This window comes from Apostichopus japonicus, chromosome 8, assembly GCF_037975245.1.
Source record: "Apostichopus japonicus isolate 1M-3 chromosome 8, ASM3797524v1, whole genome shotgun sequence".
In the NCBI taxonomy this organism is placed as follows: Eukaryota; Metazoa; Echinodermata; class Holothuroidea; order Aspidochirotida; family Stichopodidae; genus Apostichopus; species Apostichopus japonicus.
Window position 1 is genome coordinate 33,766,900 of NC_092568.1, and position 58,251 is coordinate 33,825,150.

General features: G+C 37.9%; 3 protein-coding genes across 4 annotated transcripts; all 3 read right to left on the reverse strand.

The window, feature by feature from the left end:
- Positions 1–1,697: 1,697 nt before the first annotated feature.
- LOC139970410 (uncharacterized) lies at positions 1,698–16,844 on the reverse strand. The gene is made up of 11 exons (XM_071976059.1): positions 15,716–16,844; positions 14,441–14,677; positions 12,998–13,107; positions 12,037–12,131; positions 9,120–9,254; positions 8,305–8,402; positions 7,100–7,212; positions 6,375–6,514; positions 5,755–5,855; positions 4,053–4,168; positions 1,698–3,485 (listed from the first exon to the last, which is right to left on the reverse strand). Exons 1-11 carry the CDS (start codon positions 16,289–16,291, stop codon positions 3,359–3,361), a joined length of 1,848 nt encoding a protein of 615 aa, XP_071832160.1. The 5' UTR covers positions 16,292–16,844; the 3' UTR covers positions 1,698–3,358.
- Positions 16,845–18,412: 1,568 nt separating this feature from the next.
- LOC139971697 (ADP-ribose glycohydrolase MACROD1-like) lies at positions 18,413–31,324 on the reverse strand. 2 transcript variants are annotated; one of them, XM_071978402.1, is made up of 9 exons: positions 31,046–31,321; positions 27,934–28,074; positions 27,231–27,353; positions 26,167–26,262; positions 24,838–24,858; positions 24,128–24,409; positions 23,197–23,270; positions 21,833–21,917; positions 18,413–20,851 (listed from the first exon to the last, which is right to left on the reverse strand). In XM_071978402.1, the coding sequence occupies exons 1-9, from the start codon at positions 31,245–31,247 to the stop codon at positions 20,814–20,816; spliced, it is 1,062 nt and encodes a 353-aa protein (XP_071834503.1). In that variant the 5' UTR covers positions 31,248–31,321; the 3' UTR covers positions 18,413–20,813. The 2 variants fall into 2 exon arrangements, with proteins under 2 accessions (XP_071834503.1, XP_071834504.1); XM_071978403.1 differs by lacking the exon at positions 27,231–27,353 and having other exon boundaries at positions 31,046–31,324.
- Positions 31,325–37,957: 6,633 nt separating this feature from the next.
- LOC139971696 (ADP-ribose glycohydrolase MACROD1-like) lies at positions 37,958–50,479 on the reverse strand. Its single transcript, XM_071978401.1, has 9 exons — positions 50,192–50,479; positions 46,303–46,443; positions 45,645–45,767; positions 44,608–44,703; positions 44,175–44,195; positions 43,474–43,755; positions 42,876–42,949; positions 41,783–41,867; positions 37,958–40,882 (listed from the first exon to the last, which is right to left on the reverse strand). Exons 1-9 carry the CDS (start codon positions 50,400–50,402, stop codon positions 40,845–40,847), a joined length of 1,071 nt encoding a protein of 356 aa, XP_071834502.1. The 5' UTR covers positions 50,403–50,479; the 3' UTR covers positions 37,958–40,844.
- Between the last annotated feature and the right edge of the window lie 7,772 nt (positions 50,480–58,251).

Consider the following 58,251-nt stretch of genomic DNA (forward strand, 5'->3'; position numbering starts at 1 on the left):
CAACTATCTCTTGAATATCGTCAATGTCGGTGCCTCTCTAATAGCACGTGGTAGAGAGTTCCAAGTCTGCGGGGCCGCAGCTCTAAAAGAATTGGAACCCCGAACAGACCTGCATCTAGGGCACTGAAGAAGTGTAGTATCTACAGAGATTGCGGACAGGACGATAGAGATGAACCATGTCGTCCAAGTACAGAGGGGTTTGAATGTTAATGTCGAGGATTTTATAAATTAAAAGACACTGCTTGAACTTGATTCTGTAGTGTATGGGTACCCAATGTTGGGCGACCAAATGAATAAAAGCGCTGCCACGTTTACGCACTCTTTTGATAAGTCTGGCAGCATTATTTTGCAGCATTTGCGAACGGTGGATTTGATTATTATGAACGGTACTGAGTATATATGGAATTACAGTAATCTAGGAGCGACAATACAAGTGATTTAACAAGTTTTACACACTCCCTCATTAAGGTACCGTTTGATCTTAACCAATACCACGTACATGAAAATAACATGAAAACAAGGGCGTAGGAACCGGGGGGCTGGGGGCGACAGCCCCCAGTGAAAAATATGGGGGCGGAAGTATCATTCCGCCCCCCCCGCTCCGCAAGTCAGAAAACCCCTTTTTTTATTTCCAAATGAGAAAAAAATCTCATTTGGAGCACCAAATTGCATTTAAGGCCAGGTGAAAATGCAAAATTCTTTACAAAATGGAGTGAGAGTTGAAATGTGCTATATTGCACCAAATTGCATCTGAGGCCACCTGGAAATGCAAAAAAATTCCAAAGGGGAGGGGGACACCCTCCCATTAGACCCCTCCTCAGGCCGGCCATCAGTCTTCAGCCCCCCACTCAAAAGTACCTTCCTACGCCACTGCATGAAAATGCAATGCTAGAGAAAGAAGTGTTGAGATTCGTATACTACACCTAGGTTTCGGGCATTGCAGGAAGGGTCAATAGTAGTGTCACCAACTGTCACCGAGGGCAGTGGTTCAATAGATCTAAAGAAATGTTGAGTGGCAATAACAAGGAATTACGTTTTACTTTCGTTTAGTTTCGACTTATTACAAAGCAACCACTGAGCAACTCCTAAAATGCAGGTGTGCAAGTTTGATAAAGCAGAGTGAAGGCTATGCAGCGATTTTGAATTTGACAAAAAGTTGGGTGTCATCGGCATAACAATGGTACGAAAAAACGATGACTTATGACATCAAAGGTCAAATACCCCCCTCCCCCCCCCAAAAAAAAACAGTTAGGTCATTACGGCATATACCAAACTGACAACAATTGCAAAATCCTCAAACCCCTGTAAGACAGACTCTGCATGTTTACAGATCATTGATTAAAGTATAACGCCAATAGTGAAGTGATCAAAGGAGTTTATGGTCAACATTTGCCAATATGTACGCGAAACCGTTTTGCAAACTACACCTTAACTTTAATGGCAATATACTTGAAACTTGGTGGGTATATATCTGGACGTAGGGTATGAAGTTTCCTGCATGAAAAAACCAAATAACAAAATGGCAGAGGCCAAACGCAAACTCATGTACGATACCAAAGCTGGAAGTTTGCAGCGCAATAATTAATTTCAAAGGCCAAACGGTCAGTGGAAGCCGAAAGATCAGAGACACGCCGAAATGTGTACACATAGCAATATTGACAAATGGCTACAAAAATAAAAGGTGTGATCAACGTCTCTATAATTTCAAAGATATATTCCGTTGGCTGAAGTTTATTGCTTAACAAAACTGCTAGAAATTCAAATTTAATTTGAGAGCAAGGCTATTACACACATGCCAAGATATCTGAAGTAAATTGTCTTACCCTTCATAGGATTATAGGAATAATGACTGTTTGAATGAACTGTTTGAATGAATTTTTGGAGCTTGTTAACATTAAACTATCAAAGGGTCTTGACATCAGTAAATTTCAAGCGCCCAAGTACTACAAACTTGGAGTGCCCGAGTGATGACATATTAACAGACATGTACCAAACATTGGGAAAAAGTCACTGCAATGACCCATTGATGTGATTGCTTATGAAGTATCGATTCATAATGTATCATAGTTATTGCTTAGTTTTGCTAGATGTAGATATATATTATGTTGAAAAGCATAGACTCAGAGTAAAGACGCTGTGATAGTATGGGGAACTGAAGGTGAATTAGAGTATCTTAGAAATTTGATCATTTGGCTTAAAGTGAGAACGTGCAGAAGGGTCGGGGCTCACAACGATAACATTGTTCCTCTTATAGCTCAAAATCTAAATGATCATCTGGCCATGGTATTGAACTATGCAAACGGCCATAATAGTACAACAATGAGCTATTATTTGATGGGTTGGATAACTTCTATACATGTGCTTAAGCAGACTAAGGAACTGACAAATGTAGTGTGAAAGTTAAATGAAGGTATTATTAATAAAGGGACATATACCTCTTCATAATTCTTTGTGCGGTAGAATTATGTCACGTGGCCCCTGTGGATGCTGTGGTTGCACTGTTCAAATTTTTAAAATGAGTCAATGACAAAATGACCACAAATTCTCAGCCCCCCTCAATAGACCTGGGTGCCAAAGATGTAGCACTCTAGAACCCCCCCCCACCCCACCACCTCTCTTCCAATCAGGTCTGTCTACAACTGTTTCATAATGATGGGGGCCCAAACATTGGGATGGATGAGAAAGGTGTGATGAAAAATATTTTTTTCAATGAAATCCCATCAGACAGAAATTTAAAAGAAATTTGATGGGCTGTCCTCAGTCATGTAATGAGCAAAGTACTCAGGCTATGTTTTTCAATATCAAAGCTGATTAATTTCAAACTAATTGGATATGTAAAATTTATGTATGTGGCTGATATGAAAGACATAGTACTGCTTTGGTAACTGGTACTCTGAATTTATTAGTTGTTCAATCTACTGTAAGCAAAGAAGGACTATAAATAAAGGTCAACTGTACAAGAATACCTCAAGTTATACCCACTCACCCACCCCTTCTCACTAGCAGTTGCTATGTGGTGACAATATACTCAGTTGCAAACACGAACAGAATCAATGACCTTGCCATGTGAAGAGGCATTAAGAGCCAATTCACAACCAGGGGACAATTGTTATGTCCCCACCGGGCCCCTTGTTTGCAATCTCCATTTTTCAAACTGTGGCTATGACCATCATTTTCAATTCAAGCTTCATGGAACTGCTTATTTGCAATTGACAATAGAGAGTATGGGTTGCAAATTCTCCCCACCCCCATCCCACCCCATCCATAAGAAACAATAAAGAAATGCTAATACAAATAAAGAGAGTATATTATAAGATATAGAATTAACGACAGTATCCAATACTGTTTCCATTATAGATTAAATGGCTTTCCACACGACAGAGAAACCTGATGCTGAGCCTTGATTGTCAGTGCGAAGATGAATCTCCATCTCGTTGGTCAGAGAGATGTAGGCCTTGCCCTTCAGAAACTCAGATCCACAAAGTCTGCAATAGAACAGAATGTTACAATAGACAGTAGCATTTTGTCAGTGTGAGATTCAGAGCCAATCTAGGTTCTGCTTTGCTTAATGTTTGTTAACATTTTAATGTTTTAATGGGGTAGTGTTGTTCTTTAAATCAATGCCAGTATATGTAATACTGGAAACTTTATCACTTTGGGGGAAAAATTATATCTGAAAACACAACTTCTTCATAAAAGGAAAGTTATCAACGAAGAAAGACATTTAATTTAATTCAAGCAATAGTGACTTTATGACATCACGTTTAGGACTTAATTACCCCTGACCCACCAACCCCACCTTCACCGGTCAGTATCACTGACCCACCAACCCTACTTCCACCTGTCAGGCCTGGATGAAATATATGGTTAAACGAACACTTGAATTTTATCCAAGGTTTGTCACTTTAAAATCCATGATATTCTATAAAGTTAAAATATTCCTATCATGTCCCATCAATTCTACAAACAAAGGGTAATAATTACCAGATTTGCTGTAAAATACCAGACCTAGAAAATCTATGATTCGAGATGTTTTAAACACCCAAATTTACCTCATTGGGACTCTTTCACTGCCAAGACGAAGGGTGAGCGAATCATAGTCACAGTTTTCATGATTTTCAATGTCCATTGCCTTGAAAGTTACACGAACTTTCTTCTTTGATGCCACCTACCAGAGGAGGGAACAAAACTCAATGAAACCAATCCTTGAAATGAAAATTTCAATTGTCATTATGAATATGAAGTTTGACTTAATATTAATGATATACGTAGATTGAAAAAGACCTTTTGAATTTTAACTAAACACGATTGATTATATTTGTTAAAATGTGAAAACAATATAACATGTTCTTTTCACTCATTACTTTAAACAAATTCTCAAACAACAGCTCCTGACTAAAGTTGCCAATTTCAATGGTGAAATGACTTGGTTCGGTAAAGTTTCTCTCTCATGAGATAAAGCATTGACTCTGGTCAATGACTTTAATTGATTCAATGTAATAACTAGTGAAAGCTGAATCTGGATCTGAAGGTGAAGTAACTGGTTGCATCGCTGCTGTTAATCTGTCTCAACATGGAGTAACTGGTTACAAGGCTACTGTTAATCTATCTCAATATGAAGTAACTGGTTACATAGCCGCTGTTAATCTATCTCAAAGGTGAAGTAACTGGTTGCAACGCTGCTGTTAATATATCTTAAGATGAAGTAACTGGTTACATCGCTCCTGTTAATCTATCTTAAGGTGAAGTAGCTTGTTACATCGCTGCTGCTTATCTATCTCAAGAAGTAACATCGCTGATGTTTATCTGTTCAAAATGTTTTACTTATCAGCAATATACTTAATCCTTAGCATTCAACCTGTTTTTCATAATAACGTCAAGTTTTACCTTGCTCATCTTGTCAACCTCAAGTGCCAAAGGTTGTGCCATTGGGTATGGATCCTATAGGTGGGAGGTATCGCCCAACCCTTTTAGAAATTGCTATATGATTATGGGAGATTAGTTGCAAAAAATGGTTTGATATTTTCCAAATTTTGAGTAATTTATCTTCAAAATTTCCCCACAAATATCTTCAATATTCTTTAGTCTTCCGAATCTTCTTTAATCTCTTGTGTTCCTTATAAGGGGGCGGGGTGGGGATGGGGGAGGAAGTGGGGGTTGGGGTGGCTGCAGCCCCCTCCATCCAAATACTTTTGTGAAATTCGGGCAATATGCTGAGAATTTTTTGGGCACCTACTGAAAGAAAAATAGATTGCAGTGTGTTATTCAATGGTTAAACTTATATTATTATGATCATCACTATTGTAACGACTTCCCCAAATATTCTAACCAATATGGAAGGGTAATAACACGGCAAGTGATTGTATGTAATTGGCATGCGATGTAATAACGATGCATACTTATATGATATGCACATTGACATGTTGAACGCGCGCGGAGCGCACGAAATTTTTTGGTTATATTGTCTCCCCCCCCCCAATCAAATTGGGCTCCTACGTCTATGGGTTGGACCACTGGTTACACAATATGCATGGTAATGCGGCTTCTAATTGTGTCCCCACCAGAGAAATGACTATAGAGGGATCTCCATCAAATAAGGGCTGGATAGCTCAGTTGGTAGAATGCTGGGTTTGTAAAACAGAGGTCACTAGTTCAAATCCCATTCTAGCCATACATTTCTTTGCTTTTCTTCGGTTGTTTCAACGTGATAGTGAAGTCGCAAGCATTAGTAGAGAGTCTTAATTATAAAGATACCTTGATTTTCCACAAACAGTCAAGATTATGACCATAGTCCTCTGGGTATCCTGGTGAAGTTAAGGTACCCTTGGTTCCTGTGATAACACCTCCACAGGTCTCTGCAAGAGAAAGAAAATATAGAAATAAACCAAGTTGAAAACAGCCTTTACAAATGTGGACCTTCTTAAAGGTTATCATTGTTGCCCCTTAGTATGCCAGAAATCAAGTAATGTTAACTCATGCTCAACTCTTAATGGATGTCCAAAGGCAGAATGCTATAGTCTTGATATGACATAGTCCAAGCAAAGAACAAAGCAAAAACAAAGGCCAAAAACCGCCCCCCCCCCTCCCAATAAGTCTCATTTAACATTGTTCATAATTTCTGGGAAAAGTGTTTCGGTTAGAAACACTCAGGAGAAGGAATGGTAGCCAAAATTGAAGATATTTCCTTCTTCTCTGAAATTTATTGAAGAGAGAGTTTTTGATAAAACCCACAGTTTTTTTGTATCATTGTAGGCATGTTTTTTTTTTAATAAACCATGTGGATTACCAACCTTTTTTTACACTGAACAAAGATGCTGATGTCCAAATATAAAATAATTAGAAAGCATTCAGAAGATTTGAAACTTTGACCTCACCTTCTTCTGTTTGTTTGTGCTCGTGAATCATGTATCGGAGTTTGAAGCCACCCCTCACGATGCTTGAATCGGATGAAAACTGAATGCTGACAGAATTAGTTGAACTCTGAATTGGAGCAGGGGGTACGTTACCACAGTACCTAAACGTGGAGGAGGAGAGAAAAGAAATCTCCTGTAGAGTAGAGTAAATCTCGAGAAAAAAAAAGCATTTCACAAAAAAAGTGATATTTGTTACCACAGTACAACATTGCTTCTTTCTGTAAAAGTGAAACATATATTAATGTTTGGCAGATTCATGTTTTGATGATGAACTGTGACCAGCACAGAATGTCAAAGGTGAAGGAAGGGTGGGGGAGTGGGAAATTCTACACTTTCAGATTTAGGCTGGGGCATGAACCTTTATAAAAGGGTGTCCTGGACGGAGTGGTCCTCCTTGGCTGGGTTTTTAAAAAACCTCCCACTGAATGATTTAGCCCACTGACAATGAAGGAGGGACCCAACCCTCCATACACCACTAGTGGTGAATGAATGGATAGGGCAGTCTTTCTGAGTGTTTAACCAAGCTTTAAAAGCAAGTTTTTGGAATGCTAACAAAAACAGAGACGGAGAAAGTTTAAGTTATGAGACTAAGATGGGTGTGGACCTGGGAAAGTGACTTGAGGTTTACAATAAAGATCTTAAATCAGTAATTGAAGGGGATTAATAGAGAATTGTCTAATAGTTACTTGATATCGTTGAGGTCCTCTGCTGACACCAGAAGGTAATCCCAGGGGCACTGTGCTGCTGATTCAATGTCCATAAAGAGGAATTGAATCGATATACGAGCTTTTCTGCCGCCCTGGAGATGTAAAATAATGTTCAGAAAAAATTGTGGGTATAGATTCTGAATTACATATTCATAGATTCTCTATAAATCTCTCTCTTCAGAATTCAAGACCTGTACAGTTTTTATTCAATGAATGTAATACTCATAATTTGCATTCTACATAACCTGTAATCCAAAAATGGGCTATATTTTACATCTATAAGTAAATAGTCAAAAACAAGGTATCTTTCTCTTTTCTTCAGATCCAACAGGTAGATTATTTGTTTCTTGATGGGACTTTCTTCATATAAAGGAGGCAATTGTTTCGAAAAAGATTGCATGTAATACTGTGCATTAGCTTCGTTATATTTGGTCCAGTAGACAATAAATTCCTCTATTAATAGTTTTGCAAATTACTACACAATGTTTGTTTAAGTTCATGAAATCAATTAGCATTATCAATTAATCTGTGTCAGAATTACTATCCAATAACCTTAATGAATTCAAATGTAAAAAAAGTCCCATCTTCTTCCACATGTATCCCTGCCACCTCCTCTCGGATGATGTTTTTTTTTTGTGTCGTTTTGGTACTACATACATCAAATACTAATCCTACCGATTTCCTTAATGAAGTTACAAATTATTTGACCCTTTTCTCCCTTAGCATTGTGTCCCATACACTCACTTAATGAGGTTACAAATTATTTGATCCTTTTCTCTCCTTAGCATTGTGTCCGATACACTCACTTAATGAGGTAACATATTATATGACACTTTTCTCTTCTTAGCATTGTGTCCCATGCACTCACTTAATCAGGTTACAAATTATATGATCCTTTTCTCTCCTTAGCATTGTGTCCCATACACTCACTTAATGAGGTTACAAATTATTTGATCCTTTTCTCTCTTTAGCGTTTTTGTGTCCCATACACTCACTTAATGGGGTTACATATTATATGATCCTTTTCTCTTCTTGGCATTGTTGTGTCCCATACACTCACTTAATGAAGTTACATATTATTTGATCCTTTTCTATCCTTAGCATTGTGTCCCATACACTCATTTAATGAGATTATATATTATTTGATCCTTTTCTCTCCTTAGCATTGCGTCACATACACTCACCCGTATAGTCCACTCACAGTTCAGACTGTTATGGTAGGGGGATGGAAAGTTTGGTGAAACAATTTCCCCTGACGTTTCTCGTAAAGTCCCTCCGCAGCCTACTCAAGACAGGAGAAGTTCAAGAAATATGAAAATAAATCTGCAATAACGATACGCAAACATTCTCTTGATGAATAGTCTCTATTAATAATGGTCTGAGAAATAATCAGACCAAATGGTTATCAAAACATTTCTCTTTAAAGATTCATGTTCCTTGGATAATGCATGATTAACACACTATGCAAAGCTGGTCAATATTGTCCAGCATTATTATACTACTAGAGTAACCCAAGTGGTTTTAATGAACATGCTCTATTTGTAACAATTAAATAAAAGGAGTGAAGCTGTAAATCTCCAACGAATTCTTTGAAAATTTCTCTGAAGTCTCTGAACTCTCCTGCACATTTAAAAATCTTTGATATTTAAACTAGGACCATGGACGTATCACACATAAAGTATTCACAAATTTCACTAAACTTCTATCAATTTGACTTCTCCTTTAAATACTTTTAACAAAGCAATTGTTAAATCTTCTAATGAATATCTCTGCAGGTAAAATTAACTATGTCTGCAAAAAATCTGCTTGTAAAAAAAATCACCTGTATTGCTTGCTCTTCCTGCAGTAGGCAAGAGGTAAATATAAATGATCGGCCTAGGACATTGTCCATAAATTGCCAACCCAAATTAAGGGTTGGATAGCTCTATTGGTTACAGCTTTGAATTTCATTCCAGCCTCACATTTTGTTGTTCTTTCATCTCTGTTATAAAGTTCCTACTTACTATCAGGTTCTGCTGGGGGACCTTGGTTATTGCCACCTTGTGGTTCCTCGGGGGTTCTTGGCCTCCTCCACCCTGGGGTGGATCTACGGGGTCTGGCACATCAGGAACTGTATCTCCAGAAGATGATGAACCTTTGAAAAGATGATGAACAAATGATGCTGGCAATAGTCCCCAAAAGAACAGTTTACACTTGTGAAGAAAATGGAGAGTAGTATGTGTATGTTTAACCACGAGAGAATATGTAAATGGTAGGTTCTAGCTAGTTACGATTGTACTGCTATATGTATGTACGTAGTAAGTCATAGATGCTTGTGATTTGAGTGTTTTGTATGTGTAGTAGATTGTAGATGGTTATGATTAAAACCATATAATATGTACTATATATGTGTGTAGTAGATTGTATTTGCTTGTGTGATGCCGTACGTGCGACACAAAAGAAGAGTCAAAACCGATGACTTGTTCTGCTCCAATTTATTGGGGTTATAGGGCCATTACTGGGTATGAAAGCCAGTAAAACATACGAAAGAACATAAAAGAGGACGTTAAAGAGGAAGGTAAAGAGGACAGTTGTACAACGGCCACCGGACGGATTCGTTAGTCCTGCAAACAGCTATCACATCTCAAAGGCGATTGCTACGTTCAAAAATCAAGAAAGACAGAAATGGTTGAGAAGTTCAAGATACATGTTCTTCTTACAGTGGTAAGAAGGCGTGTGTGCGGAAGCAACGCTAACGATAGCTTAAACTGAAGGGTGCTCCATATCAAAACAATAGGGACCACTGTCTTAGTGAGTAATATTACAGATGAACAATAGAGTCCACTGTGCTATGCGCGTAGATACAGGCAAATTGTTGGGTCACAGGTCAGAAAAGTTGTTAGAGTTGTTGAATATAGATTACACCACTTTCCCTCACACTTGTGTTTGTAGTGCTATGTGTATGTGTGTATTAAAATGAAGGTGACATCCCTTATGTTCCGACGTCTCTATGTTCCGACGTCTCTATGTTCCGACAAATTGTTTGGACTCTTAATTTTTTTTTTTACCCAATTTTCTTTTGGAGACTCAATCTTTTTGGTCCCCCATTTTTCGGACCAATTTTTTTGGGGGGGCTTAATTTTTTGGGCCCCACATTTTTTGGGACCCAATTTTTTTTTGGGGGACTCAGTTTTTTGGACCAACATTTTTTCTGACCTACCTTTTTGAGGACACAATTTTTTGGACGCACCAAATGTTTTTCAGGAAAAAATGGGCCCAAAGTTTGTTATGACACAAATAGTGCTTGTGACCGAAAAATGCTTGTGACCCGAAATTTAATTGTTTGTACTCAAATTTTTTGGGACCAAAATCAGTTCGGTCAAAAATAATTTCGGTCCGGAAAAAGTTGGTCCGAAAACATGTTGGTGTCAAAAATTTTGGTCCAAAAAAAATTTGGTCATAAAAATATATTGGTCCAAAATAATTTTGGTCCGAAAAAGTTGGTCTGAAAACATGTTGGTCAACAATTTTGGTCCAAAAAAAATTGAGTCCGAAAACAATTTGGGTAAAAAAAATTAGAGTCCAAAAAAATTGTCGGAACATAGAGACGTCGGAACATAGAGACGTCGGAACATAGAGACGTCGGAACATAGAGATGTAACCAAAATGAATGATGTATATATGTGTAGTGTTATATATATATATGGCATGTAGGTTTTAGATGGTTATGATCACTACCGAATAATATGTACTTTTTGTATGTAGTAGAATGTATATGCTTGTGATTGTAGTGCTATGTGTACGTGTGTAGTAAAACGGCAGATGTGTGTATATATGTGTAGTGCTATATGTATATATACGTGGCATGTAGATTGTTGCTGGATTTGACATGATAGTTTTATGTGTATAATTATATATTTGTGTAGATGCTTGTGAATTGGTATATGTCGTGTGTATATGTGAGTTATCGATGCTTGCGACACAGTATTACATTATATGTAGTGCTAATGAGTATGTATTACATTATGGGCAAAGTCAACCATCAGTGAAGGCGTGGTGCAGCTGGCAAGAAGAACATACCGCAATTACTAGGTTCCCCCATTTGGAATTCTCACCATGAACTAGAATCTCCTGACCTTTTCAAAATTGCCATTCATGCAGTGATTTTGAGTAGAGTCTTACATGGATTATTTTGCCAAATATTTGGGGTCTACACCCTGAATTTGAAATAACTTTGTTCACCATGTGGTGTCTTCATCTCCCAACGTACTTGAGAAAATGCTCAGATGCTGAAGGGGCAAGAAGAAGAAGAAGAAGAAGAAGAAGAAGAAGAAGAAGAAGAAGAAGAAGAAGAAGAAGAAGAAGAAGAAGAAGAAGAAGAAGAAGAAGAAGAAGAAGAAGAAGAAGAAGAAGAAGAAGAAGAAGAAGAAGAAGAAGAAGAAGAAGAAGAAGAAGAAGAAGAAGAAGAAGAAGAAGAAGAAGAAGAAGAAGAAGAAGAAGAAGAAGAAGAAGAAGAAGAAGAAGAAGAAGAAGAAGAAGAAGAAGAAGAAGAAGAAGAAGAAGAAGAAGAAGAAGAAGAAAAGAAGAAGAAGAAGAAGAAGAAGAAGAAGAAGAAGAAGAAGAAGAAGAAGAAGAAGAAAGAAGAAGAAGAAGAAGAAGAAGAAGAAGAAGAAGAAGAAGAAGAAGAAGAAGAAGAGAAGAAGAAGAAGAAGAAGAAGAAGAAGAAGAAGAAGAAGAAGAAGAAGAAGAAGAAGAAGAAGAAGAAGAAGAAGAAGAAGAAGAAGAAGAAGAAGAAGAAGAAGAAGAAGAAGAAGAAGAAGAAGAAGAAGAAGAAGAAGAAGAAGAAGAAGAAGAAGAAGAAGAAGAAGAAGAAGAAGAAGAAGAAGAAGAAGAAGAAGAAGAAGAAGAAGAAGAAGAGAGTGGAAATTAAAACTTACTACACAATTGCGTTCCGACACATGTATCATATCCAGATGGGCATTGACTACAGGGATAACCACTCACATACGGTCTCTCACCAACATAGTTACCCCTTTAAGAAACAGGAAAACAAGAATATATAATAATAAAGATACAGTACTAGCGAGTACTATTATATTTCAAGGCAGAATGTAGGCCAATGCTACCTGATTTATCGACTGTGGTGGCGCTGTTCGTGGCCACCAGTAGTAACGAAGCACCTTACTGCTGATGATGATATGATCCCCTAACTCCTGCTGACAGCTTTCTGACAGGAAAACATTCTCTTCAACTTTAATGAATACATTCGTTCTTTCCAACGTAAAACTATAATTGCCTTAGTTCCCTACTACTCATAAACACGGTCAACAAAGCTGATGAAGGTGCCACGAGCCAAGATCTAAGGCTCCATTATCAATGTCACATGGTTTTCTGGTAATTGCTATCAACTCATGTCTTGAAACGTCTAGGAAGTGGTTTTAATCTATCTGTAAGACATCACTTTACAATTCAGAGTGTGTTCTTAACAGCTGCCAGAGGAATATGGACAATTATATCTATTTCATGGCACACAGACATATTCTTACAGACTCCATGGTGTGTAAGTAGCCTATATGTTTCAAAAGAAGGTGATAAAATATGCAAATCAACATATGGACTAAATAAAATGAAGCTGCCTTGAACATTTCAATATTCCCTTGATCATGGAAGCAAATGCTAACGTATGTCACACCAAATCGTATTACTGTGCATGAAGTTGTCTGAAGATGTCTGAGGTAAAAAAAATGATTTTCTTGAAAGGGAACAATTTTAATTTGCAGGGAGTATTCAAGCTATACATAATTTAATAGGCTATACAATGGGTAGACAACAATTGCATCGAATTTTATAACAACACATGATATCATCAAACAGCGTTAATTTTGTGATAGTACTCACCCTTCACCATAATTACAGACTAATATTGAAGCAGGTGACCAACCAAGTCCTTGGAGAGGGGAGCAACTGGCTACGGCACAACCGACATGAGTAGTTTCTGCCCAGACAACCTGTTAAATAAAAACATGTAAAAACATGTTACAGTCATGCTGATTCAATGCTTAATTAATGTATTTCTAATAATGCAAAATATCTTGAGGATTACATTGATCTGTCACAATCGTATTTCCACTGATGAAAATATCCTGAGGATTACATTAAAAGCACCATCCATGTGACAAAATGAAAACCATTTTGAGTTTTTCACCATATTTGGTGAATGACAGCCCAAGAGCTGATCACAAGACTGACAGCTGTGTATTCATACAAAGTTTTGTCACAAAACTTCAAAATTTGAAAGATAGATGAAACATATCAAACAGGTAGAAGAATTTAAGAACTGTTATCTATAAAATCTCTACCCAAAATCTTTTCCATTAAGTGGTTAATGATGAATCTAACTTGTATCGTCTCTATGACACATTACCACCTGCTATGCTCAGGGTTTAAAATAATGGTCATGTAACGTTTCTCGGTCGGGATAAACCATTTAATTGGTGCTTCATGCATCTATGTCTCTTTACCTGTAAAAATTCGACATTATCAAATACTTAATGCTACTGGAACAATTGCTTGATGCCTGAGAACAAGACGCTCTTTTAATCACTGGCCAGACATGTAGTGAGTCCATGCGTGTACTCAAATTCTACCATAGTGGTCTGGTACTCATACTCAGGGCTTTTGGAAATCTATCACAGATTACAGAGCCAAGACTGAGTACTCTCACTTAGAGCCCTGTACTAATACTAGTATTCACAATATTCACAAACAAAATAAAATTTCTACTTGTAATAGTACTCAAATTCTATCATAGTGGTCTGGTACTCACACTCAGGGCTTTTGGAAATCTATCACAGATAACACAGCCAAGACTGAGTACTATCACTTAGAGCCTTGTACTCTTACTTGTACTCAAAAACAAAAAGGAAATTTTTACTCGAAATGGTACTCAAATTCTATCATAGTGGTCTGGAACTTATACTCAGGGCTTTTGAAAATCTATCAAAGATACTACAGCCAAGACTGACTACTCTCAGTTAGAGCCTTGTACTCATACTTGTACTTACAACCAAAAGGAAATTTTTACCCGAAATTGTACTCAAATTTTATCATAGTGGTCTGGTACTCACACTATGGGGGTTTATAAATCTATCCCAGATACTACAGCCAAGACTGAGTACTCTGACCCAGAGCCTTCAACGCTTCTAGTACTCACAAACAAACGGTAATTTCTACTCGACATTCATGCCGTGCTACTCTCACTGCCAAGTCTGTAACTGACATTATTTAGCTACTACCAGATACAGAAAATGTAGCTTGATGCCAATGGATGACTGCACACACCTGTGTGTAATGTCCACAAACTCCAGAGCACGAGTTGGAGTTATAATCGTAGTATTCCTTCTCATCATCCCATGATTCCACCATCTCGAACAGGTTCCAGCTACTGCTATCACCAGACCCGGCCCAAATGTTCTGGCCGACGTAACCGAAAGGGGAGATGTTATCTGGATTGCCGTGGGCAAAGCTACATTCGTCTGCCCAGCCTTGAGCCATATTGGCCAAGTGATCATCCCATTGCTTTGAAGGGAACAAATACAGAAGCGATGAGATCAAATTGACCGTTTTAAATATCACGAGTCACGAAAATTTGAGATGGTGATGCAGAGGAAATTATACCTAGATGTTTCGATATTGTTTGAAGAAGAACATGTTATTCAGGGCATGATTGTTTTATGGAGGAACTTAAAAAGCAATTGATACATTTTCAACTACAAACAGATGTGGAGGTTGACTTAAATAATGACTTCAGGTATGATCCCCTCCCCCTCCTACATCGGTTATATACTACATAGTAAAATAATGAGTACTAACATGCAATCCCCCCCCCCCCCCCCACTTAATACACTCTCATTGAAGCACTCTCCCCTCGATGCTCGGATACAATTTATTGTACAATTTTGGCACTCAGCAATGTAAGTACTGTAGATTTTGTCAACTCTCCTTTACTTTTGTGAATCTTTTGCAATATCAGTTTGCTATTTAGTTTATTTCATTGCTTATTCTTTTAGGGTTTATAACCCTTTAGTATTTTTATTGCAGTAAATGTGGAAATTAATATTATTTCATTCAATATTTAATTTAATATTTTGGAAGGTCAGCTAGAGTGTCTGGGAAATTATTGTAACATCTTAAGCATACCAACATGATGTAGGTAATACTGATGACTGTTAAATTCCAAAGGGAAGGATATTAATCCATAGATACATTCTAATCTAAAGGGCTTGAGATTTAGCAACATGAAATGATTTTGCAACTGAGGAAAATTTTATGGGATTTTCAAGATACATACATGTGTTTACAACATTATCATGCAGTATTGAACTCTATAATGAACACAAGGGAAAGCTGCATACAGGAAAGGCAGAGGAGAATGGGAAGGTGCAGAAAACCTTGTGCAACAGACTCCCACCACTTTTCATAAAATACCACTTCTAAAATTCCATATACTAGGACTTATTCATTTTGATTCTGATGCAATTTAAGTTGCGAACTGAAAGGTCGGAATTTAGTTCCATAAAACAAATTGAGTAGTGAAACATAATTTGCAATACTTACCAGTTGGACCATATTTGCAGCATACGGTCTTGCTTCACTTCTGAAATGGTTATGTGCTTCCAGGAATATTCCCTTCTCTTCTTCACTAAGTCGATTTTGCGTTCCACCAATAACATTTGATCTCCTCATACCTTCAGGAGAACTCATAATACCAATCGCATGTGCGGTCTCCGCAGGATGTTCCCTCGGTATCGGCGGCATTGGTCCATTCTGCTGAGACGAGTGTCTTCTCGAGTCTTCCTTGACGAGACGATGTCTTCCCTGTCCCCGATTTGGTCGATTACCATCTTCCCTACTTTGCTGTTCATTGCCAGATGGTGCTTCATCCTCCACAACCTCTCCTACAGGGGTTTCTCGATTATTTCCTCGATCCCTTCCTTTCTTACCACGCCTCCGCTCCAAGTTTTCCTGCTCCTGTGGGGACGCATCTCGATCCCTTCCACCTCGTTCTCTTTCATCTCTCTGCTGCGGACGATCTTGATGACGGTCAGATCCCTTCTTAGCCTTACCTTTCTTGCCATGAGAAACAACTACCAGGCAGAGAAGCATCAACAACAGGACAAACTTTAGCCTCATCTTTTTGACCAAATATTAATCAATTATACATCCAACTGTAAAAATCCTAAATTAATCAATCCAAATTGAGCTTAAGTTAACAGCTCAGTCTCCTATTGAATTGTTATGTTGAACGCAATTTGCAAACTACCAGTTTCTTAATTCTTTACTGATGAGCTGTTGCATCACAGTTCGGATTGGTCTCTATTTGTTTACAAAGACTGCACCTTTTTGGCATCTTATCAAACAAAACTTTTCAAGAAGAGAAAACAATTACATAGGCTTAAGTCTCCATAGCAAATACCTCTCTTGTAAACTGAGATTGTAAATACCTGTCAAATGCCCCTCAATTCGACTCTACAAACATTATATTGTAGGTCAGGGAAGAAGAAAGCAAATACCAAGTTGACTGGTCAGTTGTCCAACTGAGCTAAAGCAACTACTAACCGACTCAGATTTCAAGAAATATCTAGTAACAATAGAATTTGTAAACAGTTGAGTTATCTTACCAAGTAAAGGTCAAATAGAGACACTGTCCAAATAAACAAAACGGAAACGTTTCATCTGGCAGTTTCGATGGCATGTGAAAGCTTAATAAAATGGTGTTCAATAATTAACCCCTCCCTTTACCAGCTCCTCCCCCTCCCCAACCAAATTTTATAGAAGGAATATTAAAATGAAATTGCAAATTATGGATGATGCAGAATGTATGAGTAATTGAGGATATTAGGCTACTGTATGAAAGTTCAAGTTATTTCCTGTCCTATTCTGTTATCAATAAGATATGTAATGAGTGTTGTCTGATGTGTTAGGCCAGTTGCTGTTTTTAGTGCTTCCTTGCTATTTTGAACATGTATTATGGTATTACACAGACTTCATTCAACTGGATACTGAAGCAACAGTGGGATGAGTTCATTTGTAACAGTATGTTTATATGTCCACAAGTTGGAGATGATCCATATTTAACATTTCTTATTGGGAACAAGTGGAGGGGAATAGGGCAATCAGCATGAAACCACAATACCTTGCAAACAATTTTGATACAACCTTGTCCAGCAACCCTAAAGTCACTTATATCACCCCCCCCCCCCCAAAAAAAATAGAAATTTCTCACTTTCACCAACCTTGATGGGGCATCAATAAAATGTATCTTTTTAATATGACCAAGTACACACCACATATTTGGCTAGAAATGCAGAACCGTGCAAGACCAAAGTGATAGTGGGTATAAGAGAATACATTAAAATATTAATAATGATTTTCATATTTATTTTCATAAAATCATATCACTTAAGAGTGACAAAACAGTTTCATATTTCTGTTTTACTATTTATCACAGGATTTTAGAAAGAGTAACATTTTGTAAGTTATTTAAGGAGAAGGAAAAACTAAATGCTAGCATTGTTATTTATACAGAAACTCATGTGACATCCCAACACAGAAGAAATATAAATGTATCCCACAATGGATTTGTTTGTTTCACAAAAGATTCTGGAGATTTTCTGCATCTCCACCTCAAAACCACATCCTCATGAGAAGCATTTCAGATGGCAATGACATGATATATTTCAAACCTGGTGATACTTTGGTAATACAGATCTGGCAAGAACAGTCAGAGTAATGATATCATCATGGCAGTTTAGCTGATGTAATTATTATTTATGTTCTTTTAGGTGATATGTAAATCACTTATTCACCGAGGCAAATCACAAGTTGCATTTGATGAAATTTTAATGACAGATCTCATTGGCAGCTAACAAAATATTCCAAACGTATCAGGTTTCAAGGATAAATCAACAAGAAGATTAAAGCGGAAAAAGTAAAGCATTCGAAGCACACCTGATGCCGTGATGACATCAAAGTCCACCAACAATGATCCACTCCCATAAATTTTCAGTCAATCAAATTAGGCCACGTTCAATTAACAATATCTCGCGATACAAAGCATGATATTGAGATAGGGTTTTAGTCTCTTCAACAAACATTGACTTCTCGTAACGAAAAGTGTTAGATTGTCTGGGTTGGTGTGCTCAAAGTGATGCTATACAATTTGAAAACGATGACATCAATATCAATATGAATAGGACATCAATATGAATTTGGAAGATATGCTATAATTCTGATGTTACTCCATATGAAAACTACACAAATATTTGTACTGCTAAGGTGTTGGCCCACCAAGCAGGTGTTAATCTTGCCTCAAAGAAAACTTTTGTTCGGAAATGGAAAGTCTGCATATTGGACAGGACATCTACAGGTAAAATTGTTTTGATGCGACATGATTGAGCATAATGTACACAAACTAGACTCTTTCTATAAGTGACAAGTAGTTGAGTATTTTGGAAAATAATGAAAGTGAACCTTTGAACACAAAACGCCTAAGAAACCACCACGGGAAGTGCATTACTGTTTCCATTTTCTAGTGTCTAAATACTCAGCTGTATAACTGTGGCAGGGGTAGAATGCTTCTAATGCTGCAATATTACAAACCATAAGAGATATCACCATATAGGGGCATATTTTTCTGCTCAAAAGTTTTAAGTAATTTTCCTGGCTTTTAAAAGGAGCAAACTTTATAAAACAAAAGTAACAATATTCCGAGGCAAGGTTATATCATCATTGCTCGTTTGTCAAAGTGAAGCATGAACTCTAAAATAATTTTGACAACAGTGAAAATTTGAAAAGGCTTTACCAATTGCCGACAGAAGCTCCAGCAGGAATGTATAAAATTGAACGAAAAGAAAATAACTTCATAATTCTTAAGAGGGTCATATGTGGACCTCCAAACTGTACCCTTTAGTTAGAAAAAAAAATGGTTTTAACTAGATCAGCGGTCTGCTTACTAACACAAAGATTGGAAAAGCGAGGAGGAGAAAGAGTGAGAGAGAGATAGATGATGTAAACAAGTTGCAACTATATACTTACTATTGATGATTTTGGTAAAGGTGAAAGAAGTACAAACGACTTTTGCTTTAAAATATGTTGCAGTTTTGTTGACAAAGTTACTAATTTGTCAGCATTGGAACAGTGCTGAGATCAAGAAGAGAAATTGATTGTTGCAACACCACAGATTCTTATAAACGCATTGGTGAAATTGTAAGGTGATAATATCAACAAATGTGTTTCCACAGGTATGGATACTTAAAGTTCCTGATTAAGATGACTTTTACAGAACCCTAACAGTGGCACACTCCATATAGAGTCTATTAAATCCAATTGGCCTAAGTATTCAGGAAAAGTGCCTAAGAGCAACAGGAGAACATCTTTCTTGATATGTTATTAAACGAAAAATATATTTTTTTCATATTTTTTTGTGGCTTGGATGTCAGAGTACACGTATGGAAGTGAATGTGGTACAAAAGACTTGGGTCAATTAAGATCACTTTTGACCTCGCAGAAGCAGCCTACGAAAATTGTTTACTGCCAAGTACGGAGGTTTGTCTACAAGATACCAAAGTACAGACTCGCATGGCATAAAACATATTTCATGGTATGGAAAATTGAAGGTGCCATGAATGGCCAAATGTGTCAGCTATCCAGTCAAGTTCCTCAAGTGGCAATAATATACCCAAAATTACGTAAGAATCATACCTTTCCATATCTGCCTTCATGGATAAACCAGATCCTCTTTAAATTCAAAATAATTATTCCACACTTCTATACTATATATGTCGTTCACAAACATCATATTATTTCCATTGATCACAGGGCATGGCCCATCAACCGCTAGGCACTTTAATGTTATTGTCACAGACAACCATGATATGGTTGATGTGTTTAGGAGAAGAGATACTCGAGGAACATCACTCCTCTCAATCACATCCATGCCTTCAAGGAGAACAGAATATTAATCTTGTGATAAACAGGAACAAATTTCACGATGGTGGAAAGCCTCCGCTTAAAAACACAAGTTGCAAACATGCATGGTGTAACTAGATGCGCTTTCTTACATTCAAAGAACTGACTGATCTTTCCATTGCTGAGACAGGAAAGGTGACAAGGACAGTTGGGAAAAATTTCTGTAAGGCTAGAACCAAGGAAAAACCTCCCCACCAAACAAGAAGAAACAGACATTTCCTGTATTCTGGTTAACAGAAACTTAGTGATTTCGTAAAGCTTCACAGCATCCCTCACCAATCATGTTAATGTCTTTTGCTCGGCTCTCCATTTTATCTTACAGAAGATTCCTTAAGCGTGATACTCAAATGACGAGCATCGCCATTGCATGACTGGAGTTCGAACCACTGATGAACCGCTACACGGATCAGGGTTATCAATCATATGTGTCTCAACAGTGTACTACCTTTATATAAGTACATGCAGGTGCTCGATCTTGGGATCCTACCATGCTGGTACTGTCTTACTTTTCTGATTCTCTTTAAGATATGGAAAGCAACCATCCCCACATGAAGCAGAATCATCGTGCCCTACATAATCACAACTGTACACTGATCATTGGCTAAGAAAATTGCCTCAAGGATGAAGGTGGGTGGTATGCTTCCTACCACAGAGAGCAAATCTGGTAAACTGCAGTGCGGTGGGCTTACGTCTCATCTTCACTCGATCTGGACTGAGGGTAATCTGAAAAGGCAAACATTGGAAGAGATCGACAACTCTTTGAGGAATTCTCTCCATTAAATATTGAATACAGACGTTTGATTGTCTTGTTTGAAACTATATATAGTCACGTGCTACTGAGTTACATAGATTGGAGGGAAAACAAAATTGACATCAAAAGAGTCATTCCTATGAAACTGACTAAAAAAACAAGAATTTGGCATGAGATCAATGAGACACCCTTTTTTCAGCTCTTCAATATCCTTATTCTCATTCCCATTGTTCCTTTTAATATATATTATACATGTGAATATTATCAGATAATTCTTTTTCTATAATACACTAGAAAATACTACACTAAAAAAAAATATAGTATTAAACTGCCCACTGACGGTACAAGATCAGGATAATGTCCCAAACTTTAAAATGGCCAAAGTAGATAACATTCCAAACAGAGAAATGCTAAGACTACCTCCTTGAATTTGGACTATTATGAAACTATAGAGAGGTATGATGGAAATTCAAAAAGTTAACAAAATGTTTTACTATGTAGGTACTATTTCTGAGGAATTTGTAAGTAGTATGGTCAGAATGATATACATATTTGCTTTGAGGAAACTTTTGTGACTTAGCTACAAGTTGCATTGAGAGAAGGATTAACAGTTCAAATTTCTCCACATGTGAACTTTCCCATTAGCCAGAAATGGGGAGGGTTGTGTAACCACAGTCAGTACAAATGCTGTAGCAGTGTCAAGAGGAAAGTTTGTCACAAAAGAAATTTCTAAAGAGGAATTTAATAATAGATACAGAAATTTCATCGAATTACATGCGTACAATATTCAAAGTGAGCTTTCAATTGCGAAATTGACGTTTCTGATAATATCTAATTACTGAGATAAAAGGGAAGTAATAGAAATGGAAAGAGTTTTGATACGTCTTCACAATAGTTCAAGACTTTTTTCTAACATTTTGGAATTTGTTTATTACTAAAATATTTTTCTTTACCTGGTAAAGGGAAATAGACTGGAAGAAGTTTCTCATAATTCCTCACATCTGAATCCAGAAAGACACAAAAGATAACAGCATCCAGCTACACAAAGAGAGAAAACATAGAATAATGATGTAAGAAGGAATCCTAGCCAGACATATTGATGGATATTTATCATTAATAGGTTTAATGTTTATTAAAACTCTAAAACCCACTAATTCATAGTATAGCACTTTTATGGACTCCAGAGTCTCTCCATTCCACAAGGCCAAAGTTTGAACTTAAGCTTGAATACTTTGCAGTGCAACAATTTCTTTAGAATGCAGCATTTTAAAATAATAATAATAATCACAAAGAAATAAAACAAAGCACAGAAGCGTATTTGCATCTTAATTTCTGTTCTTTTAAAAGTCATCTAGGGGATAAATCTGTTATAATAAGATGGAATCATCAAAAGGATAAATGCCCAAGTTTAGCATATTGAAGCATCATATGGTGGCAACAAAATTCAGTGAAATTCAGTGCATTTCCTATTTAATATTGTCCTGTGATTTTGGTAAAACGTGTCTACTCTCACAACATATATGCTTAAAATGCAAATAGTGATGCATACGCAAAAGTGAAAATAAAATTAACTGCTTGACATATCTCAGAAATGACAAAAGTTTCAAATGAAGTTGCAAGTTTTAACTTTTGAATTCTTATCGAAATCTCTTCACTGTATCTAGTGATATTTAGTTTTCTTTTCCTCCTGTAGGACGGGAATATGGTTCAGCTACATCAGGAAAGCATTTGTTTATGTTGGAATTTGAGCAGTTGTAGTGAATTACAACCAATCATATTGAATTTATTTTCTCGTTCTTACAGTATGAGCAAGTCAAGAAGCATGCAGATACAATCATGATGTTAAATTTCACTTATCTTATAGATCATATTTTTGCTCTTCTTTTTGTATTATCTCAAAACATCTTCTTGCGTTGAGTTTGCTTAATTTTCTTTCCAATAACATAGTAGTTTACTGATCAAAATTCAATTCAAATAATTAAGTGAAAGAGTCTTTTAGCTTTTGACTTTGTTCTGTTTGAAGGTGGTTGTTTAAATGCAATAAATTCAAAGGAATAGTGTCTATGTGACAAAATGTCAATCCTACTCAATAAGAACTTGTTCATTAATCTTCAATTGGTGAAAATATCTAGTTAGGTGTCTTAGTTTGATCAACGGCAATTGTACTTTGAATGATATTCGTCGGTTGGTGAAATTGCCGACGAATATTAAACTGCTTAAAAAATGTGAACAAGATTTCAGTGAGGATATCACAAAAATATTACTTAAAATTGCTTGCGACTTATTTCATGCCAAAGTGACAATTCTGTCAGAATACCTCGTCAGGGTGCTCATCTAACCACTCACGTATCGTCTTCAGCGCAACTTCAGCAGCTGCCTCCTTTGGATAACCTAGACACATCAGAAAGAAAAACAAAACCAAACATTTGAAAGCAAAGTATAGGTTGGCAAGGGTAGGGATTAGGTAGTAGGATGATCAATCAGACATGATACATGCAGTAAAGAGACTGTCATATCTTTAATACATGTAAGAACAGACAAATATCATGCTATGAGCACGGCTCCTGTGATCGTAATTCCAGGCTATTTTAAGACCAAAAACAATATTTACTGTTTTACTATGATGCCAACTCACTAATATGTCTGCTTACTTCTATTGCTAATTTTTGTTGTTGTGGTGAAGGGGGATATCCATAGAGCCATGAATCCCCAAGCATGGCTTGCAGTACCTTATCAAGTTTTCACCAGCACATTTTGATTAATGCCATTACATTAACGTCATATTTCTAACACATCCCATGAAGTCTTTTTTTGGCGCACTGCCTAGATCAAGCCTAGCTGTAACATCTAGAATATGATCTGCATGTAAGGCTGACCCGGTGACTTTCCTAAATTGTGTGCAGTCTATGGTGGAAAATTAAGAGTAAATATCCAAATTGACCAATCATGAAAAGCATAATCATTTGTTTAAAAAAAAACCCAAAACACATATTTTCAGTAGAAAGGGAACTTAATTAGATCATCGCTTTCCCGAATAAGATTCAAAATGAAAGGACTTTCTCCAAGACCTAAAAACAAGGGTTTCCTTTTCCCTACCGTTTCCAGAGTAAAAGCAAACTTCCCTGATTTTTTGCGAAACCATATCAAACTATACAAGAAATTATATAGACTGTACTACAAACTAAAAGCACCAATGAGGTAAATAATGTTTGCAAAGATTTAAACATACAAAAACAACAAATAGTTACCATAAATGCCAGTTGAAATACATGGAAATGCTATACTCCGAATGGGTGGCTCAAAGCGTTGCAATCTCTTGGATATAGAAGCATTACTATCATCATCCTTTGCAGAGACCCCCGGCCTCTCTTCATCTTTCGAAGCTGTATCTGGGCTCCTTTTGTTGAATTCATTGTGTTCCAAAACTTTGTCCAGACATGTCCTGTAGCAACTGGTCAGGAGCATCTCACTGTGATGACTGACGACGCTGTCAGGGGAGTGGCATTTAGGGCCGACTGTGTGGACCACGACTGGCGTTGATAAGAGTGAACAAAAGCAAAACTTAAAACAAGTGAAGGGGTTCTGCAGCTGTTGTAACCAGGCCAGCAGGCAGACAGCTATTTCAGAGATACGGAGCCCCCCCCCCACATTAATTTACGAGGATATATATGCAAGCTACTTGCAGATAACGTTTTAAAACCAATGTTGATGTAATCTGGCATTGATCAAGCCAGGTCGGCTATTAAGCATACTACGAAAATGAGAATTCGGTATTCTTCATCCCATACTTCCTTGGATGAATGACTTCCCAGACTGTAGATGTCGTTGTTTTTAAGATATACTGTATCCTACAAGGAAATACATATTCAAGTGTACACAGAAGGGCATAGAACATTTGGTCAGAATAGCGTGTGGTAGAAAACAAAGAAATTTGAGAATAATTGTGATTATAACTTACATTGAGATGGAAGAAGATAAGCTGTTGAGTAAAAAAAAAACATTGACACAAAAAATATTAGTGAGCAGCAAATGACAGCACTTAATATATCATGAAATGTCTGGAAAGGGGTGATTCTTAAACTTCTTCTAGCTGAAAAAAGTGTTTTATCGATAAAAATCAATTTGCCTACCAAAGCAAAAGCGGTGTAGATGACGCCATACTTGTTTACATGCATGGGGTCTTGAAGCACTTAGACCAACCCAAAACGTCTGTGAAGTCAATCTTCATTGACTTGTCGAGTGCATTTAACACCATTAATAAAGCCCAATATATTAGTACAAAAACTGTTAGACATGCAAGTGAACTATAACATCGTACTTTGGGTCCTCAATTATATGCGTTGTTGACCCCAGATGGTTAGAATGGCTGATTCCAGATCTGACCAGTGTGTCATTAGTACGGGTGCCCCCAAGAATGTGTGCTCTCACCAGTGTTGTTCTGCTTGTACACAAATGATTGTAAAATATCGAGTGACCAATGCAATATGATCAAATATGCTAATGATACCGTGCTGACTGGTCTTCTTTACAATAATGACAGCTCTGCCTTTGTTATTGAAGTACAGAAGTTTATTGGTTGGTGTAAAAGTAACAGTCTGGTGTTAAATATAAATAAAACTAAGGAACTAGTGTTTGATTTTAGGAAAGGCAATAATGTTCATGATCATGTCATAATCGATGGCAAAGTAGTTGAGAGGGTAGAAAGCTACAAGTACCTGGGAACGTATATTGATAATAAACTTAATTGGAATGTTCACGCAAAATCTGTTAAGGGTTAAGCCTGCCAACGACTTTATTTCCTTAGAAAATTAAAACAATGCAGAGTTAATTACACGACTATGAATTTATTCTACCAGTCAATCATCCTAAGTGTTCTAATGTCTATTATTATATGTTTCTTTTGCAGTATGCCGAAAAAATACAGGGCAGAGCTGGAACGTGTTTGGAAGTTAGCTGAACGCTGCATTGGTTCAAGCCTTCCGTCACTCTCAAATGTTCCTATAGTTTCTGTATATTGGTGAACTCTACCAACCGAGCCATCCAGGAATCATTTGGTGTCAATCCCGACACTATATATAAATTTCTTTCTGGGCGGGGGGGGGGGTGCCAGTTAGAATTCAAAGTACCCTTCATATTGTGCAATCAGGTATCACTCCCAGTTACTCTTCATATCGAATGTGAATTTTATAAAACAAATACTTAGGGAAGATGAAAAATACACAAATATACTAGTATTTATATCGACTGTGCTGGGGATCAGCCTGGAAAATAAAGACTCAATGGTCACCTGCTGTAATTTTAGCATCTCCTGTCTCACATCCGTTCAAGGTTTCGCACTCTGAAAGAAGCTTTGGTCCGGCGCTTTCATGGATTGCACCATCCACTGAAATCAAATCAATGTTTTAGCCCTTTGAATATAAATTTGTTACCTGACCTGTAATAATCATATTTAAGGCTATAGAATGATGATTGCTAGAGGTGTTGGAATTCTTTCTATTAAAACTGTAGCATTATCATTACCCAAGAATAATCTTCGTTCTTTGTACTTCAATCTAATATATCTTCACTTGACTTATTGCATGACTGTTTGGTCTAGTACAGCGTATTACAATATTGAAACACTTTTGACTCTCCAGACTCTGCAAGCTATTCGCTTCAGTCTATTATTCATAAATGTTCATATAGCCACTTTTGCTTATCGTTCTATAAATAACCTTAATCGCAAGCCATCCTAAGACTAACATTACAAAACAAAGTTTACGTTATCGTGCAATACTTTTTTGGAATTATTTGCCTAATACTCTGTGATATTTTGTTTCACCACAATCATTTATTTTCTCAGCTCATTCTACTCATGTAACTATTATGACTGTTCCTTTCATTGTTCTCAGATCTAGATATGTGCCTCATTTTACTTTTCTCAACATGTTACGATCATTCTTTTTTCCTCTTGAGTGGGGGGAGGGGTGGAAGGCGGTTGGTTTTTGGGGGGGTTTTGTGTTTTGATACATTTTCCTTTGCATAGGGAGTGGCAATACTCGTTATGCCTTGGACGGTTTTCTAGGCCACTTCCTTCCTCATTGTATTTACATAATTTATGTCAGTAATTATTTGCTGTTGTACCTCTTTATTGAGGAGAAACATATAAATGAATGAAACATCTAGCATATCACTTAAAGCGAGCGCTGACAAAGATTAACACCAGAAAGATATAATATGTGTTCAGATGATGATCAAAATAGAAAAGGTGGCTCTTAGCCTCGTCTGTGGTCAATATCTTATAAACAACAATATGCAGTAAAACTATTTATTATATTGATGCACAAAAAAAATGCCGTCGACTGAATTTACCTCCACCTCCACCGAGCAAAGAGTCATTAGCAGCATTCACTATGGCATCTACGTTAAGCATGGTAATATCACCTTGCCAGAGGACTATTTTCTTGCTTAAATCTGTATTGGCATTTGCTGCACCTAAAGAGAGAGAGAGAGAGAGGTGGGCGGAGAGAGAGAGAGGCGGAGGCGGAGGTGGAGGTGGAGAGAGAGAGGGAGAGAAAGATAAGCAACAGTAGTGGAATGATAGAAATTTGGATTTATACTTTGCAACCAAACAAAATCTGTGTACACAAAATTTTGAACAAACAAAAGACAAAATATAGTGCATCTGTCATTTATTGGCTAAAGCAGAGAAAACTAGGCAGTTCATAGGCTCACAAAACAAAACCCACGCCAAATTATTACTCAAATGACATTCAAGTGTATGTACACATATTAAACAACTACTGCATACTGCATACTTGAATCTAACTTGAGGAACAAATCCAGGTTTGATAACTCTAGTCCGATAAGTTACAACTTGTATAGGTTAATTGAACATTGAATCATTCAATCCATGATCAAAATACATGCATGCATTTATGGCAAGTGTAAGGGAAGATGTCCATAATTAGGCCAAACCATTGACATTCAACCAAGGATTCATAACAAAGATAATGAAAGACTTGAACTAGATGAGGTCATCTTATAAAATCCTTGTGTGTGAAACATCACTCACTTGTGTTGTTGGCTTCCTCTGTACGTTCTAAAGCTTTAGCGTACTCTGGCCAGGTTGGCAAGTCACTAATCGTCAACACTTCGGAGATTTGCCAATCTGCCTCTTCTGCTATCTCAAACAGACTCTTTTTCAGGTAGATATCTTTATAAGGTGGAAAAGAAAAGACATACAGGACAGAACATATTTGACAAGGATATATGATCATATACAGTATGTATATGAAGGTTTGTTAGATTAATTAACTCCAATGTATAACTAATTCAATACAGTATTGTTACCAGGATTTTAAAAGTTGCGTCCGTTGGTACCAAAGTACAGTCCTCCATGAAAACATGCACTTTAGAATACTTTTAAAGGTACACACAATACTTAGTTAAATAATGACCCCCTGACAAACATTGGCTTGTGCGCAACGGAAACCCATAGTGATAGGTCTATAATGTGTCAAATTGGGGTGGTTCATCTGGGAAGTAAATTTAACTTTTTGTTATTTAAGCAATTGTTTGTAGCGGTAACTGACCCAGGGTTGCCTTGTTCATATTTTGTACGTTTTGGGTGCGGATTGCACCTGCGTCGATGGGTCCCGGCGATGCTTAGCAACAAAGAACAGCATAGTAGTACTCCAAGCAGGGTGGTGCGTGTCATTTGCTCCACTCTGATTGAGTTTCCCCCCTGTTGACCTGTCACGGCCGGTCCTCGTTCACAGTTCCTTGCGGTATAGGGCCTAGAATGCAATTTTTTAAAGGAGGTCATTCTGCCGAAGTATGGCGTTCGGTGCATTCAAGGCTGAATGGTTGCAGGCTCCGTGATCTTGCCTGGAGAATTGCACACGGTGCCTTGGTGACCAACCTAAAAAAGTATCATTGGCGATTGGGTGATGGATTGTGCCCAAGGACCGGCTGTGACAGCTTAGAGAGAACAGCTCATGTTTTTTGGCATTGTTGCTTTGTTTAAAATTATGGGAGTGGTTCCAATCCTGGACCGACCGTGTAACGGGAGACCGTTCATGGTCGGTAGCACAGGGCTTTGTTTTATATGGGGTAGATCCTCCAGTTTGTTCGGTTGCTGTGTTGCACCGTATTATTTTTGTTTGCTCTATTGTGAAAAAAAACTTATTTGAATGAATAGATGTGATGTGGTTTTTGAGGGGAAATTTGCCAGTTGGGAGGCAGTCCTGGAGGCGGTGAACTGTGACATTCGCCTTCAGGTTGAAGGCGATTTTCGCCGTTTATCTGGGCCTGCCTTTTTTGACCGTGGTGTTCTTGGGAGGGGTGTTTCGTTTCGCTGCGTGCTGGTCGTCCTTTTGTGATTTTTTGAATGTTTGAGTGGGTGTTTGGGTGTTTGTCTCTGCAGGTCGGTGGGCATATTTACTTTTTTGGCTCGCTTGACTTGAGTTTCGTTTATAAGAATGGGATGATTCGGTAGTGCCGTTTGGCCGTGACGTTTTGGATCCCGCATGGCGGGTCACATAAAAAGCAATACAGTGAGTTCACTGGTTATCATTGTATCTCAATGATAGGGTAGGTCTACAAAGTGGCCCTTCATTCTAAAGGCTCGATAGAACATCATGAGAGCTCAAGGTGAGATCATTATTGTAATCTCATGTAGCATTTAATTGTTTAACATGTCTTTATAGTAACACATTGATTTTGAAAATTTGCAGATGGTTTCCATCAGAACCATTCAGTAGGCCTACGCCTACGATAACGATTTCTATTTATTAAGGTTGTGGTTATTTATCAGATCGTCAGGTGAATAAGCGTGGTACGCTTGCTTATTTACCCGATCACAGTCACGCAGGGACCGGAGAGACCCATCAAGCCATAATGAATTTGTGTCCATGCATCCCATGTAAACAGTCAAATCGTACTCAGTGTTCAGGTGCATTATACAATCTGAATATATTGCATTGACTAATTTTGTATAAAACGAAATTTAACCATATTTTGTCAAATATACTTGTAAGCACTTGGGGGATGTTACGGCCAATAGTCTGATTCAGACCAGTATACAATGCGTACACAAAACAAAACCTCTAACATTATGCACACTAACAGGTAGGTCCCGTGGATACTCATCCTTGACAAGAATATTCAATAAGTAGTAGGCACCGACAATATATCCACAACAAAGCACGGCTTAAAATGTTAACTACTTGAGTGTATATTATCACGTACATGAATATGGTACATGGCTGAATGATACATATCACATATGTGATATGGAATAGTAAGGTGACAGCCTAATACAGTAATAGGTTGGGTGACAAATAAGAGATCTTAACGTTAGGCTCAATTGGGCCTAACGATAAGATCTCATGTTGACATATGTTAACAAGTTTACTTAAAACAGTTACTTAACATGGTGACAACAACAATAGGTGCAACAATACAATGGTAGGATTCTTCGCGGATGATTTCCGGCTCTTGGCTCGCAACTGTAAGTTATACCACCGGAATCGCTTTCATGGAGTATTTAGCAACTGGTGAAATAGAGGTTGCTACGTACATACAATACATGTAACATGGGATATTTGCTACTGTTGTTGAAGCTGATGTAGGGGGTATAAGGCCCTCCCAAGAGAAAATATAATCGATGTGAAACTATGCATTCTGAGGCATATTTCGTCTACTTGCAAGGTTAGGCTAATATTAACTAGATTAATTTTCTTTGTGAGTTGTGTGTGAAGGCGGGATGGATTGGGGGGGGGGGTTAAAGAAAGGAAAGGGGTTTGTACACGTCACCAGATCTGGACCCTGACCTCATACAGTCGTACGGTCAGCAAAATACTTACATCAGGCATAATTAACCTAGGATGGGGTAAGTAAGCACCACTTACTTCATCTATTTTAAAGTTTTAACGCCACTGGCATTCACTAGCTATGTGTTACATATGTGAAAACTGTCCACGTTAGGCTCAAACGGGTAAGGGATTGCCTACAAAGCATAGTCTAATTTGGAGTTAGCTCTAGCTTAATGCAAAATTTGTAGTTGCAAGAGGCTCTTGGACTAATATTAGGCTACTACTACTAGGGTAAAAAGTACAATAACAACACATGAATACAATTACAGGAAGACTGTGGCAAGTAGCCGAACGTTAGGCCTACCCTACCTCTATCCCGTAACACAGAGTTCCGTGAGGGCTCATATATGTGGCAGCGTCGCAACTCTGCAACTGTCTCTGAGTCAGAATCAGTAGAATCCTCGATCTGAGACATTTTCCCTATCAAAAACGTCCGATAGATTGGTTGTCTCAAGTAGTGGTTAAAAGCAATAGCTACAAATCGTAATGTATTCTGCACGCGAGGTAACATCAGTAGCAGTTTCTACCGTTAACTGTTACCCAATGCAATTTTATTCTTTAGTCTATTCATAGTTAAACAAATGTGAGAATGTTTGCACACAAAGGTAAGGGACTATTGGCCATATCAAATCCCTGGAAATTTGGATATGCATCATTGACTATTTTCAGCATAACAATCTCTGTATTGGGAGTGTTGTTAACTCTGTACTTTGTGACGTTTGCGGTTGATAGCTATGACTAATACTGCTTAGTGTTAAGATCAAGGTGAAATACAGAAGGCAAACACTGTATTTGGAAGCTATGGTATGTTCAACTTCATTGCTGTTTGTAACATATTTAAGCAAGTACTGTACTATAAAGAAAATGTATATACATTCTGGGTGATTTGACTCTTGAACAGTTGTGTGGAATTTGAAATTGTATTAATATGGGAGGGTAATATCAATTTGGGAGAAGAACACACAAGCAAATAGACTTAAAAACTAACTTGGGGCCACTTGAGAGATGGATCCTTGTGTGTGAATCTTTTCCCACTCTTGTGTCTGAGCATCCACTCATAGATATGTGTCTACAGTGATTCATTTAAATAAACACGAGAATGCAGGATGTTGGCTCATTCCAACATTCATTTGCATTAACCAATTCAACCCGTCGTCGTCAAAGCAGTATGCCTCGCTGGATGAATAAGAGAGTTAGATGTGCAAGTAGGCAAAAACGTAGAATGTGGAAGTTGTTTAGGAGGACTAATTCTGAATCTCTTTTGGCCAAGTTTAAAATTCATCAGCTGAAGGTAGAATGCTTAGTCTCTGATGGAAAATTGAATTTCGAAAATAACATTGCCATAAATATTAAGGATAACCCAAAGGCCTTCTTTTCTTATGTCAGCTCAAAGCAGAAAGTTAAAGCAGAAATTTAAAGATGCAATTGTTTCTCTTAGGGCACCACAGGCTGATAATATAGTTACTTATAGTCAGGATCTTGCAGATCTTTTGAACAACTACTTTGTGTCGGTTTTTACAAGGGAAGATATGAGTAGTATTCTAGATTTTCAGGGGGGAAGTGACAGTCATAAACTGGATACGGTCTTATTTTCGGATAAGGTTGTCTTAAAGGAGCTGCTTCGTCTAAATGTTTCTAAAGCTTCTGGACCTGATGCAATCCATCCGTATTTGTTGAAGACTTAATTATGTTTGCGTTCCACTCTTATTGGCATTTAGTAAATTTATGAATGAAGGTTATATTCCTAAGGACTGGAGATGTACTAACATTACCCCAATTTTCAAGAAGGGTGATAAGTCTAAGCCCTGTAATTATAGGCCCGTTAGTCTCACTAGTGTTGTTTGTAAGGTCATGGAGTCTATTGTTAAAAAGTCTATGGCCAGTCACTTCAGCAGTCAGTCTTTGATCAGAGAGTCTCAACATGGCTTTTGTCAAAAAAAAGTCTTGTCTCACTAATATCCTTGAGTTTATGGAAGATGTAACAAGCTCACTAAATAGGCAGAAGTCTGTAGACGTTGTGTTCCTGGATTTCCAGAAGGCCTTTGATAAAGTTCCCCACCAGCGTCTTTTACTTAGGCTGAAGAGAATGGGTGTCAATGGGGATGTACTGTCTTGGATCGAGAATCGGATTGGTAATAGGAAACAGAGGGTGGTAATTAAAGGCTGTGCTTCTTCTTGGCAGGATGTTACTAGTGGGGTTCCACAAGGGTCTGTTTTGGGTCCCTTGTTGTTTGTTGCCTATATAAATGACATTGACGAAGATATTTTGTGTACAGCTAAGAAGTTTGCTGATGACACCAAATTGTACTCTGAGGTCTTTTCCTAAAGCAGGGGCGTCAATCCGATTTGAAACGTGGGGGGGGGGGGGACGGAATCGATTCGAGTATTCCGGCCGCGTGAGTACTATCTAAGCGGAGCGCCACCATCGTTTGGCGCGCAGCGTACAAGAAAATTTTTCTTCTGGCAGACCCCTCAGATTGCAGGAAACGGCACTTCCCGTGCATTATGGCAGAAAGCAACACCCCTAAAATTGATAAAAATTTCCGGCAATTTTTTATTTTGGGAAATATTCTCGAAGGAAGTGATCGCCATTTATTCCTAAGTTTACCAATTCCTCGTCTCCCAGAGGCGCCCAACATTTAAGATATCGAAACATTTTCGTGTTGGCTGATCCATGATCACCGCCCATCAAGGGCGGCGGAAGCACATTTAATCTGGGGGGGGGGGGGCACCGACATCAAAGGGCACTTTGCAGCAATTCGATTGGACTGATGCAGCCTTATATATTTAGTACCCTTTACAACTCTTATTGTATTATCTTATTTGTACACATGTACGCATCACTCCATCGACGCCCCCCCCCCCTCTCAAGGAAAATATGCATACTAGCACTGCAATATCCAATGTGAAAATTGGGAAACAAGGAACAAGTTTTCTTTTGAGATAAAATGAGGCGAAATCATGCTAATTGCTAAATGTAGGAATCTTCCGAATTAGAGTTTATTTCTTGTTAATATCTTAACAAATTTGTTTCATTCGAAATAGCTTTGAGTTTGACCCACAGAAATTCACTAAGAGTCAGAGGCGTAGCCAGAAGTTGCAAAGTTGTATGCACGACTATCTGAGCGGAGCGCCACCATCGGTTGGCGCAGAGCGTAGTAGAAAATTTTTGGTTTTACAAACCCCTCAGATGGCCGGAAAAAGGCCCTTCCCGAGTGTTCATTCTGGTTCCCTGGCCTCTTGCTAACTTGAGACACCTCAATTTTCCTGTAGAAAATGGGCACATTTTTAACCTGGGGAAAAGTGGGGGCACGTGCCCCCTGTGCCCCCCGGTTCCGCCGCCCTTGCCGTCCATGCCCGTGAGAAGTGGTGACTGGGTGAAGAAAAAGCCATGCCGTTTGAAAACATGGGCAGAAAAAGTGAAAGTAGCGAAACCTAAGGTAAAACGCGCGATAACGAAGTGATTATTTTCCAGGTTAATTGAGACTGTATCAAACGCGAGCTTAGGACAAACATATTCAAAGGTAATGGCATTACTAATCCCGATATGTCGTCTTTGAGGTGTGTGGAAAATCCGCAACGACCATCAAAGAGCAATTGAATATTTAGTCTACTTTTCGATTTCGAAAACACTTTTTTTTTAAATTATGACAAAATTTTATGACACCTTTTAATTTTTTTCGGGGGGGGGGGGCCTGTGACCCCGGGCCCCAATGGGCACGACGCCACTGACCCCAGGGCCTCAGATATAGGCCCATTGCAGGGGTGGGCAACCTTTTGAATGAATGGGCCAGATTTTAGGAGTGAAAGATTGACAGGGCCGCACCTAACCAACGGCCTGCTGCTGATTTCAAACCTTTGATTCCGAGGACGTTCAAGCAATAGGTGTGTGTACTTAATCTGTATTCACAAAACCATAATGTCAATACAGTCCTGTTGATAATTAATGGTGATAATAGACCAACCTGACAGCATCATAAGTGCAGATAAATTCTAAGCAGCTAGCTCGTTTTGGCGATGATGCAAAATAGATTGATTTTTTTCTTTTTCTTTTTCTTGAGACATCTCACGGGCCGCAAAAAAAATCACTGGCGGGCCGCATGTGGCCCGCAGGTTGCCCACCTCTGGTCTATAGGAACGATGTCCCACAATTTCCCCGGACATATAGGTGAAGGAAGCTATCCGCCGCGACTGCATGTGAGTTTCTCGACTTTCTGTCCTGGGAGTCATACCACAAAATGGTGCATTTCCTCATACGCCATTATTAATAATTTAAATAACTAACTAATAAGGCACAGCCCATATCCGAGTTCGTATAGCGAGCTTAGCGCAAATTTGGCGCCAGCATGTTAAACCAGGTTGCTAGGTCTACGAGAATACATTTACATGAAATTTGAAAACAAGGATAGCAAGACAAACAACTTTTATTATGTTTTCAGGACCTCACACATGCGCATGTATCGTCAGACTTAGAATAGGTCCCATGTGATTGGTGACTAAAGTGATGAAGGCATGAAAATAAATCAGTGGTTTTTCGTTGGAGTCCTCAAGCAAGTTACTTCGGTTGCTAGGTGGATTTGCATCTGGTTATCGGGTGAATTCTGGTCGGATCGTACTATGTAACCACCATGTACTCAGGGACGTAGCTAAGGCCTGATGATTGGGGGGGGGGGGGTGTAGTGGCTGAAAATCGGTTTTGAAGCCAGAAAATTCCAACTGCTGCTTTGTACCCCCACCCTCCCGCTACTCGTCAACGATACGGTCAGTGTCAGTCAGAAAACCCAATCTTTCGCGACTGCACTTCTGTTACGAACTTGTTGCGATACATTTGTACCCACTGGCACTCATTTCAAAAACTTATTGCCCCCCCCCCCACCCCAACCAAATATTTTTGTGAGATTCGGGCAATATGCTGATAGCTTTTTGGATAATTTGCAATGTGTTTTTCAGTGGTTATACTGATATTATTATTACCCAACAATTATCACCAATACGGAAGGGTAATAAGACGGAAAATGATTGTGTGCTATTTGCATGCGATGTAAAAACCGATGCATGCCTGTATGATATGCATATGATCATGTGTGATGCGCAAATTGGGCTCCTACGCCTATGACGGAAGTTCTATTAGGCATTTTTTTGTAGTATTCAAAATCATAAGAAGTTTTGTACGGTGGAGTATAAGAATCGCGAGAAACAATTTCCCAAAGTGGCAAGGAAAACGTGGTAAATATGACCGGTTAAAGGTCAATTTTGACCGAAATTTTTAAAACATTTTACATGAAAAGGCCTAGATAAATTCGAGTGCGACAGTCGGAAATTCCGACTGTCGCACTCCAATTTTCCAACTAGCGTCAGTTTTACCATGGCTTGGGGGTGAGACACACCCACACCCCCTCTAACGACGTCCCTGCGCGGTGAATATGGAACACGATCACATGGTTCAGCTTCTGTTGAGTCATGGTGCTCCGTAGCCTTGTCTTCAAACGCCTCAAAGCACTAAAAGATCTCTCGGCTTCCGTCGAACTGGCGGAGGAGACGAGGAGCAACCGCAAGAGAGCTTCGACTTCACCAAACATAGCCCGTACCACTGGATTCATCAACTTGAATATTTGTCTATACCCTTCAACCGACGACGAATTTAACTGGCCTCGAAATAAAGGCAGACTATAAGCTTAAGATTGTTGGAGAGCTCAGAGTACCAACTCACGAGATCTGGGTGGAATTCTCCATTCAGCAACATTGAGTGATATTCGAGGATATGAATCCTAAGATGTGTAAGCCGTAACCAAATAGAGTCACGACACTACTCTTTTTCCAAATGTGTGGGGGGACATTTGATATTGTTTCAACCATCCATCGAAATGTGGGGGGACGTGTCCCCCCGTCCCCCCCCCCCTGGATTGACGCCCATGTCCTAAAGCGATTCTGAGAAGTTTCAAACGGATTTGGATAAGGTTTTTCCTGGTCTCAGTGATGGCAAATGCTTTTTAATATTGATAAATGCAAGGTAATGCACATTGGTAGTAGTAACCAAATGTATACCTACAATCTTAATGGTGTGGAGTTACAGGTCTTTTTTGAAAGAGACCTAGGTGTCTACATTGACTCATCTCTACATCTTGTCTTGAATCTGCTAAAGGAGGTAATAAGGGGTTAGGTATGATCAAGAGGAACTTCAGTTTTCTGAAAGAGGACATAGTAGTTAGGCTTTATAAGCAGTTGGTTAGGCCTCATCTGGAGTATGCTGTGCAGGCTTGGAACCCATATTTTGCTAAGGATAAGGAAGTACTTGAAAAGGTCCAGAGGAGGGCTACTAGAATGATCAGTGTTCCTTATTATAGGCGGTTACAACTGTTGAATCTCACCACAGCTTAGGAGGTTACGTGGGGACTTGATTCAGGTTTTCAAGATTGTGTATGGTTTTGACAATTTATCCTTTACCGACTTTTCCATGTTTGCTAATAGTAGTTGTACCAGAGGTCATTGTCTTAAACTCCAAAAGACACAAAGAAAGATTAATATTCGGCATAACTTTTTTCTAATAGGGTTGTGAATGAGCGGAACGGTTTGCCTGAGAAAGTTGTACCTGTAAGTAGTATCAATGGGTTTAAGAATGCTTTGGACAAGCACTTTAAGCATTGTAATCGGGTCTGAGTGTTTGTGTCTTCAGTTTTTTCCCCCTCTCCTATAGGGTCCTTGATGGGGACTTGAGTGTCCCGTCTGATCCTTTTTTTCTTCTAAACTAAAACCCATTGAGTCTATTGATCTTATTTTATCCTTTATTTTTATAGGTTTTTCTCATCCCCACATCGAAAAAATAGTTGCTAAATATTCAGTCTAGGACTTGTTATATGATTGTAGGGTTGTGGTAATTTACTGAGTTCACTGGTTATCATTGTATCTCAACGATAGGGTAGGTCTACAAAGTGGCCCTTCATTCTAAAGGCTCGATAAGGGATAAGGCAATCAGCATTAACCCACAATACCTTGCAAACAATTTTGGATATAACCTTGTCCAGCAACCCTAAGGTCACTTATATCCCCACTCCCCCCCCCTACACAAATTAAAATATCTCTCTTTCACCAACCATGATTGGGCATCAATAAAATGTATCCTTTTAATATGACCAAGTACACACCACATATTTGGCTAGAAATGCAGAACCAAGCAAGACTAAAGTGACAGTGGGTATAAGAGAATACATTAAAATATTAATATTAATAATGATTTTCATATTTATTTACATAAAATCATATCACTTAGAGTGACAAAACAGTTTCATATTTCTGTTTCAGAAAGAGTAACATTTTGAAAGTTATTTAAAGAAAGGAAAACGAAAATGCTAGCATTGTATGATACAGAAACTCATGTGACGTCCCAACCTAAAAGAAGGATAAATATATCCCTCAATGGATATTCCACTTGCTGAATTTGTTTGTTTCACAAAGATTATGGAGATTTTCTGCATCTTCACCTCAAAACCACATCCTCATGGAAGCATTTTGTTGGCAATGATATGATATATTTCAAAACCCTTGATAATTTGGTAATGCAGATCTGGCAAGAACAGTCAGAGTATGATATCATAATGGCAATTTAGCTGATGAAATTATTATTTATGTTTCATCTAAATCATTTATTCACAGAGGCAATCGTCAGTCGCATTTGATGGATTTCAAATTATTCCAAACGTATCAGGTATCAAGGATAAATCAACAAGAAGATTATAGCAGAAAAGGTAAAGCATTTGAAGCACACCAACTATGATCCACTCCCCTGGATTTTCAGCCAGTCAAATTAGGCCACGTTCAATTAACCATATCTCGGGATACAAGGCAGGATATTGGGATGGGGTTTTAGACACTTCAACAAACATTGATTCTTGTAACGAAAATTGTTAGATCGTCTGGGGTAGTTGATTACTTTTGAAAAATAATGAAAGTGAACCTTTGAGCACAAAACGTCTAAGAATCCACCACGGTATGTACATTAATGTTTCCATTTTCTAGTGTCTAAATACTCAGCTGTATAACTGTGGCAGCGCTAACATGCTTCTAATGCTGCACTATTACATTCCATAAGAGATATCACCATATAGGGGCATATTTTTTCCGCTTAAAAGATTTTAAGTGAGTTTTCCTGGCTTATTAAAGGAGCAAACTTAAGACAACATAAGTAACAATATTCTGAGGCAAGGTTTTATCATCATTGCTCTTTGTCAAAGTGAAGCATAAACTCTAAAATAATTTTGACAACTATGAAGATTTGGAAAGACTTTACCAATTGCCGACAAAAGCTCCAGTGGGAATATATAAAGTTTGAACGAAAAGAAAATAACTTCATAATTCTTACGAGGATCATATATGGACCTCCATATATGTACCCTTAAGTTAGAAAAAAAAAGGTTTCAACTAGATCAGTGGTCTGTTTACTAACACAAAAATTGGAAAAGAGAGGAAGAGAGAGAGATGATGTAAACAGGTTGCAACTTCTTACTATCGATGATTTTGGTTAAAGTGGAAGATGTAAAAACGACTTTTGCTTTAAAATATGTTGCAGTTTTGTTGACAAAGTTACTAATTTGTCAGCATTGGAACAGTGCTGAGATCAAGAAGAGAAATTAATTGTTGCATCCCCGCAGATTCTTGTAAATGCATTCATGAAATTGTAAAGTGATAATATGAACAAATTTGTTTCTACAGGTATGGATGCTTAAAGTTCATCATTAAGAAGACAGACACAATATTTACAGCACCCTAACGGCGGCACACTCCATATAGAGTCTATTCAATACAATTGGCCTGAGTATTCAGTAAAAGTGCCAAAGAGCAACAGGAGAACATCTTTCTTGGCATTTTTTCCATATTTTTTTGTGGCTTGGATGTCAGAGTACACGTATGGAAGTAAATGTGGTACAAAAGACTTGGGTCAATTAAGACCACTTTAGGCCTCGCAGAAGCAGCGTACGAAAATTGTTTACTGCCAAGTACAGAGGTTTGTCTACAAGATACAAACGTACAGACTCGCATGGCATAAAACATATTTCATGGTATGGAAAATTGAAGGTGCCATGAATGGCCAAATGTGTCAGCTATCCAGTCAAGTTCCTCAAGTGGCAATAATATTCCCGAAATTATGTAAGAATCATATCTTTCCATATCTGCCTCTATGGATAAAGCAGATCCTCTATAAATTCAAAAAAATTATACCACACTTCTATACTATATATGGCGTTCACAAACATCATATTATTTCCATTGATCACAGGGCATGGCCCATCAACCGCTAGGCACTTTAATGTTATTGTCACAGACAACCATGATATGGGTGATGTGTTTAGGAGAAGAGATACTCGAGGACCATCACTCCTCTCAATCACATCCATGCCTTCAAAGAGAACAGAATATTAATCTTGTGATAAACAGGAGCAAATTTCACGATGGTGGAATGCGCCCGCTTAAAAACACAAGTTGCAAACATGCATGATGTAACTGGATGCGCTTTCTTACATTCAAAGAAGTGACTGATCTTTCCATTGCTGAGCTAGAAAAGGTGGCAAGAAAAGTTGGGATCAATTTCTGGAGGGCTAGAACCACGGGAAAACCTACCCACTAAACTAAAAGAAAACAGACAGTTCCTGTATTCTGGTTAACAGAAACTTACTGATTTCTTAAAACTTAACAGTATTCCTCACCAATCATTTTTAATGTCTTTTGCTAGGCTCTCCGTTTTCTCTTACAGAATTTTCCTTAAGCGTGATACTCAAATGACAAACATCGTCATCGCATGACTGGAATTTGAACCACTGATGAACCGCTACACGGACCAGGGTTATCAATCATATGTGTCTCAATAGTGTAATAACTTTATATAAGTTCATGCAGGTGCTCGATCTTGGGATCCTACCATGCTGGTACTGTCTTATTTTTCTGATTCTCTTTAAGATATGGAAAGCAACCATCCCCACATGAAGCAGAATCATCGTGCTCTACATAATCACAACTGTACACTGATCATTGGCTAAGAAAATTGCCTCAAGGATGAAGGTGGGTGGTATGCTTCCTACCACAGAGAGCAAATCTGGAAAACTGCAGTGCGGTGGGCTTACGTCTCATCTTCACTCGATCTGCACTGAGGGTTATCTGAAAATGCAAACATTGGAAGAAGAGATCGACAACTCTTCGAGGAATTCTCTCCATTAAATATTTAATACAGTTGTTTCATTGTCTTGTTTGAAACTATATTGTCATGTGCGACTGAGTTACATAGATTGGAGGAAAAACAAATTGATATCAAAAGGGTCATTCCTATGAAACTGACTAAAAAAACAAGAATTTGGCATGAGATCAACGAGACACCCTTTTTCAGCACTTCAATATCCTTGTTCTCATTCCCATTGTTCCTTTTAATATACATTATACATTTGAATATTATCAGATTATTCTTTTTCAATAATACTGGAAAATATTACACTAAAAAAACTTTAAAGTATTAAACTGCCCACTGATGATACATGATCAGGATAATGTCCCAAACTTTAAAATGGCCAAAGTATATAACATTCCAAACAGAGAAATGCTAAGACTACCTCCTTGAATTTGGACTATTATGAAACTATGGAGAGGTATGATGGAAATTCAAAAAGTTAACAAATGTTCTACTATGCAGGTACTATTTCTGAGGAATTTGTAAGTAGTATGGTCAGAATGATATATACATATTTGCTTTGAAGAAACTTTTGTGACTTAGCAACAAATGCATTTAATAAGAGAATGATTAACAGTTCTATTTTCTCTACATATGAAATTTCCCATTAGCCAGAAATGGGGGGGGGGGGGGGGGTTGTGTAACCACATTGAGTACAGATACTGTAGCAGTGTCAAGTGGAAAGTTTGTCACAAAAGAAATTTCTAAAGAGAAATTTAATAACAGATACAGAAAATGAAAAGAGAAATGGAAAGAATATTGATAGGACTTCACAATAAATCAAGATTGTTTTTTCGAACATTTTGGATTTCTTAATTACTAAGATATGTCTTTACCTGGTAAAGGGAAATAGACAGGAAGAAGTTTCTCATAAATCCTCACATCTGAATCCAGAAAGACACAAAAGATAACAGCATCCAGCTAAACAAATAGAGAAAACATAGAATAATGATGTAAGAAGGAATCCTAGCTAGACATATTGTCCTGTCATTTTGTAAACGAGACTGCTTTTTCAACGTAGTGCTCACAATGCAAATAGTGATGCATATGCAAAAGTGAAAATAAAATTAACTGTTTATCATGTCTCAGAAATGGAAAAATGTACTGAATTTCCCTGACTTTTTGTTACCACCGTATGATGCTTCTATATGCTTCAATTGGGAATTCATCCTTTTGATGATTTCGGCCTGAAAACATATTTGTCCTCTACATGACTGAGTTCTTACAGCATCATCTCTTCACTGTATCTAGTGATACTTAGTTTAATTTTAGGTTATTATTTTTTCTCTCTCTCCTGTGGTAGGACAGGGATATGGTTCAGCTACATCAGGAGAGCATTTGTTTATGTTGTATTTTGAGCAGTTGTAGTGAATAAAAACCACTTTTATTGAAATTATTTTCTAATTCTGACAGAATGAGCAAGTCAAGAAGCATGCAGATACCATCATGATGTACATTTAACTTCTCTTCTAGATCATGTGTGTTTTTTCCTTCTTTTGTACTATCTCAAAACATCTTCTTGAGTTAAGTTTGATTAACTTTCTTTCCAATAACAAAGTAGTTCACTTATCAAATTGTATTTCAAATAATGAAGTGAAAGAGCCTTTAGCTTTCGACATTGTTCTGTTTGAAGGTGGTTGTTTAAATGCAACAAATTCAAAAGAATAGTGTCTTGTTGACAAGATGTCAATCCTATTCAATAAGAACTTGTTCATTATTTTTTTATTTGGTGAAAATATCTTGGTAGGTGTCTTAGTTTGATCAACTGAAATTGTTCTTTGAATGATATTCCCTAGGTTGGTAAAATTGCCGACAAAATGTTAAAAGCTGCTTGAAAAATGTAAACAAGATGTCACTGAGGATATCACAAAATATTACTTGAAATTGCTTGCAACTTATCGCATGAAAGTGACAATTCTGTCAGAATACCTCGTCGGGGTGCTCCTCTATCCACTCACGTATCGTCTTCAGCGCAACTTCAGCAGCCGCCTCCTGTGGATAACCTAGACACATCGTCAGAAAGATAAAGCAAAACCAAACATTTGAAAGCAAAGTACAGGTTGGCTAGGGTAGGGATCAGGTAGTAGGATGATCAATCAGGCATGATACATACAGTAAAGAGACTGTCATATCTTCAATACATGTAAGAACAGACAAATAGGATGCTGTGAGCACGGTTCCTGTGATCTTAATTCCAGACTATTTTAAGACCAAAAACAATATTTACTGTTTTACTATCAAGCCCAGCTCACTTATGTGTTTGCTAAGTCAGTTGTAAGAGAATTAAATTAAATCATCACTTTTCCAGAATAAGATTCAGAATGAAAGGACTTTCTCCTTAAAACAAGTGTTTTCTTTCTCCCTACCTTTTCCAGAGTTAGAACAAACTTCCCTGATTTCTTGCAAAACCATGTCCAAATATACAAGAAATTATATCCACTGTACTACAACCTTGAAGCACCAATGAGGTAAATAATGTTTGTAAGAGTCAAACATACAAAAAGAACAAAAAACAAAAACAAATTACCATAAATGCCAGTTGAAATGCATGGAAATGCTATACTTCGAATGGGTGGCTCAAAGCGTTGCAATCTCTTGGATATAGAAGCATTACTATCATCATCCTCTGCAGAGACCCCCGGCCTCTCTTCATCTTTCGAAGCTGTATCTGGGCTCCTTTTGTTGAGTTCATTGTGTTCCAAAACTTTGTCCAGACATGTCCTGTAGCAACTGGTGAGGAGCATCTTACTATCTTGACTGACCACGCTGTGGAGGGAGCGGCAGATAGGGCCGACTGTGTGGACCACGACTGGCAAGAGTAAACAAAATCAAAACTTAAAACAAGTGGAGGGGTTCTGCAGCTGTTGCAACCAGGCCAGCAGGCAGACAGCTATTTCAGAGCTACAGAGCACCCCCCCCCCACATTAACAAGGATATATATGCAAACTACTTGCAGATAACGTTTTAAAACCACTGTTGATGTAATCTCGCATTGATTAAGCCAGGTCGGTACGATTATTAAGCATACTACGAAAAGTAAGAATTCGGTATTCTTCATCCCATACTTCCTTGAATGTATGACTTGCCAGACTGTAGATGTCGTTGTTTTTAAGATATATACGTATCCTACAAGGAAATACATATTCACAGAAGGGCATAGAACTTTTGGTCAGAATAGCGTGTGGTAGAAAATAAAGAAATTTGAGAATAAATGTGATTATAACTTACATTGAGATGGAAGAAGATAAGCTGTTGAGTAAACAAAAACAGAAATTAAAGCACACAGGATAAAATAAATAAAAAATAGAAAAATAAAGCCTACCACTAAATGTCAAAATTTTCCTATAGTTTCTGTATATTGGTGTACTCTACCAACCGAGCCATCCAGGAATTAGTTGGTGTCAAAACCTAAACTTTATATCAATTTCTTTCTTGGGAGGTGTGGGGGGGAGGGGGTATGGGGTGCCAGTTAGAAGTCAAAGTACAGTACCCTTCATAGTGTACAATCAGGTATCACCCCCAGTCCCCCAGTTTCTCTTCATATAGAATGTGAATTTTATAAAACAAATACTTAGGGAAGATGAAAAATATATATACTTAATAGTATTTATATCGACTGTGTTGGGGATCAGCCTGCAAAGAAAAAAGATTCGATGGTCACCTGCTGTAATTTTAGCATCTCCTGTCACACATCCGTTCAATGTTCTGCACTCTGAAAGAAGCTTTGATCCAGCGCTTCTATGGATTGCACCATCCACTGAAATCAAATCAATGTTTGAGCCCTTTGAATATAAATTTGTTACCTGACCTGGAATAATCATATTTAAGGCTATAACAATGAATAATGCTAGGTGTGTTGGAATTCGTTCTATTAAAACTGTAGCATTATCACTACCCAAGAATATTCTTTGTTCATTGTACTTCAATCTGATATAACCTCACTTGACTTATTGCATGACTGTTTGGTTTAGTACAGCATATTACAATATCAAAACACTTTTGACTCTCCAGAAAAGAGAGCAATTCGCCACATCGTCTGCCAACTACAATGATCACACTACGTATCAAGCTACAGTATACGCTTCAGTCAATACTCTCAAACTTCCTGATTTAATCAATGTTCATATAGCCACTTTTGCTTATCGTTCTATCAATAACATTAATCCTCCCGTCTTCAAAGATTTTTTATTACTTACAACACCAAATTTCACATACAAAATACGAGACAGGCCGACAAGATGCACAAGCCACGTCCTAGGACTAACATTACAAAACAAAGTTTATGTGATTAATTTGTTGGAATTATTTGCCTAATACTCTGCGGTTGGTTCTTTGTTTTGTGTTTTGATTTATTTTACTTTGCATGGAAAGTGGCACTACTCTTTATGCCTTGTAAGGTTTTTAGGCCACTTTTGTCCTCGTTGTTAATTAACATAATTAATGTTCGTACAGTAACTATTTACTGTTATACCTCTACATTGAGGAGAAACAAATAAATGGAATGAAACAACTAGCATATCACTTAAAGCGAATGCTGACAAAGATTAACACCAGAAAGAGATAATATGTATTCAGATGATGATCAAAATAGAAAAAGGTGGCTCTTAGCCCTGTTTGTGGTCAATATCTTAAAAACAACAATATGCAGTAAAACTATTTATTATATTGATTCACAAAAATGCCGTCGACTGGACATACCTCCACCTCCACCGAGCAAGGAGTTATTAGCAGCATTCACTATTGCATCTACATTAAGCTTGGTAATATCACCTTGCCAGAGGACGATTTTCTTGCTTAAATCTGTATTAGTATTTGATGCACCTAAAGAGAGAGAGAGAGAGACAAGCGACAGTAGAGGAATGGTAGAAATTTGGATTCATACTTTGCAACCAAACAAATTCTCTATACACAAACATTTGAACGAACAGAAGACAAAATATAATGCTAATCTGTCATTTGTTGGCTAAAGCATAGAAAACTGGGCAGTCCAAAGGCTCAAAAAATGGAACCCACACCGAATTCATACATTGTCAAATGACATTCAAGTGTTTGTAAAAATATTTAACAACTACTGCATACTTGAATCTAACTTGAGGCACATACAATATCCATGGTCGAAATTTCTAGTCCGATAACTTACAAACTTATGTAGCTTAATTGAACATGTAATCAATTGATCCATGATCAAAAAACATGCATGCATATACTGTATGGCAAGTGTAAGGGAAGATGTCCAGAATTAGGCCAAACCATTGACATTCAACCAAGGATTCATAACAAAGACAACAAAAGACTCAAACTAGATGAGGCCATCTATGGCATCTAAGAAAATCCTTGTCTGTGAAACATCACTCACTTGTACTGTTGGCTGCCTCTGTTAGTTCTAAATCTTCAGCGTACTCTGGCCAAGTTGCCAAATCATTAATCGTCAACACTTCTGAGATTCGCCATCTTGCCTCCTCGGCTATCTCAAACAGACTCTTTTTCAGGTAGATATCTTTATAAGGTGGAAAGAAAAGAAATTCAGGTCAGAACATATTTTACAACGACATGTGATCATATGAAGTATGTATATGAAGGTTTGTTTGATTAATTCAATACAGTATTGTTACCAGGAATTTAAAAGAAAATCTTGCGTCCCTACAGTCCTCTGTGAAAACATGCACTTTAGAATACCTCTACAGGTACACACAAAACTAAGTTAAATAATGACCCCTGTCAAACAATGGATTGAGCGCAGCGGAAGCCCATAGTGATAGGTCTATCATGTGTCAAAAGATGAAGCTGTAACTAGTATACAACAAAATTTTCTCAAATTCTGAAATGTGAAATTTTGCCTTAGACTAGTTACCATATATATGCTGGCTTAGACATCATGCAGTGCACACTTCTGTACGGGGTATACAATAATACAACTCCCTTACATAACGTCTATGAAAATGTAATGGGCTATGAATACGCTGTGAATATCAGAAACCAATGTAAAGTCGAATGTAAACCAGTTCATAGAGAGAAAATGCAAGAATAAACATGCTGCACTTTTAACTGATTCAATTGAGGCTCTTAAATGATGTAGTAAATATTACGTATAGATCTCGACGACATAAGAACACGCCCCAAAAAAGGCCCGTACTTGCTCACAAGTTACCCGATGCAATTTTATTCTTAAGTTTATTCAAAGTTTATTCTTAAGTTTATTCAAAGTTGAACAAATGTGTCCTTTTTCCCTAACCACTATAGGCGAGCCCAACCCCAGCAAGATCCGACCCCTCTCCCATTACAGTATGTGAATAACTTTTTACGCAATGGCTACTTTTAACAAATTTTTACTTATATATATATATAGTTTACACTCACAAAAAGCTTTACTGATGAATGTGGTCAAAGGGACCACCACAACATATGCAAGTTTGCCATGAAGAAATTACTGTGGTGTGAATGCACATTTTACTTTATTAGCAACTCTCAATGCGGAGAAAACAAACATACTGTGAGATGTTAACTTCCCACACAATTCATAAATTGTCTCAAATCATAACATTTTGTGATCAAAACAGTGATTCAAATATAGGTGATATTCTTAGAGACAATTCAACTACGACTTACAGTACAATGAGTGCTTCTTGTTGAAATGTGTCAACAAGGCCTAAAGTTATGATAATTGAGGGCACATCATAGCCTGTAGCACAACTTCCCTTTCTACACAGGGGACAGTAATGTTACAAGTTGTTGCATTTAAGCAACATACTTGTACTGTAGTCATGGGGCACTACAGACATATTAAGCCTAGGACTTGTTTGCAATAGGATCTAGCAGGAATAGTTATTAGAACTGACCATAAATTTAGGTAGAGTTGTGATAATTTACTGAGTTCACTGGTTATCAATGTATCCCGATGATAAGGTACTGTAGGTCTACAAAGTGGCCCTTTATTCTAAAGGCTCTATAGAACATCATGAGAGCTCAAGTAGAGATCATTATTGTAATCTCATGTAGTATTTAATTGTTTAACATGTCTTTATAAATAACACAGTGATTTTGCAAATTTGCAGATGGTATCCATCAGAACCATTCAGTTGGCCTAGGATAACTATTTCTTTGTGCAGGGTTGGCATTTTCCTGGGAAAAACCTGTTTTTCCCAATAAGCAGTAAAAACCAGGTAAAAACCGGGAAAAACTGGTAAATACCAGTAAAAACCGCCTCCGTCTCAAAAACTAGTATTAATTGTCCGTAAAATGCAGGGTCATCAGAAGGCACGATATTGTTTCATGACAGGCATATTTTATTGAATATGGGAGTTTCTTAGCTTCATTTTGAGCTATTTTATCACATTCTTATTCTACTTTTTGTGGAAAAAAGAGTATTTTTCGTATTGCACATGTATAGTTATTCTGTCACGATCTCTTTAGCAGTATGCATTGCCTATTGCCCAAACCATTATAGGTCTACACTGGGACATTCACCCCTCCTAAATTCTTCAGGCCTATTATGTGGCATGAACAGCGGAGGATAGAACGAAGTGGCGAACCATGGCATCCAAAGCCTCAAAGGGACAAGGAACCATATAATAATATAATATTATGTGCTCAGAAAGTTCATTCCATTAATACAGTAGGCAACAGTCTATTGAGGTGAACTTCAATCCAGGGGGCTCAATAGAAACTGCTTTGAAACTTTGTAAGGCACATGGGCCCAATTAAAGTATTAAACGCACAATGGCCCTATGGAGCCATTCACACAACCAAACTGTTTACCTTGATGCAAACATGGTCCAATTATTATACAACTTCATGCATGAGTGATTAAACACTTTGAGGTGGACAGGTGAGGTGATACTGGGCACTTCCTGTGCATAGGCTAACTGAAGAGGTAGGAGTATCAACAACACAAGTAAGTGTTCCAATTGTTACTTATTCTCAAATTAGTTGATGTCACAACAGTCACTTAGTACAGTGCCTATAAGCAATATAAGCATAGTACAGTGCCTAGTGCGAAGTGTGAACAGAGTACAATTTATCGCAGACATGAAGTGACCGTTCTTGGATGTGAATCATCATTTGGATCTGAGCGGACTAATGTGGCATACATATGACGAACCATAGCCCTAGGAGGCACCAACAGTTTGATACGAGTCCATTCTCTAGATAATGGAATTATGCATCTCGATAGGAAAATAAAGTTGGTTGATTTGAGCATCCAATATATTATTTATTTGAATTATTTGTAATAGTCTAATCAGTAAACTCACAAGTTATAGATCATAGCTGTTCTTTGGATGTAACCCAACCCCCTACCATAAGATGCCATTTTCTTGTAGATTCTATGCTCCTCCACAAGTTCCACATGAGTTTTTAGGAATTCTATATAATTTGAGGTTTTTCCCGGTTTTTCCCAGTTTTTCCCACTTATAGGTGGGAAAAACCTCCCGGTTAAAACCGGTAAAAAACTTGTTTTTACCGGGCGGTAAAAACCGGCCAACCCTGACTTTGTGGCTATTTATCAGGTTGTCAGGTGAATAAGCATGGTACTGTACGCTTGCTTATTTACCTGATCACGCTTGCTACTGTAAGTTATACCACCGGAATCGCTTTCATGGATTATTTAGCAACTGGCGAAATAGAGGTTGCTACGTACATACAATACATTGAAACAACATGGGGTATTTGGTACTCTGGTTGAAGCTGATGTGATGTAGGCTAAGGGATATTAGGTCCTCTGAAGAGAAATTATTACAGACGTGAAATTATGCATTCTGAGGCATATTTAATCTACATGCAAGGTTGGGCTGGATATTAACTAGATTAATTTTCTCTGTGTGTGTTGTGTGAGAGGTGGGGGGTTATAAAGAAAGGAAAGGGGTGTGTACAAGTCACCAGATCTGGATCCTGCCTAAACTGTATTCGTACGGTGAGCAAAATACTTACATCAGGCATATTTAACCTAGGTATGGGGTAAGTAAGCACCGCTTACTTCATCTATTTTTAAGTTTTAACGCCACTAGCTTAGGCCAGTATGTGTTAGATAGCCTATGTGAAAATTGTCCACGTTAGGCTCAAACGGGTTTGGGATTGCCTACAAAGCAGAGTCTAATTTAGAGTTAGCTCTAGCTTAATGCAAAATTTGCAATTGACAGGCTCTTGGGCTAATATTAGGCCTACTACAACTAGGGTAAAACTTACAATAACAATACATGAATACAATAACAGGAAGACTGTCAAATAGCCTAACGTTAGGCCTACCCTACCTCTATCCCGTAACACAGAGACATTAGTATTCCGTGTGGGCTCATATGTGTGGAAGCGTCGCAACCCTGGAACTGTCTCTGGATCAGAATCAGTAGAATCCTCGATCTGAGACATTTTCCCTATCAAAAACGTCCGATAGATTGGTTGTCTCAAGTAGTGATTAAAAGCAACAGTTACAAATCGTAATGTATTCTGCACGCGAGGTAACATCAGTACTACTAGTGTAGTAGTGGCAGTTTTTCCCGACCGTACTCTCCATCCAAAGCTAACTTTATATTTAGGTTTTATGTATATGTACTATTAATAGTGTCGACGGGTATGGCAAGCCATGTGGGACAAACACTGCATAATATATCCCCGTATTAATTGGAATTAATACGCGTATTAATTGGAATATATACGCGTATATATTATTAGCCAATCATATGGCTTAAATATATCCGCGTATTAATTCGAATATATACACGTATTAATTCGAAGATATACACGTATTAATTCGAATATATACACGTATTAATTCGAATATATACACGTATTAAATAAAATACATATGGGGATTAAATCCAATATATGCACGGATTAATTAGTATATACACTTTTTTTTTTAAAAACATTTCCGCTCTTGCTGTGTACATTTACCAAAGATAAATGTATTGGCGGGCTCGCGAGATCGCTTCAGAAAGCGAAACTTTACACATGTACAACACATGTATATTCGAATTAATACGCGCGTATATATTCGAATTAATACGCGGATATATTATGCGGTGTTTGTCCCACATGGCTTGCCATAGACGGATGTACGCATATGATTTGACCATTGACCTCTACCACAGTGGATTTGACAGGTACCGCGAGCAATATTTTTTTTTCGTAGTACAGCGAGGGCAAGATTACGATTTCTTCATATTATTTTGTTTTTAAATATGATTATTCCACAGAAATTGGTTAGGATTATTCATATGTCATTGCTTCACTATAGTCACTCTCGTCACGACCGCATGGCAATACGTTTTACCTTTTATTCGATATTTGATGAAATAAACAATTATTTGGTGATATCAGCAATGCATTTATTAATTGATATCACCAACAAATTGCTGATATCATCAAATCATTTGATCATATCATCAAATAATTGCTGAGATCAACAATTCATTTGCTGATATCACCATTTCCAACATATCATTAATTAATTGGTGTTATGAAGTACCGAATTTCTGATATCAGCAAATGATCTGCTGATATCAACAATTCATTTGCTGATATCAGTATTTCAAGCGTATCGAACGAACGTTTACAAAAAGCGCCATCAACGGAACCCCATCCGCAAAATCCCGCTAAATCTGAAGTAGTGCACAAACATAAGCTACATCGGCTATGCTAGCCTATATGCATTTGTATGACACTGCATCGTACCAATTGCAAGATGTACGGAAGATGAAAATGATTAGGTGACATCAGCTTATGAATTGGTGATATCAACAAAAGCATGCATTATTAATATGTACGGTTCATTTGCTGATGTCATTAAATCAATTACCGATATCATCACTTGATTTGTTGATATCAGTAAATAGATGAGAGAAAAGTTGGAGTTGTTGATATCAGCAAAGAATTGTTGATATCATTAATTAATTTGCTGATATCACCTATTCATTTGCTGATATCAGCAAATATTTGGTTATATCAGGCGCGTATATCCGGGGGGGGGGGGAGTGTGTGTTGGGGACGCCCGCCAATTTCTTTGCCAATGTGTCATGTCATAGTGCCACTTGGGATGGTGGGGGTGTGGGGAGGGGCGATATAATTTAATTATTTTGGTTTCCTGCATCCTTTTCAATGTGAATGTGAACAGTTCAATAAACAAATACCAGTATTATGACAAATTAAAACATACAAACACCAGCTCATTTCCACTTAAGACTTCTTCCAGTCTTCAGTTTCATATATAAGAAACGTTAATAATGTAACATCTCCCTAAAGAAGTACGGTTTCTCTTAGCTGTAGGCGGCTTTGCTCATCGCAAGCATTGCACTAGTCTAACTTATAAACTACCTTTAACTGGCTTAGTTATACCTATAGTTACATAGTTGAAGGTCACACACTTTTACATGAAACTTTGGAAGGTATACTAACATAGTTTATTCTTAACTAGTTACTTTGCTACAAAGGACGAGAAGGGGGGGGGGGGGCGTTTAGACCGAATTACTAGAAAATTTGTATAGCAACCTTCAGATTTGACAGAACCTTGGATGTTTTCTTCTACAGGCTAAGAAGTCCAGGGTCATAGGGGAAGTTATACCAGACCTTTTGGAAAAGTAAACCAAGTCAGAATATGGACATATAAACCAAATGAACATCACAAAACTGATACACCCTTAGCCCTGGTTTCCATACATTGGGATTGTTAACCCATAAGGTTGCTCGACAAAAGAAAGGAGGAGGCACTTGCTGTTCCAGTACGGAATTTGCAAGCCACTCGAAGAATCCATGTATTGCAGATATTAAACGTTTGATTAATCCATGATATTGTGTCTCTTTTATACTTTAAGGAAAGAATTATATAACAAAGGGTATTTTTATTGACTTTGCATGTGGGTTTAATACTGTCTTGCCAAATCAATTTCTGAAAGATCTTTTACCGTTTGACGATGCATCAAAGAAACATTGCTTATTCATTGGCTGACACAATTTCTTCAAGGATGGTCCAGACAAATTAAGTTGGATAAAGGGTCAAGGGCGGCGGAACCGGGGGGGGGGCACAGGGGGCACGTGCCCCCCCCACTTTTCGTCAGGTTAAAAATGTGCCCTTTTTCTACATACAAATTTAGGTGTCTCAAGTTAGCAAGAGGCCAGGGAACGAGAATGTGCCCTCGGGAAAGGCCGTTTCCAGCCATCTGAGGGGTTTGTAAAACTGTAAAAATTTTCTTGCACGCTCCGCGCCAACTGATGGTGGCGCTCCGCTCAGATAGTCGTGCATACAACTTTGCAAATCCTGGCTACGCCCCTGACTTTTAATGAATTTCTGTGGGTCAAACTCAAAGCTATTTCGAATGGAAAAAAATTTGTTAAGATATTGATAAGAAATAAACTCTAATTCGGAAGATTCCTACATTAGCAACTAGCATGATTTCACCTCATCTTGTCTCAAAAGAAAACCTGTTCCTTGTTTCCCAATTTGCACATTGGATATTGCAGTGCTAGTATGCATAATTTCCTTGAGGGGGGGGGGGGGGGGCGGCGGCGTTGATAGAGTGATGTGTATACGCAAATAAGATAATAAGAGTTATAAAAGGTACTAAATATAAGGCTGCATCAGTCCAATCGAATTTCTGCAAAGTGCCCTTTGATGTCGGTGCCCCCCCCCCCAGATTAAAAGTGCTTCCGCCGTCCTTGTAAAGGGTTATCGGAAATAAAGGTTGGTGTGCCTTGGGGGGGGGCGGCCCATTATCTGCTATAGTATTTACTACTGATGAAATTAGTTTAAACTCACACATTTCTGTTACAAAATATGCCGAAGATACTGCTCTATCATGCACAATTCCTAAGAGCTCTGTTAAAACTGAAAAGTGAAATTTTCAGTGTTCTGTAAGTGGCATAGTTCCAACATGTGACCGCAAGACTTTATTGCGTAAACCCCCCAAATAAAGGAATTTTGATTTTGAAAATAAAACCATAAAACATGAAGGTCTCATTCTATCAAGATCGCAACGTATTATTATTGAGGGATCTGAGTTGGCTAGAACCTCGAAAACTGAGTACTGGGAGTATACAGCGACGACAGTTTGACCTTTTCTTGCAAAGCATCAATTGTATTAAAAAAGTATATATCTAGTGTGACTTACTTTGTGTCTTTCTTTAACCAAAATGCTAAGGAAAATGTTTTCAATATACTGAAAGCCTATTATTCTACCCTGGCACATGTGATATATACAGTGCCTGTCTGGTACCATTGTATATTGCAAAAAAGCAAAGAAAGAAGAATGAAGTTTCTTAAATACACATCAGCTATATTTAATTTAGATTACAATATACTTTAGAAAAAGTAAATGCTGCTGCAAGAACTGAGTTTACAAGAATGGCTAATAAGATTTACAGTGATCAGAATCACCCTTTGTATGCTGTACTTAAACGTCTCCTGCACAACATCGAGCAGAAATCTAAGAAATCCCCACAAAATATACCGAACGTAAGTTTACAGAAACTCATTTATTTACCGTGCTGCTTTATACATTCCATCCGTCTTATAATGTTTGTTGTAGTATGTTTGTTATATCGTTTTATGTATTAACTTTTGTATGTGTATAGACAGTGGCGGAGCTAGGGGTATAGGTCAGGGGGGCGAGAATGGTCTGTTGGGGCGCTTTCGACACTATCTAAGCGGAGCGCCACCACAGGTTGGCGCGGAGCGTGAAGAAATTGTTTGAGTAAAGATACTCCCTAGATCGCAGGAAATGACCCTTTACGGGCCTTGCTAATTTGCAGATAAACGAAGAATAAATATGTGTCATCGCCATTTTGTCAGAAAATTACACCAACAAAAAGTCAATAATCGCGAATAAGTAAAAAGTAGTAAAAAAGCTGAAAAGGGCGCCAGCAGTCCATTTGAGTCCGTCAGGGGGGGGGGGGGCATCCGCCCCCTGACTGTATGGACGCTCCGCCACTGTGTATAGATGTAGGCTATTTTATATGATATCCCATCATCTTAACATTTTCCCCTTTTATATTAGTTATTCTTGCACTGTTTGTTGTATTCTGTTTGTTATATCGTTTTATGTATTAACTTTTGTATGTGTAGATGTATTTGATATGATATCCTATCATCTTAAGAAAAAAATCACCTTTCATATAAGTTATTCTTCTTGTTGAGGTATTATATGACTCCTCTTTATAAATTTTATTTGTATACTGGAAGGAAATAAAAAGAAGGAACCATCACACTATAGTACAACTTGGAAACACTTGAACAATGGCACAGTTGTTTCTTTCTTTAAATCTGAGGATTCACACGAGGTTGGGTTGGATATTATGAATGTGCCTGTGAGCGTAAGAAAAATTTCACCAAGGGCGGCGGAAGCACTTTGAATCTGGGGGGGCACCAACGTCGAAGGGCACTTTGCAGAAATTCGATTGGACTGATGCAGCCTGATATTTAGTACCCTTTTAGCTCTTATTGTATTATCTTATTTGCGTATACACATCACTCCATCAACGCCACCACCCCCCCCCCCCCCCTCCCCTCAAGGAAACAATGCATCCCCGGTACTAGCACTGCAGTATCTAATGTGCAAATTGGGAAACAAGGAAAAAAACAAAATGAGGTGAAATCATTATAAAGTCCAAGTCCCTGCACACGCGATCGATACATGCATGAAAGCAAATGAAATATGTGAAAATACTGAAAAAAGGCAATTTTCTATGTGTTTTTCAATGGTTAAACTGATATTATTATGATCATTATTATTGTAACGACTCTCCCAATAATTACAACCGATTTGGAAGGGTTATAACACGGCAAATGATTGTATGTTATCGGCATGCGATGTAATAACCAACGCATGCCTATATGATATGCACATTAACATGTTCAACGCGCGCGAAGCGCGCGAAAAATTTTGGTAATATTTTTCGGGCAAATCGTTACAGCCCCCCAAATCAAATTGGGCTCCTACGCCTGTGGTAGTAAACATTTAAAACTTCCCGAAATATTTCATTTGACATGGGTTTCGCTTTGTGTTTCGCTTTTTTATTTAGAAATTTTTATGTAGAAAAAGGGCACATTTTTAATCTGAGGAAAAGTGGGGGGGGCACGTGCCCCCTGTGCCCCCCCCCCGTTTCCGCCGCCCTTGAATTTCACATTCCGTTTAAGGAGTAAGTATAGCCTGGAAAAGCTTCCCAAAACGTTTAAAGGATACTTAGAAACTATTGTCAGAGACGTTTCACGTAATACACTAACTTGAAAATGAAGAATTGCACACAATTTTCCGTAGTCTGTGTGCTTCATAAGAGTTCCGACTTAACAGATTACGCCACTGGAACTATTATCTTTGCAACTGCACGTGTTCACATTTCATCATATCCCTTGTCTATTTTATACATTGTAGAAAATGGTGGGGGTTCTTTTAAAATAAATAGGACCAATATATCACCCTTTCAGCAGCCGGCTCTCGTTGCCCACCCTACCACAACAACCCTCTTTATGACACCATCCATGTCACCCAAGAAAAACATACTAAACACTTATATAAATCCGCCCATAACCCATACAAATTCCTTGTCTATTTTATACATTGCAACAAAACGATGGCGTTCTTTTTAAATTAATAAGATCAATATACTACCTCGTTCAACAGCCTGCTCTCCTTGCCCTCTATATACCACCTGAGTCCCCTCATCATATCCGACTCCATCCATGTCACTCAAGAAAAACATACTAAAACACGTGATGATGTAGATACCTGCGTATACGGTTACCCATGCAAATTCCTTGTCTATTTTATACATTATAGTATAAACGTGGACGTTTTTTTTAAAATCGATAAGACCTATGTACCACCCACCCTTCGATCATTTTCTTCTATCGTAAGGTTATTCCATCTACACCCCCCACCCCTTCCTCTCCCCGTGTGGCAGTGAACATTCACGGTGTACCCTATGCCTACTACACAAAAGTGAGGAATACTATAGTCTGTGACAGGACGAAACTTCAAAATTTAGTTCTAGCATAGTCACGAATATGCAATGTGTGACGAATGTCTAAAATTAACTGAAAATGACATGACATAACGACAAATATGTTAACACTAAAATAACTATGTAAGAAATTTTTCGATCAGCAACAAATATGAGAACTCAAAGTTATATTTAAAATATTGACAACTTTCGGTACAAAAGATCATTTTTTAATTGCGTTATACTAAAGTCAAAATGTGAAAATCTGTAGAGCGCGTTTTCTCAAAACTCACATTTTGAACATTCGTCACTACGCCAGAACGGGGACGTCTGTGTGTAGTGTTCGGTTTCGGAAATATCTGGTATTATTTCCTTCAACGAAGTTTTATAGTAGCCGTTATAAGAGGTTTTGTAGGCTACACCAATAAATTAAATGTGTCTGAATTTTCGAAAATTCCCTGACTAACATTATTCATAATAAAATAAAACTGTTAGCAAACTGCTTATCCACTAGAGAGCCTGTGTAATAGAATGTGTAAGGGTAAGTTGGCCTGACGTTTCGATCCTAGCAGGATCTTCTTCAGAGGCTAAAAAAAAAACATTAATTCATCATATACTTCCCTCTACTCGTGCAATTTTGACCGGTCTGTATAGGGGTTGAAATAGGGTTTTAAATATATAGGCCTATTGGTTGTCCATGACATTTTGTGCAACATTATGTGTTTTGAAGTGAATTTATTCAAATTCTGTAAAAAAATAGGCTTAAAACCTTGAAAAGTGGGGCTGACGGGTTTTGTAGGCCGCGACGTAGAATTCACCTACAAAAGCAATGATCCACAGGAGATGCGATGAGGTCGAACATGATGTGTGACTGGTGACAATCTTCAAAAAGATTATGGAAGGGAAAAAACTATTGGGAAATACTTGGTTCTCAGGCAAATGTGTACATGCATCTGGTTGGTCATTTTCAAGCCCGAGAAGTGCCATTTCCGATGATCTGGGTGGGGGGGGGGTATCAAAACACTCAATTGAGTGTTCTCAGACCAAGATAACATAGACAAAAATCAAAGCTGGAAGACAGCACGTTTTGTAACTCGTGATTTCCGTAGGCAATCCAGCATAACTGAGATCCCGAAGACTTTGAAATGGGAACCCCTCATAGAAAGAAGGAAAAGGGCCAGACTCATGCTTTTTTTTCAAATTTGTTTGGTTCAGTTGTCATACAAGTTTATGTTATATGAAAGAGGACAATAAAAGAAACGCGTACAATGGTGAAAAAAACTGTTCAAACTATCTTTTTCGGTTAAAGAGATATTCAAGTGTAAAAGTTTTATCAGATTGTGTAGTAACTGCTGAAATCTGACTAGCTGTGATGTCACATCCT

Coding starts and splice junctions, on each gene's coding strand:
- LOC139971696 (XM_071978401.1), bottom strand. CDS start 50,402: ATGTTACCTCGCGTGCAGAATACATTACGATTTGTAACTGTTGCTTTT. Junction 46,444..50,191: donor CTCTGTGTTACGGGATAGAG/GTAGGGTAGGCC, acceptor CACCTTATAAAG/ATATCTACCTGAAAAAGAGT. Junction 43,756..44,174: donor TTATCTTCTTCCATCTCAAT/GTAAGTTATAAT, acceptor TACTCTTGCCAG/TCGTGGTCCACACAGTCGGC.
- LOC139971697 (XM_071978402.1), bottom strand. CDS start 31,247: ATGTTACCTCGCGTGCAGAATACATTACGATTTGTAGCTATTGCTTTT. Junction 28,075..31,045: donor CTCTGTGTTACGGGATAGAG/GTAGGGTAGGCC, acceptor CACCTTATAAAG/ATATCTACCTGAAAAAGAGT. Junction 24,410..24,837: donor TTATCTTCTTCCATCTCAAT/GTAAGTTATAAT, acceptor TATCAACGCCAG/TCGTGGTCCACACAGTCGGC.
- LOC139970410 (XM_071976059.1), bottom strand. CDS start 16,291: ATGAGGCTAAAGTTTGTCCTGTTGTTGATGCTTCTCTGCCTGGTAGTT. Junction 5,856..6,374: donor GCACAAACAAACAGAAGAAG/GTGAGGTCAAAG, acceptor TTTCTCTTGCAG/AGACCTGTGGAGGTGTTATC. Junction 4,169..5,754: donor ACTGTTTGTGGAAAATCAAG/GTATCTTTATAA, acceptor CTCCTCTGGTAG/GTGGCATCAAAGAAGAAAGT.